Below are 69,810 nucleotides of genomic sequence, written 5' to 3' on the forward strand. Positions count from 1 at the left end.
GGGGGGCAGGGCCTGGGGCAGAACAGGGGTCGAGCACCCCTGGGGAAACCAGAAGGTCGGGGCCTCTGCTACAGAATTAGGTCGGCGCAAGGCAGCTTATGTCCACCTAACCACGGGAGCGTCCACACTTACATTTCACGCCCGCCGACCTAACTTCCCTGCCACCCCAACGTAATGACTCCACCTCCACGAGCGGTGCAGAGTCAAGGTCGTTGTAGTTAGGTAGATGCAGTGACAGGAGAGACACTGTGTTGCTCACATCGACGGTTACCCGCTGTCAGGAGCCATCCCACCATGCCCCACTGTAGCAGATCGATGACTCACTGGCACGGCGCCTCCTGCTGGCCGGTGTCTCTCCCGCTCAGTGTCCCTCCCAGATCCCGGTGCCCCTTACCCTGGGGTTCTGCCCCACGGCAGTCCCCACGCTCTGGGTCTTCCCTCCCAGGGGAACCCCCAACCCTCTAAACCCACCACGCCTCAGTGGCTACTGCCAGTCCTCATCTAGCCCCCGCTCACTGAGGCAGGCTGCAGACTGTCATGGCCACTCATCCCGGGCAAGGGGGTTGGACCAGCTGCCTCTGCCTGTCCCCGGGCTGCCCCTCTGCAGCCCCAGTACCACCTTAGGCCTTTAACTAGGCCTCAGCCTGGGGAGTTGCCAGGCTGGAGCACCCCAGCTCCTCCTCCTGCCCTTCCCCAGCCCAAGGTACCCTGTCTCCCAGGCAGCCAGGTCCTTCCCCCTCCAAGGCTGGAGTGAGACTGACCCAGCTCCTCCCTCAGCCCTTATATCAGGGCCAGCTGTGGCTGCTTCCCCCAATCAGCCGAGCTTTTTCCCCAGGAGCAGGGTAACTGCCCCGCTACACCCACTCTGACAGTGCAGTCGACAGACACGCCCGTAGCAAGGACGCACACAGCCGGCACAAGGAGCGAGGTGGAGACATGCCCCAGCAATGTACTTACTGCAGCGGCTGTTTGCCGACCGAAGTGAGGTTGAGTTTATTTTGTAGTGCAGACGCGGCTGTACATAGCTGAGTTGTAAGTGTAGACCAAGCCTAAGGTTGCAGAGAGCCTGAAACGCTTGCTGTGAGGTGTGAATTGCCCCGTTCATTCCAGTGGGCGCGAACTCAAACACTTGGGATGATCCTGAAGGGCCTCAGAGGGGGCTTCTATAATATACACCCACTTTCGGTTGCTCTGCCAGTGTCAAGGGGCTTTCAAGAGGCTTTAGTGTAACTGCAAATAAAGCTTTTAATGGCCACACTGTGAACTATTTCACTGCTCAACCCATGAAAGAAAGGAGAAAAGGGAACGCATTCTGAAGATCGACACCAGCCAGGCGCACGATGGATAGAACTAGTGTGTGTGTGTGTGAGTGAGAGAGAGAGACTCGGCTGGTGCGTGTAAGATGTGTACATTAAGCTGTTTAAGTTTGTTGATTTTATTGCCTTATTGGGACCATATTGTTTACATCCTTGCCAAGCCAGGTGCCTGAATTACCCTGATGCTCTCAAAGCTAACCTGAAAGCTGTAATGTTGCTATTGGGGTAAACCCAGGACAAACAGCTACAAAAGGGGGGTAGGTTTCAGAGTAACAGCCGTGTTAGTCTGTATTCGCAAAAAGAAAAGGAGTCCTTGTGGCACCTTAGAGACTAACCAATTTATTTGAGCATGAGCTTTCGTGAGCTACAGCTCACTTCATCAGATGCATACCGTGGAAACTGCAGCAGACTTTATATATACACAGAGAATATGAAACAATACCTCCTCCCACCCCACTGTCCTGCTGGTAATAGCTTATCTAAAGTGAGCAACAGGTTAGGCCATTTCCAGCAAAAATCCAGGTTTTCTCACCCTCCACCCCCCCACACAAATTCACTCTCCTGCTGGTGATAGCCCATCCAAAGTGACAACTCTTTACACAATGTGCATGATAATGAAGTTAGGCCATTTCCTGCACAAATCCAGGTTCTCTCACTCCCTCACCCCCCTCCAAAAACCCACCCCCATACACACACAGACTCACTCTCCTGCTGGTAATAGCTCATCCAAACTGACCACTCTCCAAGTTTAAAACCAAGTTAAACCAGAACATCCGGGGGGGGTGGAGAGGGTAGGAAAAAACAAGAGGAAATAGTAATTAGTCCCAGGGGATTAAAAGGCCCCTCCCTATCCACTGAGGAGAGAGAACCAGGGGGCAATAAGGCTCAGCTGGGAAAGGGGTTGCTAGGGAAGCGATTCGGTTCGGCTGACTCCAACTGCTTGGGACCTTTTAAAACCCTCCCCTGGCTGGAAGGAGGGGGAAAGTGAGGGGAGCAGGGAAGGGCTAGTAGGCTGTTTGCCGCAAGACACCAGACCTTCCCAGCAGGGAGGCTGCACTCGCTCCCCAGGAGGGAAGGAAAACAGGCCCAAGGGACTGACTGAGGAGAGGAGTAGCAGGACCCTGTGCCACCTATAAGGATTTGCCTTGCCCCAAACCTGAGCCTCCAAGGCTAAAAAGGACGGAGCCTGCTGAGGCGAGCAAGGTATTTTGCCAGACTGTGCACAGCAAAGTTCTTGTAAGTCTTGCTGGGAATCTCCCCCTGTAATGAGACATTCTCACTTGCCCTTGGCAACTGGCCAATTCACACCAACTCCAGGATGGGGGGAATCAAAGGCTGTATACGCTGTGTGGGTGTATTGTATTGGAGATAGCAATTTCTCGCACTACACTGGCTGTGGGAGGAGGCAGGGGGTCCCAGATGGATCAGGGCTCCTCCATCCGAGGGGACGGGGGTCTCGGGTCTCTGGCCGTGGGAGGGGCGGGGCGGCAAGTAGAAGGGGCGGAGCTGGGGCTAGTCTCTCTGAAGTGGGGGCTCCACCCCCGGCCCATGCAGGGATTGTATGTAATTCCATGGAAGAGGGGAACCACAGTGCCTTTGGGATCTAAGAACATTGGGGTGGAGGATTATTAGGTGAATTCGCTCTGGTTGCACAATCTCCCGAGAGCTCCAGTCCTTCCTGGGAAGGGTTGGGAGGACTTGGCCTATTCCTGGGGTTTCCTTGGGCATGGCAAACGTCTGTAGTGTAGACAAGGCCTAAGATTTTCTGCTCACCACACACTTACTTCCGTGCATGCGATCCAGCACTGACCCATCCACCAGCCCTGAATTAATGCAGTCTTCTGTGAGTGACAAGGTTCGGAAACACAAACGCTCAGTCCCGAAAGATGCCTGTTTAGTGGAGTATAAACCAAGTCTGACGAGGGGAACACACAGGCTAGTGAACAGACACACTGTATTCGCGTCTTGCTAACCTACGGTGAGCAGGCTAAGCAATTACCTTTTAAAGGTATAAACCATCAGCTATCGCCCGGTTTGTAATGCTATTGCTTGAAATGACTGGCTCGGGAAGTGGGGAATGGGAAATGGGGCCTTTTCCCTCTACGAGGCGCCAGCCCCAATCTGGCCCCAGGTGGGGACTGGCTGGCTCAGGGTGCAGAGGGAGGTGTAACACAGACCGAACAGCAAGTGAGGGACTCAGACCCATTTCCTAGCCTGGAAATCTACAGCATTAATAACGATACACATGGTGTTTCTATCAGCAACCGTCATCTCGAGGTCCCCAGGCTAGTCTGGCAGGAGGCTTGGGACAGAGGAGAACAGCACGAGGGTGCAGAAATTTGCACGCCCCTGGCTCTGCCCCCACTGTGCAAAGGCGTCCCTAGCGCTGCGGGGAAAGCAGCAGCAGCTCCCACAGCGACCACACAGGTGGCTCAGCTGCCAGGCCCAGATTTCTCGTCCCGTAACGCTGCCGCTGAGCTGAGATGCCAGGACCTGGGCAGCCCCCCGGGAACGCCCCATCCCAGGCTGCACGGATCCTGCTGCTGAGTGGTGAACAAGGAAGCGGAGCTAAAAGACTGAGAGGAAGAGAGTCATGCCGGTTTTTTTTAGCCCACTAGCCTTGGAGTGAGGAGACGCAGGGTGTGTTTCTGGCCTGCTTGGGGTCTCACTCTGTGCCTCCATTTCCCCTCCCACCTTTTGTCTGTTTCTGAACTCTTAGGGGAAGGAACTGTCTTTGGCTGTGTGTCTGGGCAGTGCCTGGCATGACTGGGCCCAGATCTCGGCTGTCTCTGGCTGTGTGTCTGGCAGCAGTGCCATTTTAGATTGGGCGGGGGCAACTTTAACTTTGATTCGAGGAGCTACTCAGGCACCTGAAAACTCAAGTGTTTTTGGGAGATAACAACTTAGAAATTAGCTGACGGGAGCACTGCACCTAATTCCTATATAAAGAAAGGAAAAAAAATAAATACAAACACCAATTAAAGCCATATTTTAAGTTTATATGTACATTTAGAACAATCCGGAGATAATACAGCAAGATATTCCTAGCCAAGCCTGGAAATATCATAAGAACGGCCATACTGGGTCAGACCAAAGGTCCATCTAGCCCAGTATCCTGTCTTCCCACAGTGGCCAGTGCCAGGTGCCCCAGAGGGAATGAAAAAAACAGTGCTGGCAAACAGAGGCTAGGGACACCATCTCTGTCCATCCTGGCTAATAACTGTAGATGGACCTATCCTCCATGAATGTATCTAGTTCTTTTTTGAACCCTATCATAGTCTTGGCCTTCACAACATCCCCTGGCAAAGAGTTCCATGGGTTGACTGTGGGTTGTGTGAAGAAATACTTCCGTTTGTTTGTTTGTTTGTTCCTCCTGCTGCCTATTAATTTCATTGGGTGACCCCTAGTTCTTGTGTTATGTGAAGGAGTAAATAACACTTCCTTATTTACTTTCTCTACACCCATCAGGACTTTATAGAGCTCTATCATAACCCCCATTGATCGTCTCTTTTCCAAGCTGAAAAGTCCCAGTCCTGTGAATCTCTCCTCATACAGAAGCCGTTCCTTACCCCCAATCATTTTTGTTGCCCTTCTCTGTACATTTTCCAATTCCAATATATCTTTTTTCAGATGGGGCGACCAGACCTGCACATGGTATTCAAGATGTGGGTGTATCATGGATTTCTATAGAGGCATTATGATATTTTCGCTTTTATCTTTCCCTTTCCTAATCATTCCCAACATTCTGTTTGCTTTTTTGACGGCCGCTGCACCTTGAGTGGATGTTTTCAGAGAACTATCCACAATGACTCCAAGATCTTTCTTGCATGGTAACAGCTAATTTAGACCTCATAATTTTGTATGTATAGCTGGGATAATGTTTTCCAATGTGCATTACTTTGCAGTTACTTTCCTTTACCAGTTTTGGAGCCTTAATACAAGAACTAATAACTTTAACCAGCAAATAACATTCATGCAGAATATTTGCTCAATATCATTGTCATTACCACGTCACACCAATCTCCCACAAACACCCGCACACTTGTTTATTTTCATTTATATTACTTTTGCAAAAATTATAAGCAAGCAAATATATGCACTTTTAATTTGTGAATCTCATTTCTTATGAAAAAGTTATGAAGTCTAAAGTAGTTGTGTTTCTCCTCAAACATGCTTCTGAAACATGGAATGACTAACAAATTAAAGAACGAATTAGTTTTGGCACTATCTAAACAAAAAGGATAGTCAAAAAGCTTTTAAAGTGATAATTGGAAAGAAAATATTACAATAGATTGGCCAACATGGGTTTCCCATCAGCTCTGACACATCTGAAGGTGTATTTCCAATATATAAAAATATGACTTTTTCCAGTGGCCATGTGTTTTCTTTTCTTAAGTTATTCAGTAACTAGAAATAAAGTCTTAAACATTGTAATCTATTTCTACAATGCATTTGATATTTCTCCAGCGTAAAGGAAAATGAATTTAAAAATTGAACTTTTAGCCTCTGGAAACTCTTCAGTTCTATTACGTAATATAGGTTTCAGAGTAGCAGCCGTGTTAGTCTGTATTCGCAAAAAGAAAAGGAGTACTTGTGGCACCTTAGAGACTAACCAATTTATTTGAGCATGAGCTTTCGTGAAAAGCTCACGAAAGCTCATGCTCAAATAAATTGGTTAGTCTCTAAGGTGCCACAAGTACTCCTTTTCTTTTTACGTAATATAGGAATCCTAAGTATGTATCTACAGTGATGTTAGAGGGGTTTCCTTTCACCCCCTCCCCTGGTTCTTGTCTCTCATGCAGAAAGCAGAAGACCAGAAGTCCGAAGTGCAGCCAATGCAATGTTTATTGGCATTAGTTCCAAGCAAGCATATCCATAGCTCTACATGCTGGCAGAGTCTGTTTCCCCCTTCCCAGCTCTGACGCTGCAGAGCTGGACCTGTGTCCCTGTTCCCCATTCCCACCATCTCCTTCTTAGCAGGCCCCAATATACCTGCTGTGCTCAACCCTAGTCACACCCCTTACAACTTATGGTCATGTTCCATTTTGGGGTGTCGTGAGTCTGGGGTCTTCGTCCCACCTCTTTTGTATCCCATGGGAGGGGTAAGGAGTGAGGTTGTTTTCTGGCCAAGGCCAGGCTTTTAGTGTTTCTTATGTCTCCCCCATCCCTCTTGCCCCTCCTAACTAATTGCTTGACCTTGGCTTGAGAAAGGAGCCAGGCAGCCTTTCAGTGTATGCGCATATATTACTCTCCCACCATGCCCTGTAACGCTTTAGCTCTATCCCTTATCTCTTCCCGTTATACTACCAAACCCATTTGTCCAGGCAGAAGCAACACACATTGTCTTTGTTCGCACATATTAGTAAGGATATAAAAGTATCAAAAATCAAACCCAAAATTCTCTCTCAGGCTGACAAACCAGCTATATACTAACAATGACCCAACTGGATCATTCTTAACTGTGCCTTAATGAAAATACAATATGACACTAGACCTCTTAAATGTTAAGAAAATTTGCCCTCTAAACAACGTCCTTTCTAGCGCATACTCGCATATTAAGGAAGTTAGGAAATCAACCACTTCTAAGGCTGTAATAACCAGAGAGGATTAAGACCCCTACAGGAACCGTTTAAAAAAAAAAAAAAAAGTCCCAGAGGTCCATAGAAGAATTTCAGAAAGAAACCATTTGTATTTGCTGATGGAGACGCCAAGGTACGGACAATAACGTCCTCTGATTTCCACCAGGAGTGACTGAACGTCTCAGGGCAGCACCGACGGTGACAGTGGAAATAAAACAGCCTGGCTTTGTGGGGGAGACTCGTGGAGATCAGCACGCACCAGGTCCCTTCTCTGGGCCAAGGCTGGCCAGGACTTGCCCTCCCCTGGCTCCCATCCCACCAGCGGGGGAACGAGGAGCTATTTCCCCACAGGAAGGGCTTTGAGTGCCCTCTGGTGCCAGGTTGCTAGCGCTGATGCTGGCTGGGGGGGCTGATGGGCGCCCAGGCTCTCAGCCACCCAGCCGGAGGGGGCATGTGGGGAACTCATTATACCCGCTCTGCTCCGGGTGGGGGCGCACAGAGCCATACGGACAGTTCTCAGCTGCGACGACAAAGCTGGGGAATTTACAGTTCCCACAGCCCGGAGTGGGAGAGGCGGGGTGGGGGTGGGGACAGCCTTGTGCCAGCAGCAACTTCTCAGCCCCCACCCACGGCCTTCGCAGTTCCTCTCCTGTTTGCACGCCATTGTGATACGGACCTGGGGTGGGGGGTGGGCAGGTGCCCGCCCTCTGTAAATAGTGCACTTGCCAAGCGGGCATGTCTATTCTTAACCCTGCAGTGCACATCCAAGTCAATTGACCCGGGCACTAAGAGCTGGTGCCTTGGACCCTTTTTTTTTTTTTTCTTCCTTTGTATTTTCTCCCTTCCCTCTGGACAGGGACGATAAACCTGTTTTGTTTTGTTTTGTTCTCCCGTAGGCTGCAGCTCTTTAGCAGAGCTAGTGCGGACGAAGTGCCATGGCTGAACGTCAAGTGTCTTCCCGGCGTGTTCCGGCTGCGTGCACTGTCGGCAGAGGTGGATCTGGCTTTCTACGACAGGGTGACACAATTTCATGCTCCACCCAGAATTCAGAAGGTCTGTAGACATCTTCCCAGACCATCACACCAACCCTCCAGAGGAGCGGGGAAGGAACTGTGACTCCCTGGCCAGTGGACTCCTAATAAAGCATAGGCACCTGATTTTTCTGGCAGAAGAACACAAAAAAATGGGACATGGGTCAAATTCTCTGATGGCGTAAATTGGAGCTACCTGGGTAGAGTTTGGCCCCATGTCGGCTCCTACAATGTCACTTTTATCTTTTGCAAAATGGGTAAAGAACTCTTTGAGAGAGCCCGCTGCAAAGCACGCGCCCTATGATTGTGGAATTCCTTGGCTAACGTTTGCTGCAGGTGGGGGAAATCAAACTTGTCAGGGTCCCAGCTGGATATAAGGAAAACATCTTTCTCTCCTCCCAGGCGCGATATACAGTCCTCTCTGATCATCTGCAGGGCGCTCGCCTCACAGCCGTTTCTTCTCTGTGCAGACAACACGTCCGAGTCCACTTTGGAACGGACAAAGTAAAACCTCTTGCCCAGCATCTGAATCTCCTCCACAAGTCTGGTGTCGGTATCTGTGAAGCGCTCACAGGAGATGACAATGAGCAAGTCGTACTGTCTGAAGTGACGCTGCTTAAGGAAAGTGTCTGAGGGACAATTCCTTGTCCCGATCCCTGGCAGGTCCCATAGCATTACGTTGGGGTGTTTGGGATGTGAATAAGCCTTGGGCTCCACCATGATTCCTCCTATCACCCCAGTATCAGCAGCACCTGTATCCTGTTCTTTCAAACCCCGGGTGGCATTGACAAAAGATGACTTTCCAGATCCCGTCTCTCCGACTACAGCAACTTCGAGCTTTGCATTCTTGACGGCCTCACTGACCTCTTGCAGCGCGGAAGCCAGCCCTGACGGGTTATTTGTTGCAACAGCAGCTTTCAGTTCTGCAATGTCTCCTTCAGAGAGCATGTCGAAATCTTCCCAAACCACATCTGTAGCAGCTCTTCCCTGTTGTTCATGCTCCTTTGGCTGCCAGTCTTAAGGAAAGGGAATGACACATTTCAGTTATGGATAGATTCGTTTCCACAGGCAGTATACAATCAGAACCAACAGATACACTCAATACGATCTCCAGTCAATAGGCAACAAGATTCTGATGACATTTAAGGAAGGCTGCTTTTGTCACATGCGAAAGCTCCAGCTCATTATGACCTTGATTCAGCAAAGCACTCAAATCTTTACTGAATTCTCTAGAAGCTCTGGATTTGTGGGGCCTGGTTGTTCTTTCACCAGGCCTGGCACATTTGTCCCCCTTCCCACCCCACAAAGAAAAACAATTTTCAAGGGCCCCCAACCCATCATCAGGACAGCCCTTTTATGTACAAAGTTACCCAGTGTTAAGCAGTGGAATTATGGCAGATTGAAGAGGCTTCACCCTTTACATAAATCACAGCAAAATACCAACACTGAGGCCAAATTTTACTTTTTTAAATTCTTAATTTCTAAGATTTCCCAGGGATTGAGTTAGCCTCTGGACTCCTGGAAAGTGGTTTGTTTTTTAAAAATAGCAATATCCCGGGGGGCCCAAATTACTCAATTCTCCCCCTCCCCAATAATTGGATGGTAGAACTAGTCCTGCCTGTCACTTAAATCAGTTCTGCTTTCCCTGAGAATCATGGGGAATTAGGTTCCAAAGTGCCGCAGTCATCCTGCAAAATGGGACTCAAGCGCCTAAGTCACTTTGGCACATTTGAAAATGTTAATCGTGATCTCCTGACTTGCCCTCCCGAGCATACTGAAGTGCCCAGGGTCAGATCCTGAGCTGGTTTAAATCAATGTAGTTCCAGATCTGGCACATTGTCCTCTATCTTCTACCAGCTTGAACAATTCCTCATCCTAATAAACGAGTGGCTTTGTCCCGTCTTAATTCAGCTAACTATCAAGTCCTGCTAGGGCCAGAGGCTGATTTGGGTATAAACCCCCAAAGCATGAAAAACACAGTATTTTACCCAAGGAGCTGGAAGACTGTGTGTCACCATGTTCCATTACTCGAGAGCCTCCAGGGCATCTGGTGGTAACCTCTCCATAGGGCTGTGAGTTCAAGTCTGTTGCCTAGAAAAGATTCACATTTGGGGAGAGGAAAGAAAATCTGTGTTAGGAGCTGTGGATCCCCAGCTGTGCTGTGCATGTCATGTGGCTTGTTTGGAATCATAGCAAGGGGACTTTCTATGAAACTAACACCTTGTTACAGCACCAGACTTCCCTCCTGGCTATCTTTGTGTATTTCTCTCTTCCCCGATGACCTAAATGCATCACATGTGATGCAGCTGCTCTGGGTACGTGGGTGGTCTATCTGTTCTGTGCCAAATAGGGCAACTACATAGCCCTCCTTCTCAGTAGCAGCTGAGCATCTCCCAGTCATTCACGAAATTACCCTTGCAACCTCTTGTGAGACACGGTCCACGTTATTAATGGAGTTGAAGGGCAGGATTTCCAAAAGCATCTTAAGGACTGAGGAACACAATTCCTATTGAAAGGCCCTTTTGAAAAGCCTTTCCAGAGGGGTTTGCTCTATCTGGCAGAACTGGGAACCCCCAATATATGCAAACAGGAAGGAAACAAACATGTCTTGTGCCTCACCTGTAAGGAGTAGCCAGGTGGTGGCAGGAGTGTGTTTGGCTTTTCTGACTCACTGGCTGTCAACAAGTTTGACTCAGGCTGGTCTCTGCCCTCCTGCTGTTTCTGTTGGGGCCAAAACTGAAAAGTCCTTAATTTCCGCAGCAGGGAGGGATGGTGCTTCTTAATAATAATATATGTTATAATTGCTAACGGAGGTAAACACAAGAAGACCCAGTACACAACTGATGATAGCTGGTCACTCACAATGCCTGTAAAAGACAAACAGAAAACAAAATAAAAACTTTTGGATGCTATTGGCATAATCTTAGTATTTTCCTTCCCATCTCTTGTGCAGCCAGCGTCTGGTTCGTTTTTCCCCTGCCACTGCACGTTAAGCAGCAGCTTTAGTTGAGGTATCCGCAAGGCCTCTTGCTTGTGTGGCTATGGCGGGGTTCAGAAGCCAGCAATGCGCATATGGCTCATATTAACCCTATGGGGAAGCAGGGACAGCCTGGACCAGATCTATGGAGCTAGAACCTGACAAGGCTGGGGAAAAGGTTAAGGTTACATCGAGGTAGCTAACCTCATGCACTTTTCTCAAGTGTAGGAAAACCCCTCAGGGCTTGTACTATACACTGTCCCGTACCTTCGACTGTAACTTGCATCCGCACAGAAAACCGTCCCAGTTCCGGCTTGACATGGCAGATGTAGAATCCCTCATCCTGGCTGCGAACTCTCCTTAACGTCAGGGACGCATTTCCCTCAGGGAATCTCTCCGGGTGGAGCTGTGTTCTGTTCCTGTAAGTGACCTCTTGTCTCTGCAACGTGTCCATCCCGTTATAATAGCTGTGAACCAGGAGATCCGGCCCCTCGGCTTCTTCCTTCTTCCAGGTGATGTTCAACAACTGGCGGTTTAATCCAGCTTCAAAGGAGCAGTTCAGGGTGACGTCCTGCCCCAGCTGAGCCACGATAGGGGACTTCATTTCACGTTTCCCTTATGGAGAAACCTGGCTCAGAATTATTTACCCCAGCTCCAGAGGCAATTGTCGGTCGCATTTTCCGTTCTATTTTATAGAAACCAACCAGCCATAGTAACCCATACGAACATGCCACACTCGTACCATGCACACAACACAACAGACACCCCGCACGCCCACTACACACAGTCACACCGCCGTCACAACTCTCCAAGCCCACCACACTTACATGACACACACGCACAATGCTCACACAGCACACGCCGAACAACGCACACAGACCTCCCAGGTTACCAAGAAGACCAACAGGGTTATACACCTTCGCGTTTTCTCTGCAGTAAAACGTCTGCACCCACGTACCATTTCCTTCAAAATCCACACCCACAGAAAGGCCTAGAACATTACCAGTGCTCCTCCTGGGCTGTGAGGGGGATTTGAACCCGTGACCTTTGGAACCAAAAGCATGCACCGCTGTCATATGAACTGAAGGAACAACTCCAACAGTTGATACCGCTAGGAGGCTATTGTCTCTTTAGGTGATAGGGCCGCTGGCGGGGGACAAAGGCAAGCACTGCGCTTGTGTGGGCTAAACCTATGGGGAAGAACACAAGGCTACACAGTGGCTGAAAGTCAAGGCCAAACGCTGCTACCACAGACATGGCCTGTGTCTGCACTGGGGGGTTGTGGGGCGTTAACCAGACCTGGCTCTGCTGGGGATCACATTGTACACAGCGAGTGAGTGGGTCTCAGATGCTCTGACAGGGACACAGGCGGAGGAAACCTACTTAGCACTGCCAGTGAAATCTCCTCGGACCAGGCTCCCAGCTCAGAGGTGATGTAGCAGAAGTAGGAGCCCTCGTCCTGGACGCGCACGGCCCTGAGTCGCAGGGACGCGTTTCCTTTCTGGATTCCCTCCGGGTACAGCTGTGTTCGGCCCCCGTAAGCTTTGTCCTGTCCCTGCCACAGGTTTGTCTGCCCATAGTAGCTGTGAACCAGGAGATCTGCTCCCTCGGCTCTTTGCATCTTCCAGGTGATGTTCAGTCGATGGAGTTTTACCTCCGGTATGTGGTCGAAGGTGCAGTCTAGGGTGACGTCCTCGCCATCCTGAGCTGTGATGGATGGCCGTGCTCCAGCGACTCCTTAAAGGGAAGCAAAGGTAGGTGTGGGAGCCTTTCACCTTGAACCCCCATTTCCAAGCCCTCCCCAAATATCGGCATTGACTAGCTGAAAAGCCTGCCACCATCGGACACGTGCATCCATGGAAGGAGGTTCCCATTCCCAGAGACACATGGCCAGTGCACAGTTACTAGTTGGTAACAAAAAGCATCAGAGCACTGCCAGGTACAATTCCTCTGTTAACCCAGCTGGGCTGGAGGAAGTCCCTTGTGGACACAGCTATCCCAGCCAATCGGGGTATGGATCTGGCTTGTTGCGCTCACAGGGGATGGTTTTACTGCACTATGCTGTGGGCCGGGCCACACGAGGAGTGCTCTGCTGGGATCGTAGCCTGGCCAAGTGCTCCTAGTGCAGACCGAACCTGCGTCTACACTCGCGGGTTGTAGACGTTAACTAGACCCAGTGTAGGGGGTATAAATAAGCTGCAGGGCCGCGGCAGGACAAGTGACGGCAGCAGAGGCCCGGCTTAGCCAGGCTGAGTATGTGCCCACAGGCTGCAGCTCTTGCTGTCTGTATGACTGCACGTACCCTGCTTTCTATACTCGCCCCAGCTGTCACTTAACTGCCGCGAGCTGGGGAATGGGACGCCCAGTTCACAGTGTAGACAGAGCCTGTGCGGGCACAAGTGTGTAGTGTAGACATGGCTGCAGTAGTATAAACGGGTTTCAAACCAGTGTAGCTAGTTCCTGTATATGAAGGGGAATACCCTAGACCAGTGGTTTTAAACCTATTTTTCTGGGGACCCAGCTGAAGAAAATTGTTCATGCCCACGACTCAACGGAGCTGGGCATGAGGGGTTTGGGGTGTTGGAGGGGCTCAGGGGTGGGGCTGGAGATGAGGGGTTTGGGGTGTGAGAGAGGCTCATCCCCAGCAGAGGGTTGGGGTGTGGGGTGAGGGCTGTGGGGTGGGGCCGGGGATGAGGGGTGCAGGAAGGGGATCCAGGTTTTGCGCGGGCTCAGGGCTGGGAATTGGAGCGTGGGGTTCGGGCGTGGGCTTACCTCCGGGGGCTCCTGGTCAGCGGCGCAGCAGGGGGCTAAGGCAGGCTTCCCGCCTGTCCTGGCACCACGGACTGCGCTGCGCCCCGGAAGTGGCCAGCAGCAGGTCCGGCTCCTAGGTGGAGGCACCCAAGAGGCTCCGCACTGTTCTTGCCCGCAGTCACTGCCCCCCCCCCGCAGCTCCCATTGGCCAGTTCCCAGCCAATGGGAGTGCAGAGCCGGTGCTCACGGCAGGGGCAGCGCGTGGAGCCCCGTGGCCCAACTCCCTAGAAGTCGGACCAGCTCCGGGCGCAGCGTGGTGTCAGAACAGGTAGGGACTAGCCTGCCTTAGCCGGGCAGCACCGCCCACGGGACCTTTAACAGCCTGACTGGCAGGGCTGAGCAGAGCCGCGAGGGTCCCTGGGTGCTGGGCAAGGCGACCCAGGGCCTGACATGCTGCGACCCAGTAACGCTGCACGAGGCTGGTATTTGGCAGCTTTACATCGTAGTCGGGGCATGTGCTCTAGGGGCTGTCCCAGTATAACTGTATCAATGGAACAGCACGTACATAACCGACATACAGCGTGGCCCTGGGCGGGGGGAGGTTTGCAGGGGCTATAGCCACCCCAAAATTTGCCTTAGCCCCACCATCGCCACCTCTCCCAGACCTGGGCACCCTGCCAGGAGCTGCCAGCTGCTCTCTGGCCATCCAGACCCCACCGCTGCGGCAGTCTCCCCTTCTTTGGGAAGCAGTTCGGTGGCTCGCCCGACGCCAGAGGTGGCCGTGCCCACGTGGGTCTCCGCTGAGCCGGGGCGGGGGGCAGGGAGCCTGTCTGGGCCGGTGCCCCGGGCTCAGGAGTGGGAGCTGCAGCTGCTGCGGGACTGAAAAGTGTTCAGCTCCTGGGTGCTGGTCTTAAGGAGACTTAAAGCGCGTGGACGCACTCACGCGGGGCACACACCGCCTCCCTCCCACACTCCCCAACGCACAGTGTCACACACACACTTGTGTTGTTGTTGCAGTTACTTCCTGGTACTTCCTGTCGAAATGCGCAAGGCAGATATGTTCTCTGGAATTCTATTCTTCCAAAGTTTAAGGATTACCGTCCTGCGATTTTCGCTGTTTGGCTGCTCTGTGCGGTTCATCATTTTATTTCTCTCTTATGCTTAAATGTAATTCTTTCAGTAGTGAGATCTGAAATGTCTAACCTGTCCTGGCTGGAGCAATTATCATTATTACTTTTATTACCCTATTGTGCTTTGTCATCCATTGTTCAATGGGGTACAATCAAATAATAGTTTCCATGGGAGGCACGTGCATCCCCCCATTCGGGGAGGCTAGCCCCCTTCCCCACCCCTTTCACCCAAGGCCTTGCCCCTTCCGCCCAATGCCCCGCCCCCACTCCGCCCCTTCCACACACACCCCCTCTCACGGAGGAGCCCTGAGCCCAGGCTGCTAGGGGAGCTCTGAGCCCCGCCGCGGCCCGGTCCTGGGGCTATGGCAGTGAGCATTAGTGGGGGTTTGGGGAGGCACCTCCATTACCCACCGCCCATGACAGGACCCTTCTAGAACGTAAATTTAGCTTGTGCTCACCTTTGCCGTGCCAATTTAAAAAAATTAGCTAAACACGTAATTTTAGACACTGTGCAGATTGTACAATTATTTGCAAATTGTATTTTTAATTATATCTGTAAAATAACTTAAAATTCATATGCAAATAAAATCTGTATTATCTCCTGATTGTTCTAAACTTATATATAAACTTCAGATATGGCTTTAGTTGGTGTTGGTATCTATATTTTTCTTTCTTGTAGAAAGACTTAGATACAGGGCTCCTGTCAGCGAATTTCTAACTTATTATCTGCAAAAAAACTAAATTGGTTAGTCTCTAAGGTGCCACAAGTCCTCCTTTTCTTTTTGCAAAAAACCTAGTTTTCAGGTGCCTAAGTAGCCCCTTGAAATCACCGTTAAAGTTGGCCCCCGGGACCCCCCCCATTGGAAACGGCGCCATTGGCACAAACTGGGACCAGCTAAAAAAAAGGGGCGGGGGGCAAACCCAGTAGGGAAATGGACAATTAAAGCGATCCCAGATCCCACGAAAGAGGCAGGAGAGTGAAGCAGGAAGTACCTACCATAGAGAGTCCACAGAGCCTTCAAAAGCAGTGACCAGCCAGGGCTCATTCCCACTCTGCTTCTGACCATTTTGCATCTGCAAGAAAAGGAGATAAAATGCTCTGATGAGCTGCATTCCAGACACCAGCCCCTGGGGACACAGACACAGACACTGCAGCCCTGGGTTCCCATCCTGCTCACCCCAGCCGGGGCGGAGGGTCCCATGCGGCTCCCAGAAGTAGTGGTATGGCCCCCCTCCAGCTCCTATGCGCTCCAATGGCCCTGCTCCAATGGGAGCTGCAGGGCCGCTGCATGCAGACGGGGCAGCATGCAGAGCTGTCTGGCCGCGCCTCTGCCTAGGAGCTGGAGGGGGGACATGCCGCTGCTTCCGGGAGCCGCTTGCAGTAAGCGCCGCTCAGAGCCTGCACCCCTGAGCCTCTCCCCACGTCCCAGCCCCCTGCCCCAGCCCTGATCCCTCTTCCGACCACCAGACCCCGCAATCCCAGCCCAGAGCACCCTCCTGCACACCAACCTCCTCATCCCCAGCCCCACCCCAGAGCCTGCAACCCCCAGCCGCAGCCCTCACCTCCCCCCCGCATCCCACTCCCCAACCCCAGCCCGGAGCCCCTTCCCACACCCTGAACTCCTCATTTCTGGCCCCACCCTGGAGCCCGCACCACCAACCAGAGCCCCCACCCCCACCCCATGCCTCAACTCCAATTTTGTGAGCATTCGTGGCCCGCCATAGAATTTCTCTTCCCAGATATGGCCCTCGGCCCAAAAAGTTTGCTCACCCCGATCTAGAAGCTGTTTTCAGGGAGCCCTTCATAGCAGCCATTTTCAGTCAGTTGTGCCGTCAACTTACAGACACGAAGAAGCTGCTAAAATGACACCAGCAATCAATTTCACCAACCCACCCTGGAGCAAAAAATCTCTTACCTTCCACTCTTCCTTCCACTCCTGGGACCATCACGAAGAAGTTAAAGAAATATGCTAATCCTCTGTGTTTCAGCCATCTCTGTGTGTGTGTGTGTGTCTCTCTCTCTTCCTGTAAATCTGCGATGCAGTAATACGGAAACTGAAAGTACCACGCAATCTATTGAAACAACACACAGCAAGCTCAAGTCTAATTTCTGTGAGCTCCACCCAGCCACTTTTCAATTGATTTTAGGCGTGCCCGATCAGTGTCTGTGAGTCCCGCATCGCCCCTGGGAGCAGAACACGATGGGGCTGCCCCTTCGCCTCCTGCCCCATGCTGCCCTTACCCCCAACCCCCGCCCTCGCACCGCCTCTTCCCTGCAAGACCACACACCCCCCCGCTAGTCCCTGTGAGCCGGCTGGCTGATGCGGGTGTTGATGCGGGTCACGGGTCGGATGCACGTTGTTTCTGGCACCCGCGGATCCATAATTTTGTGTCCATGCAGGGCTCTGAATATACAGATCACCCCGCCTGCTGTGGGTGCCCAGTCAGGCACATGCCCCTCCACGCCTGCTCCCAGGCAGTCCAGAGCAGGGGTGATCCTACCCCCCTTGCCATGGGGACCCTCGCTGGGAAACCGCCCACAGGACACATTTCCACCCCACACCAGCTCTCCCCCCGCAGAGACGAGACTTACAGGGCAGCTGCAGCCTGCTCATCCCCCCCCAGAGGCGACATGTAGCTGTGTCTAGTGAGGGGACATATTCCCCCCCCACCACCATTTCTCCGGACACCTCTTGAAGGGCTAAAATCCATATGCTGTTTATGTTACAACCTGATATATAGACTGTGTCAGCTCTTTTTACAGGCCCAAAATCCAGAGTTTTGTCAAGAAGACAGAGGCCTAGCAAATAGTGAACAATATTAGCTAAGAAGCAGAACAAAGGACAACCTTGCTTTTCGCTAAGATAAGCTTGGTCAGCAAGAAGCCAGGTGGAAATTATAATTGGGGGCTTTATCTCAAAGTTGCGAACAGACCATGGGAATGAAAGGGGCCCTGTTTCTTCTGTAGAAGAGATGCCTTCCTACACACCAGCCTTGAGTTTATGGAAGAGGTTCAGACATATCAGTATGAGATATGATATCCTCCCTCTCACAGACGTGCACCTCTCCTCCAAGCCATTGCCAGTACCTGCCTTAGAAACACAAATGAATAATTAAAAGACAACCTTTATTGCTAGTTACTTTTCATTTGTCCTTTTGCTTTAACTCCTAGGTGTGTACCTGTTGGACAATCAAGGGAGCTACTTCATTATCTATGGATTCCAAATCAGAATTCAACATATATATATTTTCTACTAACACACTTTATATATTGTTTAATGGAAAACACCTGTGTACTAATTAAGTGTCATGTGTTAACCTGAAACCATGGGCGGAGACATTATGTAACCTTTGGACCATTGGCCACTGTGCTTATCTTCTCTTGCTGCTAGACCTACCCAGGGGTTTGGGACTGCCTACCCCGTCATTTCCCTCCGCCCGTGGAAAATCGATGTAATCCATTGTAATCAATTGTTTGGCCGTGTCTCTGAGCCTAATAAGCGAGGTGACTCTCCGTCAGCGCTGTGCGTAATAAACCCACGTGCTTGATTCTATACGGTGTCCATATTTGTTCCTTCACCTCTGGCTCGGACGCACAGAAGCGAGGAGCTAACGCTTCCCCAGCTGTGGCACTCACAGTCATCCCCTTCTCCTCTCCCTGCCCCTCTCCCACTCCTCCATCCCCTCCCGCTTCTCTTCCCCCTGCCCCATCCCACTCCCCCATTCCTTCCTCCTTTCCCTTCCTCCCACCTTATCCCCTTTCCTCTCCACACTGTCACCTGCCCCATTCCCCCATCCCCTTCTCCTCCCCCTGCCCCATCCCACTCCCCCATCTCCTCCCCTTCTCTCCCCCGCCCCTCTCCCACTCCCCCATCCCCTCACCTTCTCTTCCCCCTGCCCCTCTCCCACTCCCCCATTCCTTCCCCCTTTCCCTTCCTCCCACCCTATCCCCTTTCCTCTCCACACTGTCACCTGCCCCATTCCCCCATCCCCTTCTCCTCCCCCTGCCCCATCCCACTCCCCCATCTCCTCCCCTTCTCTCCCCCGCCCCTCTCCCACTCCCCCATCCCCTCACCTTCTCTTCCCCCTGCCCCTCTCCCACTCCCCCATTCCTTCCCCCTTTCCCTTCCTCCCACCTTATCCCCTTTCCTCTCCACACTGTCACCTGCCCCATTCCCCCATCCCCTTCTCCTCCCCCTGCCCCATCCCACTCCCCCATCTCCTCCCCTTCTCTCCCCCGCTCCTCTCCCACTCCTCCATCCCCTCCCCCTTCTCTTCCCCCTGCCCCATCCCACTCCCCCATTCCTTCCCCCTTTCCCTTCCTCCCACCCTATCCCCTTTCCTCTCCACACTGTCACCTGCCCCATTCCCCCATCCCCTTCTCCTCCCCCTGCCCCATCCCACTCCCCCATCTCTTCCCCTTCTCTCCCCCACTCCTCTCCCACTCCTCCATCCCCTCCCCCTTCTCTTCCCCCTGCCCCATCCCACTCCCCCATTCCTTCCCCCTTTCCCTTCCTCCCACCCTATCCCCTTTCCTCTCCACACTGTCACCTGCCCCATTCCCCCATCCCCTTCTCCTCCCCCTGCCCCATCCCACTCCCCCATCTCTTCCCCTTCTCTCCCCCACTCCTCTCCCACTCCTCCATCCCCTCCCCCTTCTCTTCCCCCTGCCCCATCCCACTCCCCCATTCCTTCCTCCTTTCCCTTCCTCCCACCCTATCCCCTTTCCTCTCCACACTGTCACCTGCCCCATTCCCGCATCCCCTTCTCCTCCCCCTGCCCCATCCCACTCCCCCATCTCCTCCCCTTCTCTCCCCCGCCCCTCTCCCACTCCCCCATCCCCTCACCTTCTCTTCCCCCTGCCCCTCTCCCACTCCCCCATTCCTTCCCCCTTTCCCTTCCTCCCACCTTATCCCCTTTCCTCTCCACACTGTCACCTGCCCCATTCCCCCATCCCCTTCTCCTCCCCCTGCCCCATCCCACTCCCCCATCTCCTCCCCTTCTCTCCCCCGCTCCTCTCCCACTCCTCCATCCCCTCCCCCTTCTCTTCCCCCTGCCCCATCCCACTCCCCCATTCCTTCCCCCTTTCCCTTCCTCCCACCCTATCCCCTTTCCTCTCCACACTGTCACCTGCCCCATTCCCCCATCCCCTTCTCCTCCCCCTGCCCCATCCCACTCCCCCATCTCTTCCCCTTCTCTCCCCCACTCCTCTCCCACTCCTCCATCCCCTCCCCCTTCTCTTCCCCCTGCCCCATCCCACTCCCCCATTCCTTCCCCCTTTCCCTTCCTCCCACCCTATCCCCTTTCCTCTCCACACTGTCACCTGCCCCATTCCCCCATCCCCTTCTCCTCCCCCTGCCCCATCCCACTCCCCCATCTCTTCCCCTTCTCTCCCCCACTCCTCTCCCACTCCTCCATCCCCTCCCCCTTCTCTTCCCCCTGCCCCATCCCACTCCCCCATTCCTTCCTCCTTTCCCTTCCTCCCACCCTATCCCCTTTCCTCTCCACACTGTCACCTGCCCCATTCCCGCATCCCCTTCTCCTCCCCCTGCCCCATCCCACTCCCCCATCTCCTCCCCTTCTCTCCCCCGCCCCTCTCCCACTCCCCCATCCCCTCACCTTCTCTTCCCCCTGCCCCTCTCCCACTCCTCCATTCCCTCCCTGCTTCTCCTCCCCCTGCCCCATCCCACTCCCCATCCCCTCCCCATTTCCTCTACACGCTGTCACCTGCCCCACTCCCCCATCCCCTTCTCCTCCCCCTGCCCCATCTCACTCCCCCATTGTTATACCAATAAAATAAAAACCAGCAGGATTTTATTAAAGGGAAAAAGGCAAAATACCACATTTATTGTGAATACAGAAAGAATCCTAGTAAGCAGTTAGTTACAGCTATAACATTCCATTCAGTCTCATATTTATTCACACATTCATTCACACACACACACACACACAGGTTCTGCAAGGTTGTTCTCATAGTTACCAGCCTTAGAGTTGCTCATGCCAAGCCACTGGCCAGGTGGCCTGGACATGAGGACGGAGCAGGGCCTTGTCAGATGCTCATCTGATGCTCCTGGAAGCTGGTTTGCAGAATCAGACCCCAAAGTTCTCACTTTCTAGAGTCCATTTTTATAGGAATTTCTTCCTAGGCCAGTCTATGGAGGTGGCTTCATCATGCTGTTGCTGAATCAGTCAGCAGATGGCACATTCCTGATGGCTCTGTTGCCAGGTGTTATCTTGTTCTTTGGGTCTCCCATCCTTGCGGCTGTTGGGTGGATTCCAGTCTGCCCTCCGGGGGTCATCCGGTTATTTCCACTTGACGCCTTCTTCAGCCGATGGACACTGGATTCTTAGGCTGGCACCTCCCTGATCACTCAGTTGTTATCCACACCAAGCATCTATCCACATACATCCTCTATCTCTATTTTAAACACAATTGTTAACAAAGCGAGATGACTACAACAAAAGGGTGGGGAGTCTCTGGGTGCTGTTTCTGTTGTTACAGAGTGTTGCTTTGAGTCTCTCTCTGTGTGAGTGGTTGTTGTGACAAAGAATTCCTTTGAGAACAGACTCTGTCTTAGAATGTACTAACACAATTAGCAGCTTGCAAGTTTCACAAGAGAGGGAGAAAAACAGTACCAAAACCCAAGAGACCTCTTAATTAGTAATGTTAGGTGAAAAAAATTAAATATAAAGCAGTTATGCCGACAGAACCAAAGTCAAGCCAAGAGAGGCTGCTGGGAAAGTCTCTGAAAGTAGAATAAAGGAATATTTGTTTAAGTTACAAAGAATGTGACCATCGCTTATTAGCACTGTAATGTCCAGGAAGTGGATCTCTTGTGTGGGCTGATCCAGGCTGAGGTTGAGGGTGGGATGGAAATTGTTGAAATTATGGTGGAATTCCTCAAGGGCTTCTTTTCCATGGGTCCAGATGATGAAGATGTCATCAATATAGCGCAAGTAGAGTAGGGGCATTAGGGGACGAGAGCTGAGGAAGCGTTGTTCTAAATCAGCCATAAAAATGTTGGCATACTGTGGGGCCATGCGGGTACCCATAGCAGTGCCGCTGATTTGAAGGTATACATTGTCCCCAAATGTGAAATAGTTATGGGTGAGGACAAAGTCACAAAGTTCAGCCACCAGATTTGCCGTGACATTATCGGGGATACTGTTCCTGATGGCTTGTAGTCCATCTCTGTGTGGAATGTTGGTGTAGAGGGCTTCTACATCCATAGTGGCCAGGATGGTGTTATCAGGAAGATCACCGATGGATTGAAGTTTCCTCAGGAAGTCAGTGGTGTCTCGAAGGTAGCTGGGAGTGCTGATAGCGTAGGGCCTGAGGAGGGAGTCTACATAGCCAGACAATCCTGCTGTCAGGGTGCCAATGCCTGAGATGATGGGGCGCCCAGGATTTCCAGGTTTATGGATCTTAGGTAGTAGATAGAATACCCCAGGTCGGGGTTCCAGGGGTGTGTCTGTGCGGATTTGTTCTTGTGCTTTTTCAGCTAGTTTCTTGAGCGAATGCTGTAGTTGCTTTTGGTAACTCTCAGTGGGATCATAGGGTAATGGCTTGTAGAAAGTGGTGTTGGAGAGCTGCCGAGCAGCCTCTTGTTCATATTCCGACCTATTCATGACGACGACAGCACCTCCTTTGTCAGTCTTTTGGATTATGATGTCCGAGTTGTTTCTGAGGCTGTGGATGGCATTGTGTCCCACACAGCTGAGGTTATGGGGCAAGTAATGCTGCTTTTCCACAATTTCAGCCCGTGCACCTCGGCGGAAGCCCTCTTTGTAGAAGTCCAGTCTGCTGTCTCGACCTTCAGGAGGAGTCCACCCAGAATCCTTCTTTTTGTAATGTTGGTAGGGAGGCCTCTGTGGATTAGTATGTTGTTCAGAGGTGTTTTGGAAATATTCCTTGAGTCGGAGACATCGAAAATAGGATTCTAGGTCACCACAGAACTGTATCCTGTTCGTGGGGGTGGAGGGGCAGAAGGAGAGGCCCCGAAATAGGAGAGATTCTTCTGCTGGGCTAAGAGTCTAGTTGGATAGATTAACAATATTGCTGGGTGGGTTGAGGGAACCACTGTTGTGGCCCCTTGTGGCATGTAGTAGTTTAGAAAGTTTAGTGTCCTTTTTCTTTTGTAGAGAAGCAAAGTGTGTGTTGTAAATGCCTTGTCTAGTTTTAGTAAAGTCCAGCCACGAGGAAGTTTGTGTGGAAGGTTGGTTTTTTATGAGAGTCTCCAGTTTTGAGAGCTCCTTCTTAATCTTTCCCTGTTTGCTGTAGAGGATGTTGATCAGGTGGTTCCGCAGTTTCTTTGAAAGCGTGTGGCACAAGCTGTCAGCACAGTCTGTGTGGTGTGTAGATTGTAATGGATTTTTTACCTTCAGTCCTTTTGGTACGATGTCCATCTGTTTGCATTTGGAAAGGAAGATGATGTCTGTCTGTATCTGTACGAGTTTTTTAATGAAGTTCATAGATTTCCACTCCATACGGCTAAATGCAGTGCCTTGCATAATGACAGGTTTCAGAGGAGCAGCCGTGTTAGTCTGTATTTGCAAAAAGAACAGGAGGACTTGTGGCACCTTAGAGACTAACCAATTTATTTGAGCATAAGCTTTCGTGAGCTACAGCTCACTTCATCGGATGCATCCAGTGGAAAATACAGTGGGGAGATTTATATGCACAACGAACATGAAACAATGGGTGTTACCATACAGACTGTAACGAGAGTGATCAGGTAAGGTGAGCTATTACCAGCAGGAGAGCGGGGGGTGGAGGTGGGGGAGGAACCTTTTGTAGTGATAATCAAGGTGGGCCATTTCCAGCAGTTGAAAAGAATGTGTGAGGAACAGTGTGTGTGTGGGGAATAAACATGGGGAAATAGTTTTACGTTGTGTAATGACCCATCCACTCCCAGTCTTTTTTCAAGCCTAAGTTAATTGTATTCAAAAACAGACTCCAACGAGAGACTGCTTAATTGGAATTAATTTGCAAACTGGATACAATTAACTTAGGCTTGAATAAAGACTGGGAGTGGATGGGTCATTACACCAAGTAAAACTATTTCCCCATGTTTATCCCCCTCCCCCACTGTTCCTCAGACGTTCTTATGACTTAAGTGGGGTTATGTCTGGTTTACTCCAGTAGAAGGGATTGGAAACCCAGGCCCAGTGACTGACTGACTGTCTATCTATCTATCTATCTATCTATCTATCTATCTATCTACCTATCTGTCTATCTACCTATCTATCTATCCCCAAACAGACCCCTCTTTCTCTCCATTACATGCACACCCTACCGTCTATCGTTCTCGCTCTCTCTCTCTCATCCCAGACACACCCATCTGATTCATTGACTCCAATGGAGCTATGGCCCATTTGACCCCAGCTGGGATCTGGCTATATTTTACATACCTGCCCCCTTCTGGGTAATCCCAGAGCAGAGCAAGTGAGTGGAGGACACTAGTCCGGACCCAGCTCTGACGGGAAGCCAGGTCCAGTTCCTCCATGGGATGGTGCATGACTCCTCCTACTGGTCACTGATGGAATAATCTGGGCCATGCAGGTGGGCTCCTTCCTACCTCCTCAATCAGCAATCAGTGGGCTCAGAGAAAGTCAGGCGTGTGACCCTTTTACACCCATCTCTCTAATGAGGCTGTAGATCCTCTCATTTTCTGTCCAAACGGCCAATCATGTCTGAATGCTGGCACTGGCAGTTTCCAATGGCAGGGAGTTCTGCAGGTTAACGCCATCTCAACAGAAAAAAGTTATCATTTCTCTTCTTTAAATCTAAGCTTTTAAAGGGGAAGCCCCACAGGGTTAGGAGGTCGTCCACATGAACCTAGGTGGGTGGGTCTCTGTTGATACGGGAGGGCTCACTCGCTTTCCCCCCACCCTCTCGGTGGGGTGGTTTACTGTAGCACCAATGTAACCCGGATCCATACCAGTGTGTGTCTTTCCCCCCTCTAGTGGCTGGATCCTGGGAAGTGGTTTAGGGAGCTGCTATGCCGCACAGCGAAAGGCGTGTCTCCTTTAATTCCAGGGTTAAATGCAATTACTCCTGCGTTTATTCCCCCCTCGTCCTCCCCCCAAGTCCAAGGTTCAGTCCTGGTGCCCGGTATCTTTCCAACAACTGCTCTGTTCAGAAAGCAGAGCTGCCCTGGCATCCCCAGGCGTAGGGGGAAGGGGAAGCTTCTTTAACCCTTTAGGGTCTGCAGCCCTGGTTGGTGGGTCCTGCCACAAAAAAAAAATTATGATTAAAAAAACCCGGGTTTTTCAGCTGAACATTTTTCAGTTTGATGACAAAAAAACTGGAATATTCTAAGAAATACCCCCCTCTAAACAAACAAACCCCCTTTTCCAAACGACTCTAGGGCCCGTAGGAGGGTGGGTGCGGCTTCTGATAGCCCCACGACCCCTGCTAGAATTAAACACAGGGGAAATCAGCGCAATCATCACAAACACACACACGTAATCCCGGACACACCCCCACACATGCACAGACTCACGATCTCACACACAGACACATGATCCAAGACTCCCAGTTACACACACAATCCAGGACTCAGGACTATACTCACACACACTGCTATAGCAATAAAATAAAAAACCAGCAGGATTTTATTAAAGGGGAAAAGGCAAAATGCCACATTTATTGTGAATACAGAAAGAATCCTAGTAAGCAGTTAGTTACAGCTATAACATTCCATTCAGTCTCATATTTATTCACACATTCATTCATACAAACACACAGACACAGGTTCTGCAAGGTTGTTCTCATAGTTACCAGCCTTAGAGTTGCTCATGCCAAGCCACTGGCCAGGTGGCCTGGACATGAGGACGGAGCAGGGCCTTGTCAGATGCTCATCTGATGCTCCTGGAAGTTGGTTTGCAGAATCAAACCCCAAAGTTCTCACTTTCCAGAGTCCATTTTTATAGGAATTTCTTCCTAGGCCAGTCTATGGAGGTGGCTTCATCATGCTGTTGCTGAATCAATCAGCAGATGGCACATTCCTGACGGCTCCGTGCTGCCAGATGTGATCTTGTTCTTTGGGTCTCCCATCCTTGCGGCTGTTGGGTGGATTCCAGTCTGCCCTCCGGGGGTCCTCTAGTTATTTCTACTTGACGCTTTCTTCAGCCGATGGACACTGGATTCTTAGGCTGGCACCTCCCTGATCACTCAGTTGTTATCCACACCCAGCATCCATCCATATACATCCTCTATCTCTATTTGTTAACACAATTGTTAACAAAGCGAGATGACTACAACAAAAGGGTGGGGAGTCTCTGGGTGCTGTTTCCGTTGTTACAGAGTGTTGCTTTGAGTCTCTCTCTGTGTGAGTAGTTGTTGTTACAAAGAATTGCTTTGAGATCAGAAAGAAAAGGAGGACTTGTGGCACCTTAGAGACTAACAAATCCATTTGAACATAAGCTTTCGTGAACTTTCGTGCATCCGATGAAGTGAGCTGTAGCTTCACGAAAGCTTATGCTCAAATAAATTGGCTAGTCTCTAAGATGCCACAAGTCCTCCTTTTCTTTTTGCGAATACAGACTAACACGGCTGCTACTCTGAAACCTTTGAGAACAGACTCTGTCTTAGAATGTACTAACGCAATTAGCAGCTTTCAAGTTTCACACAGAGAGGGAGAGAAACAGTACCAAAAACCAAAAGACCTCTTAATTAGTAATACCCTGGAATTTAAACTATGGGGAATCAAACTCATTTGTGATTTTAATACAGAACTTCTTTAATATGATCCAACAACACCACACACACACACAGAGTCCAAGACTTACACACACACAGTCCAAGACTCATGATCACACACATACACACACAATATGAGACTCATGCTTGCATACTCCCAGAGTCCAACACTCACAGTTACACACAGAAAGACACACAGTATCTGAGATTCGTGATTACAGACAAACACACACACACGCGACCATTTTCTCCTGTCTGCTTTATTCCGTTAATCCGACGAAAGGGGAAGTGAATCCGAGTGGGACATGGGAGCCTTTGGCAGGGGTGCACCCGCCCGCCACCTGCGGTGTGGTTATCCAGGGCCGCGTGGCACGGGCGTGGGGATCAGGAGAGGACCTTCGCCAGCAGGACGGTAACGAGGGCTGGGAGGACGAGTCTGGCTGGTTCTGGAGCCATGCTGGCCACATGGGAGGCTGGTCTGCATTCGGCCGTGGTGAGATCCATACTGAACCCCCCGAAGGCCCCTTTGAACCGTTGTATATTGGTGCAGGCGGACTCGGTGGCGCAGCCTTTCATGGTGGTGTGTATGGTTGTCCCACCTGTGGGGGACCAAACAGCGGGGTCAGTGTCTAGCGACCTATGACCTCTTACGGCTCTGACCCTATACAAACACCCTCCCTCTCCTCCTCTGCGCCACTCCCTGCTGCCCATCTAGACCTGCCCCCAACAGTCTCCCCCCGCAGCTCTGATCTAGTCTCACTCTGTGGACACCTGGGCAAGTCACGTAGGGCCCTGATCCCTAATGAACTTTGGAGCAGGCCTGTGTTAGTCCCACCATTCACCAGGCAATGGTGTAGCTCACTGATGGTGTCAGCGCTGGGATCCCTAAGAAGCTCTCAGTCAAGGGGTCTGTACAGAACCTGGCATGTCGGGACTCCCAATTTCAGCCGGAGGGTGGGGGGGCATGCAGCACCTTGCACAGCGGGGATCCCCGTCTCAGCCAAGGGGTCTGTGCAACATCCGGATCAAAAAGGTCCCGATCTCAGTTGGGGCATCTATTGTACCATTCCACAACCAGTAAGAAAGAAATCTCTCTGGGACCTCCAGGTCAAACCAGCTGGGGGATTTCTGCAGGAGTCCCAGGGACAGGGTGTTTGTGCCATCACTTTTCCTGTATTATTTTGATTTGTAGAACAGCAGGCTCTGGAGACACCATGGCAGTTTGGGGCCCCATTGTGCAGGGTGCTGTGCATAGGACAGTATCCCGTCTCCGCCAGTGGCCAGCACTAGATTCTGCAGAGAAAGGATCAAAACCACCCAACGTGTGGGATAATCTCCTCCTCCTCTAGGTCTCCTCCCGATTGCTAAGAGCTAGAGCTCCCCTCACGACCTGAAAGAGGAGGGTCACTATCCCCGCCAACATTTTTACGATCATTTATTCTGATCTCTCTGATTAGCCCACAATCCCTTTTCGAATCTTGCTCAACTCTTGACCACAGCAATTTCTTGGCTGGGGAGTTCCACGGACTGACGGTTTATTGACTGGAAAATGTGTTTCCTTTCATCAGAATGAACTTGTCCCTTTTCAATTTCATTGAACATTCACTTACGTCCTGTCCTGTGAGAGCAGGCAGGCAGGAGTCCTCGATCTCCCCGCTCTAGTGGTCAGTGACATTTTTCAGCTGAAACTTTTTTTCAGTGAAAAATGCAAATATGACCACTTGGGAACATTTTGCAAATTCAAAGTCGCCCAATTGTTTCAGTTGGAAGAAACCCCCGTTAAAAAACAAACTCTGGGGGAAAAAATAGAAACTTTTCCCTCTTTTGGTTCAAAACAACTTTTCCATCTGACATTTTTTTTTAAATGAAACAACATTAACAACCCCTCAAAATCATAACCAGATATTTTGTTTGACTTTCTCTGACTTTTCAGTTTGTTGAAAGTGCCAAAAAAAAATGAATTTTCTATTCGACCCGAAACAGCTATTTTCTTCCAATTTTTTGGTGTTGGCATAGAACTAAAGATCAATCTATCTATCTATCTATCTATCTATCTATCTATCTATCTATCTATCTATTTATCTCCTTCATTTGTTCAAATCTCTGCTTCTCTATCACAATCATAATTTCATATGTTCTATCATGTCGCCTCTCTTATTCCCAAGGAAAAATAGCCCCAGTTGGTTCCCCTTCTCTCCGCAGGCTTTTCCAGACCTTCCTTGTCAGCTGTCTCCAAACCCGCATGAATTCTAAAATGAAACCCCAATGGGTGCATAGGGGAAACAGAGGTACAGTGAGGAGAAATCATGGGGACAGTATTCAGGTGTGCTGAGACTCTGCCCAATTCTTCCCCATGGCAGGAGATTGCCCGTGTGTGTGGCTCCCTCCTGGATGGGGAAATCTGAGCGGAGAAACAGTCGATTGGCAATTACCGCTTTTCATGGTACCACTGACATGGATGCAGTGGGTCTGGGCTCCTGGGCAGTCGATGATCTCTTCACTGCAGTGATGGGAAAACACAGCGTAGCAGGCTGGGCAGCGGAGGCCGTTCAGGGTGGTGTTAGCCGGGGATGCTGAGAAGAAGCGGAGCAAAAGCAGTCAGCTCGGGGGACGGGACCCAGGACGGGTCGGGGCTGGGAGAGCAGCTGGGGGCTGCAGGGCTTAGCCCCGGGGCTCCCTGCAGGGGGAGCTGTAGCTCCGGGGAAGCCGGGGGCAGCAGGGGCAGGGGAGGGGTTTGCAGCAGGGAGCTCTGGACCCCGCCCCGGGTGGGGCCAGCTGGGTTGACACCTGGGGGCAGCCTAGAGCCCCGCCCACTAAACTCCACCCAGCCAGGGGCTCAGTGTTAGTCCATGGGGCGCCCCAAAGGGTTCTTTCATAATCCTTTTTCCATCCTCCCACAGAGACCCCTGCAGGGGTCAGGAGGAGGAGAAGGGGACGTGAGGAAGGGGAAGAGCTGGAGGGAGAAGGAGCAGGGAGACGGAGACGGAGCTGGGTACCGGGAAAGGAGGCTGTATTACAGGCCTGCCCCATACAGCAGGCGGTGCTCGTGCTCGTGGATATCCCGTTCCCCAAAGTCATTAAAACAGGATCGAGGCCGCACTGGCTGGAGGACACACAGGTCTTGATAAAGGTCGGACTCTTAATCTTGCCTGCATGGGAGGAAGAGGAGATGAGGCTTCATTCGCTGGTGTTGCTGTCTCCGCCTCCCCATCGCAACTCTTCACGTGTGTGATCATGATCAAGCTAAAGATGGGGAAACTGAGGCATGGCGTACAGAAGGAATGACTCAGCCAAGGTCAGTATAGAACCAGGAGTGCTGATACCCACTGCTCCTTCCACCCCCTCAACCTAACCCTCTCGATCTCTCTCCCCTTCCAGATTTGGAGATAGAACCCAGGAGTCCTGGCTCCCAGCCCCCGCTATTCTGACTCACCAGACCCCAGTCCCTTCCCAAAGCCAGGTATGGAACCCAGAAGTCCAGGCTCCAAGCCCCCTACTCTAACCCACTAGATCATGCCCACCTCCTGGTACTAGGAAGAGAATGAAGGAGTGCTGACTCCGAATGAGACTGTGTTCGGCGCTATTTCAAGGTTTCCTGCACCCACCTACTACGGTTTCTGTTTTAATAATCCCACAGGAATTCGTATCTTCACTGCAGACTTGGACTCTGCCCGTACAGCTGCCACGTGTGCTGACGCAAACCTCGCACGAAACACAGGTCCCTGTGGAAGGAAAGGCAACACGATGCACCTGGGCACAGCCCTCACTCCACTCTCTCCATCCCCATTGACTCCAGTGCAGCTACGGGCCATTGATCCCAGCCGGGATCTGGCCCTGAATTTCTTGGGTTTGTGCCAATGTCGTCCCTCCCTCTATTGCAAAACCGAGTGAGGTAGCTGAGAAAGGGGGAGAAATCTTTCCCTCTCCTCGAGCTCGGTGGGAGCTGGAGGTCCCCATCTCCCCAGAGAAGATCAGTGGGGAGAATTTCCTCCACATGGGACAGGTGGTGAGCAGCCCCCCAGCCCAGGGGCAAGATCTCAGTGCTGGGGCATATTTCACCCCGGGGAGGAGAGCTGCTTCCTTCCAGAGCAGCTATTCCAGGGTGGATCTTTTTCTGTCGGCACCGGGCAGGGCTCCAAGACCCCCGAGACCCCGTTCTCACCTGTCTCCAGCAGTGCCGAGAGGAGGCAGAGGAGGAGAGGTGTCCTCATGGTGCCGGGGATGCAGCCGGACAGTGGTGAGAGCCGGGGGTCTCTGACGCAGCAAAGGCCGGGACTTGGCAGTTATCGACAGAGGCGGGGGCGATGTTGCAATTGGTGTCACCCTGCCCAAAATGGGAAGCGGGGAGGATTTTGGCTGATGGCCTTGGGCTGTCAACACGGAGGCCCCCCAGGAAGGTAAGGGCTGGATGCTGTGTTCGTCACACGCCCGGGGGCTGCTCAGTGCACGGCCCGGGGTTTGACTCAGGCCTGGGGCACTCGCGCCGTGGGCCAGGGTGGCGCCCGGCACCTGGGAGGCGGTGACGGTGGAGTGGGACGAGGGGGACCCTGGCACTGGGGAGAGTGCGGGGGCACGCAGAGCCTAGGGGTGCCAGGTTTGCCCAGGCTGGCCCCTTCTCTGGGGTAGCTGTCCCCGGGAAATCTGCCAGGATGCTCTGTGCACACGCCCACGCGGCTGGTGACACGGGCTGAGGATCATCCCGGGTGTCCTGGGTTTTTGTATCTCAGAGGTGGGAACCCTAGAGCCCCTAGCACTGGGGGGAGGGGGAATGGGAGGGCACAGAGCCCCTAGCATTGGGGGAGGGGAAATGGGGGGCACAGAGCTCCTGGCATGGGGAAGGGGGGATAGGGGGCACAGAGCCCCTGGCATTGGGGGGAGGGGGAGTGGGAGGGCACAGAGCCCCTTGCATGGGGGAAGGGGGACTGGGGACATGACAGATCCCCCGGCATGGGAGGAAAGGGGGCCCTGCTCTATTAATTTAGACAGACTAAGCAGGCTGGAGGGGTTGGCCGATCCCTGTCACTGTCCAGCATTAACCAGTGTGAAGCAGGCTGGGGGTTTGGCACACGAGATCCCCACAGACGGTGAGTGCATGACGCTTAGTCCGGTGGCCGGTCTCTCTCCCCAGGGTCCCTTTGATTTGGGAACCCGAGAGGGAGCGGTGGGGGGAACAGCCTGGCCCGCCCGCTGGTTCGCCCGCCGATTAACCCTCGTTTCCGAGACGCCGGGCGCAGGGCGTTGACTCCCAACACTCCTGCTAATACATCCCAGAATTACGTTCCGTTTTTTTGCAGCAGCGTTACTATTGACTCATATTCAGTTTGTGGTCCACTATGACCCCGAGATCCCTTTCCCCAGTACTCCTTCCTAGGCCGTCATTTCCCATGTTACATGGGTGCAGCTGATTGTTCCCTCATAAGTGGAGGACTTTGCATTTGTCCCTCTTGAATTTCATCCTGTTTACTTCAGACCATCTCTCCAGTTTGTCCAGATCATTTTGAATTTTAATCCTATCCTCCAAAGCACTTGCAACCCCTCCCAGCTTGGTATCATCCACAAACTTTATCAGTGTACTCTCTGTGCCATCATCTAAAAAGTTGATTAAGATTTTGAATAGAAACGTATCCAGAACCGATTCCTGCAGAGCCCCTCTCGTTAGGCCCTTCCAGCATGACTGTGAACCACTGATAACTACTCTCTGGGAGTGGTTTTCCATAAAGTTATGCACCCACCTTATAATAGCTCCATCTAGGTTGTATTTCCCTAGGTTGTTTATGAGAAGGTCATGTGCGACTGTATGAAAAGCCTTACTAAAGTCAAGATAGACCACATCTACCGCTTTCCCCCATTCTCAAGGCTTGTTACCCTGTCAAAGAAAGCTATCAGGTTGGTTTGACACGATATGTTCTTGACAAATCCATGCTGGCTGTTACTTATCACCTTATTTTTTTCTAGATGTTTGCAAACTGATTGCTTAATTATTTGCTCCATTATCTTTCCAGGTGCACACGTTAAGCTGACTGGTCTATAATTCCCCCAGGTTGTCCTAATTTCCCTTTTTATAGATGGGCACTATATTTGCCCTTTTCCAGTCTTCTGGAATCTCTTCCATGACTTTTCAAAGATAATTGCTAAGGGCTCCAATATCTCCTCAGTCAGCTCCCTGAGTATTCTAGGACACATTTCAATAGGACTTGGTGACTTGAACACATCTAATTTGTCTAAGTAATTTTTGACTTGTTCTTTTCCTATTTTTGCCTCTAGTCCTACCTCATTTTCACTGACATTCACTATGTTAGGCGTCCAGTCGCCAACAACCTTCTTGGAGAAAACAGAAAGAAAGATGTCATTAAGCACCTCTTGCCATTTCCACATTTTCTGCCATTGTTTCCCCCCCTCGTAGAGTAATGGGCCTACCCTCTCCTTGGTCTTCGTCTTGCTTCAAATGTATTTGCAGAATGTTTTCTTCTTACCCTTTATGTCTCTAGCTAGTTTGATCTCATTTTGTGACTTGGCGTTTTTAATTTTGTCCCTACATACTTGTGTTATTTGTTCAAATTCATCCTTTGTAATTTGACCTAATTTTGCTTTTTGTAGGACTCTTTTGATTTTTAGATCTCCTGGTTAAGCCAGGGTGGTCTCTGGCCATACTTCGTCTTTGCTATGCAGTGGTCTACTTTGCTCTTGCGCCCTTAATAATGTCTCTTTGAAAAACTGCCAATGGTCTTCAATTGCTTTTCCCCTTAAACTTGCTTCCCCGGGGATCTTACCTTCCAACTCCCAGAGATGGCCAAAGTCGCCTTCTTGAAATCCATTGTCTTTATTTTGCTGTTCTCCTTCCTACCATTCCCTAGACTCATGAACTCTCCCATTTCATGATCACTTTCACCCAAGCTGCCTTCCACTTTCAAATTCTCAACCAGTTCCTCCCTATTTGTCAAAATCAAATCTAGAACAGCCTCTGCTCTAAAAGCTTTCTCCACCTTCTGAAATACAAAATGGTCTCCAATACATTCAAAAAACTTGTTGGATAATCTGTGCCCGGCTGTGTTATTTTCCCAACAGATGTCTGGATAGTTGAAGTCCCTCATCACCACCAAGAACATGAGGTTGTTCTTATTTGCTGACTTCTCCTAATTTGGTAAAAACTGCTCTCTGATGTAGCTAATCCCTACAGAGAGGTTTCACACACCCTTTGGTGTAAGAAACTGCTACGTAGAAGAATTTGCTACCTGTAGCAGGGACGGGTCCTAATTTGCTTAAAAACTGCTCTCTGAGGTAGCTTATTCCTGCAAATAGCAGGTTCTTACACCACAGGGTGTGTGAAACTGCTAACTGTAGGAATGTGCTACCAGGAGCAGCGACAGGTCCTACTTTGCAAGAAACTATCTGATGTAGCTAATCCCCTCGAGGGTGTGTGAAACTGCTCTCTGTAGGAATTTGTTACCTGGAGTAGGAAGAGGTCATGAAGTGTTACCGTTTGCAGTTACGGATACATGTGGTTGTTCTGATGTGCTGACCTGTCCTAATTTGCTAAAACTTGACAGTGATGTGGGATGGAAGCATCAAGTGTTCAGCTTCCAAACGACCCTGCCTGGGTTCGTTGTCATGGGACACAGGACCTGTGGAGGAGAATTTAAAATCTTAATTTCCTTAGGGTTCGCCTTCAAGATCCTTCTATGCTGGTGCTACCTCTGACCATTAGAGTTCATCAACTCGGCAGGCACAGGGAACAATGCACTTGTCCTGTTGCCTTGACTGAGAAAGGTTTCTGATCAAAGGGAGGGTAGATTCCAGCAAGCTCCTGGGGTAATATCTCATTGGAGAGATGGTGTGTGTTTCTCATACCCCATTTTGTGTTTCTTACCATCATGTCATCTTCATTTATTTATTTATTTATGTACTTATCTTGCAAGTCACATAATTCGAGTATAAGCAGTAGTCCTCCATGCTCTCTGAAAAAATCAGTACAATGTTGTCAAATGATGGTTGCATTGTGACCAACACTGTAAATAGAAATCTTGTTTTATTCATTACTGTAAAAAAAAATTAACTTGTTTGCAAATACTTTTCCTTTCCGGCGGGGGGGTGGATTGGATCACAGCTTGCAACTTCTGCCAAAAAACACTCCTCTTCGTCCGTGTGTGTGACTCCACCTTTATCACTTGGGAGACACATCGCCTCCCACTTCTCCTACCTCTTCTGGGGTGACTTTTTTGATAGTGTCATCCACAGCTGTTTCCATTTCCATGTTTTCCTGTAATCTGTTTTCAGCAGTTACTGTTGGAGGCTCTTTAAATAGTTTTCAGTGGGAGATTCTGTACATAGATCCTAAAAGTTTCCCTGAGATGGTTTCTAATTTAACTCTTTTTACCCTCTGCAGTGGTGACTTTGTATGGTCCACAGTAGGTAGGTGGCAGCGGCCCTCCCTTTCTTGTTTTCCTTCTCGCATTCAGTAACATGCCACTGTCCCCAACCTCCAATGTTATTTTCCCATGTTTACGAGTCTTAGTTTTGGCCTACTGTATCTGTTGCTTTTCTTGGGCTTTAGGAATATGAGTAAGAGCCGATTCAATGTCGACAGCATGTCTAGATTTCATATTTATGATGCACTCTTTGTAGGATTGTTCATCGAGTTCCTCAAAATCTGTTGGCTTGGGAAACAAACGGAGAAGGAGTTGTGTGTGTAAAATGGACAATCAGAGAGTAACATATGCACCTGAAAGCCAATGGTTCTTAAAGACTCCTGCCGTGTAATTGTCTGAGACTTGGTCTGGGAATGTTGCTTCAAAGCCATACAGGAGTCGAAAGGGTGACATTTTGGTTGTCGTGTTTGGTTTTGATCGCAAAGAAAATAAAAGGTCACCGAGAAATTCATCCCAATTACTCCCCGTGTCATCAACCAACTTCCGCAATGCTCTGTAACAAATGGTGAGGCATTATTTGTGGGGGGAGGGGAAAGGACTGTCTTTACTGAGAGAAATTGTACGCAATCCAAAAGGCGTAAAGAGGCCATCCTGGTTTATTGCTGTGATTACTTTTTCTTGAAAGAAAAGACAAGTGGACTTGCAATGTACTAAAATTTTGAAGCAGTCTGTAGCTTACGATACACCCACAGGAGAACCCCTCCTTCCACAGAAGCGCGACACGAGTGCGACTGTAACTATTTCAGTTGGTACACTTTCAGTATGCACTGCGGTAGGATTTCAGAAGGAGACAAGCCCAAAGGGTAGGAGGAAATGGTCAGTTTAAGAGTGGACAAAGGTCAATAGCCGGGTCCCCCAGGGATTTGTCCTGTCCTGGGACCAGTGCTGTTCATCTTAGTTATAAAAGATCTGGAAAAGGGAGTGAACAGGGAAGTGGCAAAGTTTGCAGATGATACAAAATTACTCAAGATAGTTAAGGCAAAAGCCGACTGTGAAGAGTTACAAAGGGATCTCACAAAACTAGGTGACTGGCCGAGAAAATGGCAGATGAAATTCAATGTTGATAAATGGAAAGTAATGCACATTGGAAAACATCATCGCAATTACACATCTATAATAATGGGGTCTAAATTGGCTGTTACCACTCAAGAAAGATCTGGGAGTCAGTGTGGAGAGTTCTCTGAAAACACCCTCTCAGTGTGCAGCGGCCGTGAAAAAAACGAACAGAATGTTGGGAACCATTAGGACGGGGATAGATAATAACACAGAAAATATCATATTGCCTCTATACCCACAGCTTTGTCACAACTGGTGTCAGGAGTGGGATTTGGTGTACACAGCGCAGCGGAAGAAGGAGGGTGTTTGAAAAAAAAAAAAAGGGGGGGGGGGAGAGGGTCTATTTTTATTTTTTTTCCACCACAGCGGAGGAGGTAGTGTGCGCACTGGAACAAGCCACGGCTGCCCAGCAGGAGGCTCCCCGGGTCCAGGCACCCGCCCAACAGGAGGCCGTGCGGCTGCAGCAAGCGACTAATCGCCTGCTGATGGACCAGGCTGCTCAAGACCGGGCTATGTTGCGGGAACTGGTAAACCAGGTCAAGGCCCTTACAGAGCTGAACCGCGGCCATGATGGGACGCAGATCATGCGGGCCAGCAATTGGCTGCAGAAAATGACGCGGGAGGATGATGTGGAGGCATACCTCCTGGCCTTTGAGAGGACAGCCCTGCGGGAGGCTTGGCCCCGAGAACGGTGGTCTGTCCTCCTCGCTCCATTCCTGTGTGGGGAGGCCCAGAAGGCCTACTATGATTTGCCTGAAGAGGCTGCGGCAGACTACCCCCAGTTGAAAGCAGAGATCTGGGGTAACGACCGCAGTGCGGGCCCAGCGATATCATGAGTGGAGGTACCAGGAAAACAAAACCCCACGGTCCCAATTATATGTCCTCCTCCATCTCACATGAAAGTGGTTACGAACTGAGTCCTGGAGTCCGGAGGAGATACTAGAGGTTCTGGTCATCGACCGGTACAGGAGAGGACTACCGCCAGACCTTCGCGCCTGGGTAAGCCAGAACGAACCCTCCACCTACGACGAGGTTGTCGCGCTGGTAGACAGGCGAAGGACGGCGAGGGAGCTGACCCGACCAGTTAAGGAAGAAGCACCCCGGGTTACAGTAGCAGCACCAAGCCCTAGAGCTCAGGTGACTGGGCCACCAGGAGAGCCCAGGTGGAAAAAGAGAGGGGCTGAAGGCCACCAGAAGCCACAAAGAGTCGGAGCACTGAAGGGGAAGAGGATCGTGATGTTAGACTGCCCAGACCAAGAGACCGGGGAAGGCCTAGGGCTCCATACAGATGTTACGCCTGCAGGGAGTGGGGACACATAGCTGCACAGTGTCCCAGTGCCGAGGAGCCTATGCAGTGTAACCTGGGGAACTGGGCAGACCCATGCTCCCTAATCCACCTTGTGGGGGTCTCACTAACCCCACAGGTATACACCAGGCCAGTGAAGCTAAAGGGGGTAGAGACCACGGCACTGGTTGATTTGGGGAGTGCTATCACGCTTGTCTCGGGGAAGCTTGTGAAGCGTAGTCAGCTGCTGTGGGCTAAGCGTACGGGGATAACGTGCGTCCATGGGACAGTTGGTTATTACCCCATCCCAGTAAAAATTGAAATTTAGGGGAACACCACTGAGGTAGCAGCAGGGGTAGTCCCTAAACTCCCATACCCGGTGCTCATAGGGAGGGACTTCCTAGGGTTTGGAGACTTACTCCCGGTAGGGGAATTGGAGAAAGGGGGAAGCCCTGAAAGTAGTGAGGCATCCACAGTAGACTGTCAACGCCCAAATATCCCCAGATTTGTTCCCCACTCCCAGTCAGCGTAGAAAGAGGAAAAGGGAAAGAAGGGCAGCTAAGGCCTTGAGAACCCGAATGCTGGCCCAAAGCCAGAGGGTCGCTCTATAGGTAGGCGGACCTGAGCAGTTGAAAAGGAGGCCACCCAGGAGGGAGAAGCACCCGAGTCTGACCCATACCCTAACACCTCTGAACCAGCAGAGGTAACAGAGACTGGCCCCCTAGATCTCGGGCAGATTAACCCCGGGAGAGGAAATTTTGACCAGGGAACAGGCTGAAGACCCAAGATACGACCACGGTATGCATCCGATGAAGTGAGCTGTAGCTCACGAAAGCTCATGCTCAAATAAATTGGTTAGTCTCTAAGGTGCCACAAGTCCTCCTTTTCTTTTCGCATTAGGAAGGAGGTGACCGAAATAGATGCGGTCCCCGTGGAAGGGAAAACCCAGGGACCAGGATCCTGCTTCATAATGAAGAAGAATCTCTTCTACCAGCTTGCACCAGTACAGGGGCAGAAGGTACAGCAGATCCTAGTACCTCAAAAACACCAGAATGCTGGATTAAGTCTGGCCTATAGTCGTCTTTTTGGGGGGCATTTGTGGGTAGAGAAGACCCTGGCACGGGTTCTGCGACGATTCTTCTGGCCCAGAGTTGACCTGGACTGTGGGTTCAGAAAAACGGCCAACCTGACGGCTACCGTGAAGCTCCAAAGCGAGCAAATCCACCAATAAGTACAAGACCCACCAAGGTAGAGAAGGAACTTTGTCACACTATCTATCTATCTATCTATCTATCTATCTATCTATCTATCTATCTATCTATCTATCTATCCCCAAACAGACCCCCTCTATCTCTCCATTACATATACACCTGACCGTCTATTATTCTCTCTCTCTCTCATCCCAGACACACCCATCTGATTCATTGACTCCAATGGAGCTATGGCCCATTGAGCCCAGCTGGGATCTGGCTATATTTTACATACCTGCCCCCTTCTGGGTAATCCCAGAGCAGAGCAAGTGAGTGGAGGACACTAGTCCGGACCCAGCTCTGACGGGAAGCCAGGTCCAGTTCCTCCATGGGATGGTGCATGACTCCTCCTAGAGGTCACTGATGGCATAATCTGGGCCATGCAGGTGGGCTCCTTCCTAGCTCCTCAGTCAGCAATCAGTGGGCTCAGAAAAAGGCAGGCGTGTGACCCTTTTACACCCATCTCTCTAATGAGGCTGTAGATCCTCTCATTTTCTGTCCAAATGGCCAATCATGTCTGAATCCTGACACTGGCGGTTTCCAGTGGCAGGGAGTTCTGCAGGTTAACGCCATCTCAACAGAAAAAAGTTATCATTTCTCTTCTTTAAATCTAAGGTTTTAAAGGGGCAGCACCGCAGGGATAGGGGGTCGTCTACATGATCCTAGGTGGGTGGGTCTCTGTTGATACGGGAGGGCTCACTCGCTTTCCCCCCACCCTCTCGGTGGGGTGGTTTACTGTAGCACCAATGTAACCCGGATCCATACCAGTGTGTGTCTTTCCCCCCTCTAGTGGCTGGATCCTGGGAAGTGGTTTAGGGAGCTGCTATGCCGCACAGCGAAAGGTGTGTCTCCTTTAATTCCAGGGTTAAACACTCCTGCGTTTATTCACCGCTCGTCCTCCCCCCAAGTCCAAGGTTCAGTCCTGGTGCCCGGTATCTTTCTAACAACTGCTCTGTTCAGGAAGCAGAGCTGCCCTGGCATCCCCAGACGTAGGGGGAAGGGGAAGCTTCTTTAACCCTTTAGGGTCTGCAGCCCTGGTTGGTGGGTCCTGCCACAAAAAAAAAATTATGATTAAAAATACCCGGGTTTTTCAGCTGAACATTTTTCAGTTTGATGACAAAAAAACTGGAATATTCTAAGAAATACCCCCCTCCAAACAAACAAACCCCCTTTTCTAAATGACTCTAGGGCCTGTAGGAGGGTGGGTGCGGCTTCTGATAGCCCCACGACCCCTGCTAGAATTAAACACAGGGGAAATCAGCCCGATCATCACAAACACACACAAGTAATCCCGGACACACCCCCACACATGCACAGACTCACGATCTCACACACAGACACATGATCCAAGACTCCCGGTTACACACACAATCCAGGACTCAGGACTATACGCACCCACGCAGAGCCCAACAACATGATTACAGACAAACACACACCCACACACGACCATTTTCTCCTGTCTGGTTTATTCCGTTAATCCCACGAAAGGGGAAGTGAATCCGAGCGGGGCGTGGGAGCCTTTGGCAGGGGGGCACCCGCCCACCCCCTGCGGTGTGTGGATCAGGTGGGGACCTTCGCCAGCAGGACGGTCACGAGGGCTGGCAGAGACGAGTCCGGTTGGTTATGGAGCCACACGGGAGGCTGGTCTGCATTCGGCCGTGGTGAAATTCATACTGAACCCCCTGAAGGGTTTGTACGGTGGCCTATAGGTGCAGGCGGACTCGGTGGCGCAGCCTTTCATGGTGGTGTGTATGGTTGTCCCACCTGTGGGGGACCAAACAGCGGGGTCAGTGTCTAGCGACCTGTGACCTCTTACGGCTCTGACCCTATACAAACACCCTCCCCCTCCTCCTCTGCACCACTCCCTGCTGCCCATCTAGACCTGCCCCCAACAGTCTCCCCCCCCAGCTCTGATCTAGTCTCACTCTGTGGACACCTGGGCAAGTCACGTAGGGCCCTGATCCCTAATGAACTTTGGAGCAGGCCTGTGTTAGTCCCACCATTCACCAGGCAATGGTGTAGCTCACTGATGGTGTCAGCGCTGGGATCCCTAAGAAGCTCTCAGTCAAGGGGTCTGTACAGAACCTGGCATGTCGGGACTCCCAATTTCAGCCGGAGGGTGGGGGGGCATGCAGCACCTTGCACAGCGGGGATCCCCGTCTCAGCCAAGGGGTCTGTGCAACATCCGGATCAAAAAGGTCCCGATCTCAGTTGGGGCATCTATTGTACCATTCCACAACCAGTAAGAAAGAAATCTCTCTGGGACCTCCAGGTCAAACCAGCTGGGGGATTTCTGCAGGAGTCCCAGGGACAGGGTGTTTGTGCCATCACTTTTCCTGTATTATTTTGATTTGTAGAACAGCAGGCTCTGGAGACACCATGGCAGTTTGGGGCCCCATTGTGCAGGGTGCTGTGCATAGGACAGTATCCCGTCTCCGCCAGTGGCCAGCACTAGATTCTGCAGAGAAAGGATCAAAACCACCCAACGTGTGGGATAATCTCCTCCTCCTCTAGGTCTCCTCCCGATTGCTAAGAGCTAGAGCTCCCCTCACGACCTGAAAGAGGAGGGTCACTAGCCCCGCCAACATTTTTACGATCATTTATTCTGATCTCTCTGATTAGCCCACAATCCCTTTTCGAATCTTCTCAACTCTTGACCACAGCAATTTCTTGGCTGGGGAGTTCCACGGACTGACGGTTTATTGACTGGAAAATGTGTTTCCTTTCATCAGAATGAACTTGTCCCTTTTCAATTTCATTGAACATTCGCTTACGTCCTGTCCTGTGAGAGCAGGCAGGCAGGAGTCCTCGATCTCCCCGCTGTAGTGGTCAGTGACATTTTTCAGCTGAAACTTTTTTTCAGTGAAAAATGCAAATATGACCACTTGGGAACATTTTGCAAATTCAAAGTCGCCCAATTGTTTCAGTTGGAAGAAACCCCTGTAAAAACACAAACTCTGGGGGAAAAAATAGAAACTTTTCCCTCTTTTGGTTCAAAACAACTTTTCCTTCCAACATTTAATTTTTTAAAAAATTTTAAACAACATTAACAACCCCTCAAAATCAAAACGAGATGTTTCGTTTGACCCAAAATGAAGCTTTTTCTGACTTTTCAGTTTGTTGAAAGTGCCGCCCAAAAATTAATTTTGATTTGACCCGAAACAACTATTCTCTCCCAATCTTTTGGTGTCGGTCTAGAACTAAATCATCTATCTATCTATCTATCTATCTATCTCCCTTATCACAATTATAATTTCATATGTTCTATCACGTCGCCTCTCTTATTCCCAAGGAAAAATAGCCCCAGTTGGTTCCCCTTCTCTCCGCAGGCTTTTCCAGACCTTCCTTGTCAGCTGTCTCCAAACCCGCATGAATTCTAAAATGAAACCCCAATGGGTGCGTAGGGGAAACAGAGGTACAGTGAGGAGAAATCATGGGGACAGTATCCAGGTGTGCTGAGACTCTGCCCAATTCTTCCCCATGGCAGGAGATTGCCCGTGTGTGTGGCTCCCTCCTGGATGGGGAAATCTGAGCGGAGAAACAGTCGATTGGCAATTACCGCTTTTCATGGTACCGCTGACATGGATGCAGTGGGTCTGGGCTCCTGGGCAGTCGACGATCTCTTCACTGCAGTGATGAGAAAACAAAGAGTAGCAAGCTGGGCAGCGGAGGCCGTTCAGGGTGGTGTTAGCCGGGGATGCTGGGAAGAAGCGGAGCAAACGCAGTCAGCTCGGGGGATGGGACCCAGGACGGGTCGGGGCTGGGAGAGCAGCTGGGGGCTGCACAGCTCAGCCCCGGGGGCCCCCTGCAGGGGGAGCTGTAGCTCCGGGGAAGCCGGGGGCAGCAGGGGCAGGGGAGGGGTTTGCAGCAGGGAGCCCCGGGTGGGGCCAGCTGGGTTGACACCTGGGGGCAGCCTAGAGCCCCGCTCACTAAACTCCACCCAGCCAGGGGCTCAGTGTTAGTCCATGGGGCGCCCCAAAGGATTCTTTCATAATCCTTTTTCCATCCTCCCACAGAGACCCCTGCAGGGGTCAGGAGGAGGAGAAGGGGACGTGAGGAAGGGGAAGAGCTGGAGGGAGAAGGAGCAGGGAGACGGAGACGGAGCTGGGTACCGGGAAAGGAGGCTGTATTACAGGCCTGCCCCATACAGCAGGCGGTGCTCGTGCTCGTGGATATCCCGTTCCCCAAAGTCATTAAAACAGGATCGAGGCCGCACTGGCTGGAGGACACACAGGTCTTCATAAAGGTCAGACTCTTAATCTCGCCTGCATGGGAGAAAGAGGAGATGAGGCTTCATTCCCTGGTGTCGTCTCCGCCTCCCCATCGCAACTCTTCACGTGTGTGATCATGATCAAGCTAAAGATGGGGAAACTGAGGCATGGCGTACAGGAGTCCTGGCTCCCAGCCCCCCCTATTCTTACTCACCAGACCCCAGTCCCTTCCCAGAGCCAGGGATGGAACCCAGGAGTCCTGGCTCCCAGCCCCTGCTATTCTAACTCACCAGGCCCCAGTCCCTTCCCAGAGCCAGGGATGGAACCCAGGAGTCCTGGCTCCCAGCCCCCTACTCTAGCCCACTTGACCATGCCCACTTCCTGGTACTGGGAAGAGAATGAAGGAGTGCTGACTCCGAATGAGACTGTGTTCGGAGCTGGTTCAAGGTCTCCTGCACGCACCTATTCCCCCGACCCCATCACTGTTCCTCAGACATTCTTGTCAACTGCTACAAATGGCCCACCTTGATTATCACTACGAAAGGTTTTCCCCCACCCCCCCACTCTCCTGCTGGTAATAGCTCACCTACCTGATCACTCTCCTTACTGTGTGTATGGTAACACCCATTGTTTCATGGTCTCTATGTATATAAATCTCCCCACCGTATTTTCCACTGAACGCATCTGATGAAGTGAGCTGTAGCTGACGAAAGCTTATGCTCAAATAAATTTGTCAGTCTCTAAGGTGCCACAAGTCCTCCTTTTCTTTTTTGCGAATACAGACTAACACGGCTGCTCCTCTGAAACCCACCTACTACGGTTTCTGTTTTAATAATCCCGCAGGAATTCGTATCTTCACTGCAGACTTGGACACTGCCCGTACAGCTGTGACATGCGCTGATGCAAACCTCGCACGAAACACAGGTCCCTGTGGAAGGAAAGGCAACACGATGCACCTGGGCACAGCCCTCACTCCACTCTCTCCATCCCCATTGACTCCAGTGCAGCTACGGGCCATTGACCCCAGCCGGGATCTGGCCCTGAATTTCTTGGGTTTGTGCCAATGTCGTCTGTCCCTCCATTGCAAAACCGAGTGAGGTAGCTGAGAAAGGGGGAGAAATCTTTCCCTCTCCTCGAGCTCGGTGGGAGCTGGAGGTCCCCATCTCCCCAGAGAAGATCGGTGGGGAGAATTTCCTCCACACGGGACAGGTGGTGAGCAGCCCCCCAGCCCAGGGGCAAGATCTCGGTGCTGGGGCATATTTCACCCCGGGGAGGAGAGCTGCTTCCTTCCAGAGCAGCTATTCCAGGGTGGATCTTTTTCTGTCGGCACCGGGCAGGGCTCCAAGACCCCCGAGACCCCGTTCTCACCTGTCTCCAGCAGTGCCGAGAGGAGGCAGAGGAGGAGAGGTGTCCTCATGGTGCCGGGGATGCAGCCGGACGGTGGTGAGAGCCGGGGGTCTCTGACGCAGCAAAGGCCGGGGCTTGGCAGTTATCGACAGAGGCGGGGGCGATGTTGCAATTGGTGTCACCCCGCCCAAACTGGGAAGCGGGGAGGATTTTGGCTGATGGCCTTGGGCTGTCAACACGGAGGCCCCCCAGGAAGGTAAGGGCTGGATGCTGTGTTCGTCACATGCCCGGGGGCTGCTCAGTGCACGGCCCGGGGTTTGACTCAGGCCTGGGGCACTCGCGCCGTGGGTCAGGGTGGCGCCCGGCACCTGGGAGGCGGTGACGGTGGAGTGGGACGAGGGGGACCCTGGCACTGGGGAGAGTGCGGGGGCACGCAGAGCCTAGGGGTGCCAGGTTTGCCCAGGCTGGCCCCTTCTCTGGGGTAGCTGTCCCCGGGAAATCTGCCAGGATGCTCTGTGCACACGCCCACGCGGCTGGTGACACGGGCTGAGGATCATCCCGGGTGTCCTGGGTTTTTGTATCTCAGAGGTGGGAACCCTAGAGCCCCTAGCACTGGGGGGAGGGGGAATGGGAGGGCACAGAGCCCCTAGCATTGGGGGAGGGGAAATGGGGGGCACAGAGCTCCTGGCATGGGGAAGGGGGGATAGGGGGCACAGAGCCCCTGGCATTGGGGAAGGGGGACTGGGGACATGACAGATCCCCCGGCATGGGAGGAAAGGGGGCCCTGCTCTATTAATTTAGACAGACTAAGCAGGCTGGAGGGGTTGGCCGATCCCTGTCACTGTCCAGCATTAACCAGTGTGAAGCAGGCTGGGGGTTTGGCACACGAGATCCCCACAGACGGTGAGTGCATGACGCTTAGTCCGGTGGCCGGTCTCTCTCCCCAGGGTCCCTTTGATTTGGGAACCCGAGAGGGAGCGGTGGGGGGAACAGCCTGGCCCGCCCGCTGGTTCGCCCGCCGATTAACCCTCGTTTCCGAGACGCCGGGCGCAGGGCGTTGACTCCCAACACTCCTGCTAATACATCCCAGAATTACGTTCCGTTTTTTTGCAGCAGCGTTACTATTGACTCATATTCAGTTTGTGGTCCACTATGACCCCGAGATCCCTTTCCCCAGTACTCCTTCCTAGGCCGTCATTTCCCATGTTACATGGGTGCAGCTGATTGTTCCCTCATAAGTGGAGGACTTTGCATTTGTCCCTCTTGAATTTCATCCTGTTTACTTCAGACCATCTCTCCAGTTTGTCCAGATCATTTTGAATTTTAATCCTATCCTCCAAAGCACTTGCAACCCCTCCCAGCTTGGTATCATCCACAAACTTTATCAGTGTACTCTCTGTGCCATCATCTAAAAAGTTGATTAAGATTTTGAATAGAAACGTATCCAGAACCGATTCCTGCAGAGCCCCTCTCGTTAGGCCCTTCCAGCATGACTGTGAACCACTGATAACTACTCTCTGGGAGTGGTTTTCCATAAAGTTATGCACCCACCTTATAATAGCTCCATCTAGGTTGTATTTCCCTAGGTTGTTTATGAGAAGGTCATGTGCGACTGTATGAAAAGCCTTACTAAAGTCAAGATAGACCACATCTACCGCTTTCCCCCATTCTCAAGGCTTGTTACCCTGTCAAAGAAAGCTATCAGGTTGGTTTGACACGATATGTTCTTGACAAATCCATGCTGGCTGTTACTTATCACCTTATTTTTTTCTAGATGTTTGCAAACTGATTGCTTAATTATTTGCTCCATTATCTTTCCAGGTGCACACGTTAAGCTGACTGGTCTATAATTCCCCCAGGTTGTCCTAATTTCCCTTTTTATAGATGGGCACTATATTTGCCCTTTTCCAGTCTTCTGGAATCTCTTCCATGACTTTTCAAAGATAATTGCTAAGGGCTCCAATATCTCCTCAGTCAGCTCCCTGAGTATTCTAGGACACATTTCAATAGGACTTGGTGACTTGAACACATCTAATTTGTCTAAGTAATTTTTGACTTGTTCTTTTCCTATTTTTGCCTCTAGTCCTACCTCATTTTCACTGACATTCACTATGTTAGGCGTCCAGTCGCCAACAACCTTCTTGGAGAAAACAGAAAGAAAGATGTCATTAAGCACCTCTTGCCATTTCCACATTTTCTGCCATTGTTTCCCCCCCTCGTAGAGTAATGGGCCTACCCTCTCCTTGGTCTTCGTCTTGCTTCAAATGTATTTGCAGAATGTTTTCTTCTTACCCTTTATGTCTCTAGCTAGTTTGATCTCATTTTGTGACTTGGCGTTTTTAATTTTGTCCCTACATACTTGTGTTATTTGTTCAAATTCATCCTTTGTAATTTGACCTAATTTTGCTTTTTGTAGGACTCTTTTGATTTTTAGATCTCCTGGTTAAGCCAGGGTGGTCTCTGGCCATACTTCGTCTTTGCTATGCAGTGGTCTACTTTGCTCTTGCGCCCTTAATAATGTCTCTTTGAAAAACTGCCAATGGTCTTCAATTGCTTTTCCCCTTAAACTTGCTTCCCCGGGGATCTTACCTTCCAACTCCCAGAGATGGCCAAAGTCGCCTTCTTGAAATCCATTGTCTTTATTTTGCTGTTCTCCTTCCTACCATTCCCTAGACTCATGAACTCTCCCATTTCATGATCACTTTCACCCAAGCTGCCTTCCACTTTCAAATTCTCAACCAGTTCCTCCCTATTTGTCAAAATCAAATCTAGAACAGCCTCTGCTCTAAAAGCTTTCTCCACCTTCTGAAATACAAAATGGTCTCCAATACATTCAAAAAACTTGTTGGATAATCTGTGCCCGGCTGTGTTATTTTCCCAACAGATGTCTGGATAGTTGAAGTCCCTCATCACCACCAAGAACATGAGGTTGTTCTTATTTGCTGACTTCTCCTAATTTGGTAAAAACTGCTCTCTGATGTAGCTAATCCCTACAGAGAGGTTTCACACACCCTTTGGTGTAAGAAACTGCTACGTAGAAGAATTTGCTACCTGTAGCAGGGACGGGTCCTAATTTGCTTAAAAACTGCTCTCTGAGGTAGCTTATTCCTGCAAATAGCAGGTTCTTACACCACAGGGTGTGTGAAACTGCTAACTGTAGGAATGTGCTACCAGGAGCAGCGACAGGTCCTACTTTGCAAGAAACTATCTGATGTAGCTAATCCCCTCGAGGGTGTGTGAAACTGCTCTCTGTAGGAATTTGTTACCTGGAGTAGGAAGAGGTCATGAAGTGTTACCGTTTGCAGTTACGGATACATGTGGTTGTTCTGATGTGCTGACCTGTCCTAATTTGCTAAAACTTGACAGTGATGTGGGATGGAAGCATCAAGTGTTCAGCTTCCAAACGACCCTGCCTGGGTTCGTTGTCATGGGACACAGGACCTGTGGAGGAGAATTTAAAATCTTAATTTCCTTAGGGTTCGCCTTCAAGATCCTTCTATGCTGGTGCTACCTCTGACCATTAGAGTTCATCAACTCGGCAGGGACAGGGAACAATGCACTTGTCCTGTTGCCTTGACTGAGAAAGGTTTCTGATCAAAGGGAGGGTAGATTCCAGCAAGCTCCTGGGGTAATATCTCATTGGAGAGATGGTGTGTGTTTCTCATACCCCATTTTGTGTTTCTTACCATCATGTCATCTTCATTTATTTATTTATTTATGTACTTATCTTGCAAGTCACATAATTCGAGTATAAGCAGTAGTCCTCCATGCTCTCTGAAAAAATCAGTACAATGTTGTCAAATGATGGTTGCATTGTGACCAACACTGTAAATAGAAATCTTGTTTTATTCATTACTGTAAAAAAAAATTAACTTGTTTGCAAATACTTTTCCTTTCCGGCGGGGGGGTGGATTGGATCACAGCTTGCAACTTCTGCCAAAAAACACTCCTCTTCGTCCGTGTGTGTGACTCCACCTTTATCACTTGGGAGACACATCGCCTCCCACTTCTCCTACCTCTTCTGGGGTGACTTTTTTGATAGTGTCATCCACAGCTGTTTCCATTTCCATGTTTTCCTGTAATCTGTTTTCAGCAGTTACTGTTGGAGGCTCTTTAAATAGTTTTCAGTGGGAGATTCTGTACATAGATCCTAAAAGTTTCCCTGAGATGGTTTCTAATTTAACTCTTTTTACCCTCTGCAGTGGTGACTTTGTATGGTCCACAGTAGGTAGGTGGCAGCGGCCCTCCCTTTCTTGTTTTCCTTCTCGCATTCAGTAACATGCCACTGTCCCCAACCTCCAATGTTATTTTCCCATGTTTACGAGTCTTAGTTTTGGCCTACTGTATCTGTTGCTTTTCTTGGGCTTTAGGAATATGAGTAAGAGCCGATTCAATGTCGACAGCATGTCTAGATTTCATATTTATGATGCACTCTTTGTAGGATTGTTCATCGAGTTCCTCAAAATCTGTTGGCTTGGGAAACAAACGGAGAAGGAGTTGTGTGTGTAAAATGGACAATCAGAGAGTAACATATGCACCTGAAAGCCAATGGTTCTTAAAGACTCCTGCCGTGTAATTGTCTGAGACTTGGTCTGGGAATGTTGCTTCAAAGCCATACAGGAGTCGAAAGGGTGACATTTTGGTTGTCGTGTTTGGTTTTGATCGCAAAGAAAATAAAAGGTCACCGAGAAATTCATCCCAATTACTCCCCGTGTCATCAACCAACTTCCGCAATGCTCTGTAACAAATGGTGAGGCATTATTTGTGGGGGGAGGGGAAAGGACTGTCTTTACTGAGAGAAATTGTACGCAATCCAAAAGGCGTAAAGAGGCCATCCTGGTTTATTGCTGTGATTACTTTTTCTTGAAAGAAAAGACAAGTGGACTTGCAATGTACTAAAATTTTGAAGCAGTCTGTAGCTTACGATACACCCACAGGAGAACCCCTCCTTCCACAGAAGCGCGACACGAGTGCGACTGTAACTATTTCAGTTGGTACACTTTCAGTATGCACTGCGGTAGGATTTCAGAAGGAGACAAGCCCAAAGGGTAGGAGGAAATGGTCAGTTTAAGAGTGGACAAAGGTCAATAGCCGAGTCCCCCAGGGATTTGTCCTGTCCTGGGACCAGTGCTGTTCATCTTAGTTATAAAAGATCTGGAAAAGGGAGTGAACAGGGAAGTGGCAAAGTTTGCAGATGATACAAAATTACTCAAGATAGTTAAGGCAAAAGCCGACTGTGAAGAGATACATAGGGATCTCACAAAACTAGGTGACTGGCCGAGAAAATGGCAGATGAAATTCAATGTTGATAAATGGAAAGTAATGCACATTGGAAAACATCATCGCAATTACACATCTATAATAATGGGGTCTAAATTGGCTGTTACCACTCAAGAAAGATCTGGGAGTCAGTGTGGAGAGTTCTCTGAAAACACCCACTCAATGTGCAGCGGCCGTGAAAAAAACGAACAGAATGTTGGGAACCATTAGGACGGGGATAGATAATAACACAGAAAATATCATATTGCCTCTATACCCACAGCTTTGTCACAACTGGTGTCAGGAGTGGGATTTGGTGTACACAGCGCAGCGGAAGAAGGAGGGTGTTTGAAAAAAAAAAAAAGGGGGGGGGGAGAGGGTCTATTTTTATTTTTTTTCCACCACAGCGGAGGAGGTAGTGTGCGCACTGGAACAAGCCACGGCTGCCCAGCAGGAGGCTCCCTGGGTCCAGGCACCCGCCCAACAGGAGGCCGTGCGGCTGCAGCAAGCGACTAATCGCCTGCTGATGGACCAGGCTGCTCAAGACCGGGCTATGTTGCGGGAACTGGTAAACCAGGTCAAGGCCCTTACAGAGCTGAACCGCGGCCATGATGGGACGCAGATCATGCGGGCCAGCAGTTGGCTGCAGAAAATGACGCGGGAGGATGATGTGGAGGCATACCTCCTGGCCTTTGAGAGGACAGCCCTGCGGGAGGCTTGGCCCCGAGAACGGTGGTCTGTCCTCCTCGCTCCATTCCTGTGTGGGGAGGCCCAGAAGGCCTACTATGATTTGCCTGAAGAGGCTGCGGCAGACTACCCCCAGTTGAAAGCAGAGATCTGGGGTAACGACCGCAGTGCGGGCCCAGCGATATCATGAGTGGAGGTACCAGGAAAACAAAACCCCACGGTCCCAATTATATGTCCTTCTCCATCTCACATGAAAGTGGTTACGAACTGAGTCCTGGAGTCCGGAGGAGATACTAGAGGTTCTGGTCATCGACCGGTACAGGAGAGGACTACCGCCAGACCTTCGCGCCTGGGTAAGCCAGAACGAACCCTCCACCTACGACGAGGTTGTCGCGCTGGTAGACAGGCGAAGGACGGCGAGGGAGCTGACCCGACCAGTTAAGGAAGAAGCACCCCGGGTTACAGTAGCAGCACCAAGCCCTAGAGCTCAGGTGACTGGGCCACCAGGAGAGCCCAGGTGGAAAAAGAGAGGGGCTGAAGGCCACCAGAAGCCACAAAGAGTCGGAGCACTGAAGGGGAAGAGGATCGTGATGTTAGACTGCCCAGACCAAGAGACCGGGGAAGGCCTAGGGCTCCATACAGATGTTACGCCTGCAGGGAGTGGGGACACATAGCTGCACAGTGTCCCAGTGCCGAGGAGCCTATGCAGTGTAACCTGGGGAACTGGGCAGACCCATGCTCCCTAATCCACCTTGTGGGGGTCTCACTAACCCCACAGGTATACACCAGGCCAGTGAAGCTAAAGGGGGTAGAGACCACGGCACTGGTTGATTTGGGGAGTGCTATCACGCTTGTCTCGGGGAAGCTTGTGAAGCGTAGTCAGCTGCTGTGGGCTAAGCGTACGGGGATAACGTGCGTCCATGGGACAGTTGGTTATTACCCCATCCCAGTAAAAATTGAAATTTAGGGGAACACCACTGAGGTAGCAGCAGGGGTAGTCCCTAAACTCCCATACCCGGTGCTCATAGGGAGGGACTTCCTAGGGTTTGGAGACTTACTCCCGGTAGGGGAATTGGAGAAAGGGGGAAGCCCTGAAAGTAGTGAGGCATCCACAGTAGACTGTCAACGCCCAAATATCCCCAGATTTGTTCCCCACTCCCAGTCAGCGTAGAAAGAGGAAAAGGGATAGAAGGGCAGCTAAGGCCTTGAGAACCCGAATGCTGGCCCAAAGCCAGAGGGTCGCTCTATAGGTAGGCGGACCTGAGCAGTTGAAAAGGAGGCCACCCAGGAGGGAGAAGCACCCGAGTCTGACCCATACCCTAACACCTCTGAACCAGCAGAGGTAACAGAGACTGGCCCCCTAGATCTCGGGCAGATTAACCCCGGGAGAGGAAATTTTGACCAGGGAACAGGCTGAAGACCCAAGATACGACCACGGTATGCATCCGATGAAGTGAGCTGTAGCTCACGAAAGCTCATGCTCAAATAAATTGGTTAGTCTCTAAGGTGCCACAAGTCCTCCTTTTCTTTTCGCATTAGGAAGGAGGTGACCGAAATAGATGCGGTCCCCGTGGAAGGGAAAACCCAGGGACCAGGACCCTGCTTCATAATGAAGAAGAATCTCTTCTACCAGCTTGCACCAGTACAGGGGCAGAAGGTACAGCAGATCCTAGTACCTCAAAAACACCAGAATGCTGGATTAAGTCTGGCCTATAGTCGTCTTTTTGGGGGGCATTTGTGGGTAGAGAAGACCCTGGCATGGGTTCTGCGACGATTCTTCTGGCCCAGAGTTGACCTGGACTGTGGGTTCAGAAAAACGGCCAACCTGACGGCTACCGTGAAGCTCCAAGGCGAGCAAATCCACCAATAAGTACAAGACCCACCAAGGTAGAGAAGGAACTTTGTCACACTATCTATCTATCTATCTATCTATCTATCTATCTATCTATCTATCTATCTATCTATCCCCAAACAGACCCCCTCTATCTCTCCATTACATATACACCTGACCGTCTATTATTCTCTCTCTCTCTCATCCCAGACACACCCATCTGATTCATTGACTCCAATGGAGCTATGGCCCATTGAGCCCAGCTGGGATCTGGCTATATTTTACATACCTGCCCCCTTCTGGGTAATCCCAGAGCAGAGCAAGTGAGTGGAGGACACTAGTCCGGACCCAGCTCTGACGGGAAGCCAGGTCCAGTTCCTCCATGGGATGGTGCATGACTCCTCCTAGAGGTCACTGATGGCATAATCTGGGCCATGCAGGTGGGCTCCTTCCTAGCTCCTCAGTCAGCAATCAGTGGGCTCAGAAAAAGGCAGGCGTGTGACCCTTTTACACCCATCTCTCTAATGAGGCTGTAGATCCTCTCATTTTCTGTCCAAATGGCCAATCATGTCTGAATCCTGACACTGGCGGTTTCCAGTGGCAGGGAGTTCTGCAGGTTAACGCCATCTCAACAGAAAAAAGTTATCATTTCTCTTCTTTAAATCTAAGGTTTTAAAGGGGCAGCACCGCAGGGATAGGGGGTCGTCTACATGATCCTAGGTGGGTGGGTCTCTGTTGATACGGGAGGGCTCACTCGCTTTCCCCCCACCCTCTCGGTGGGGTGGTTTACTGTAGCACCAATGTAACCCGGATCCATACCAGTGTGTGTCTTTCCCCCCTCTAGTGGCTGGATCCTGGGAAGTGGTTTAGGGAGCTGCTATGCCGCACAGCGAAAGGTGTGTCTCCTTTAATTCCAGGGTTAAACACTCCTGCGTTTATTCACCGCTCGTCCTCCCCCCAAGTCCAAGGTTCAGTCCTGGTGCCCGGTATCTTTCTAACAACTGCTCTGTTCAGGAAGCAGAGCTGCCCTGGCATCCCCAGACGTAGGGGGAAGGGGAAGCTTCTTTAACCCTTTAGGGTCTGCAGCCCTGGTTGGTGGGTCCTGCCACAAAAAAAAAATTATGATTAAAAATACCCGGGTTTTTCAGCTGAACATTTTTCAGTTTGATGACAAAAAAACTGGAATATTCTAAGAAATACCCCCCTCCAAACAAACAAACCCCCTTTTCTAAATGACTCTAGGGCCTGTAGGAGGGTGGGTGCGGCTTCTGATAGCCCCACGACCCCTGCTAGAATTAAACACAGGGGAAATCAGCCCGATCATCACAAACACACACAAGTAATCCCGGACACACCCCCACACATGCACAGACTCACGATCTCACACACAGACACATGATCCAAGACTCCCGGTTACACACACAATCCAGGACTCAGGACTATACGCACCCACGCAGAGCCCAACAACATGATTACAGACAAACACACACCCACACACGACCATTTTCTCCTGTCTGGTTTATTCCGTTAATCCCACGAAAGGGGAAGTGAATCCGAGCGGGGCGTGGGAGCCTTTGGCAGGGGGGCACCCGCCCACCCCCTGCGGTGTGTGGATCAGGTGGGGACCTTCGCCAGCAGGACGGTCACGAGGGCTGGCAGAGACGAGTCCGGTTGGTTATGGAGCCACACGGGAGGCTGGTCTGCATTCGGCCGTGGTGAAATTCATACTGAACCCCCTGAAGGGTTTGTACGGTGGCCTATAGGTGCAGGCGGACTCGGTGGCGCAGCCTTTCATGGTGGTGTGTATGGTTGTCCCACCTGTGGGGGACCAAACAGCGGGGTCAGTGTCTAGCGACCTGTGACCTCTTACGGCTCTGACCCTATACAAACACCCTCCCCCTCCTCCTCTGCACCACTCCCTGCTGCCCATCTAGACCTGCCCCCAACAGTCTCCCCCCCCAGCTCTGATCTAGTCTCACTCTGTGGACACCTGGGCAAGTCACGTAGGGCCCTGATCCCTAATGAACTTTGGAGCAGGCCTGTGTTAGTCCCACCATTCACCAGGCAATGGTGTAGCTCACTGATGGTGTCAGCGCTGGGATCCCTAAGAAGCTCTCAGTCAAGGGGTCTGTACAGAACCTGGCATGTCGGGACTCCCAATTTCAGCCGGAGGGTGGGGGGGCATGCAGCACCTTGCACAGCGGGGATCCCCGTCTCAGCCAAGGGGTCTGTGCAACATCCGGATCAAAAAGGTCCCGATCTCAGTTGGGGCATCTATTGTACCATTCCACAACCAGTAAGAAAGAAATCTCTCTGGGACCTCCAGGTCAAACCAGCTGGGGGATTTCTGCAGGAGTCCCAGGGACAGGGTGTTTGTGCCATCACTTTTCCTGTATTATTTTGATTTGTAGAACAGCAGGCTCTGGAGACACCATGGCAGTTTGGGGCCCCATTGTGCAGGGTGCTGTGCATAGGACAGTATCCCGTCTCCGCCAGTGGCCAGCACTAGATTCTGCAGAGAAAGGATCAAAACCACCCAACGTGTGGGATAATCTCCTCCTCCTCTAGGTCTCCTCCCGATTGCTAAGAGCTAGAGCTCCCCTCACGACCTGAAAGAGGAGGGTCACTAGCCCCGCCAACATTTTTACGATCATTTATTCTGATCTCTCTGATTAGCCCACAATCCCTTTTCGAATCTTCTCAACTCTTGACCACAGCAATTTCTTGGCTGGGGAGTTCCACGGACTGACGGTTTATTGACTGGAAAATGTGTTTCCTTTCATCAGAATGAACTTGTCCCTTTTCAATTTCATTGAACATTCGCTTACGTCCTGTCCTGTGAGAGCAGGCAGGCAGGAGTCCTCGATCTCCCCGCTGTAGTGGTCAGTGACATTTTTCAGCTGAAACTTTTTTTCAGTGAAAAATGCAAATATGACCACTTGGGAACATTTTGCAAATTCAAAGTCGCCCAATTGTTTCAGTTGGAAGAAACCCCTGTAAAAACACAAACTCTGGGGGAAAAAATAGAAACTTTTCCCTCTTTTGGTTCAAAACAACTTTTCCTTCCAACATTTAATTTTTTAAAAAATTTTAAACAACATTAACAACCCCTCAAAATCAAAACGAGATGTTTCGTTTGACCCAAAATGAAGCTTTTTCTGACTTTTCAGTTTGTTGAAAGTGCCGCCCAAAAATTAATTTTGATTTGACCCGAAACAACTATTCTCTCCCAATCTTTTGGTGTCGGTCTAGAACTAAATCATCTATCTATCTATCTATCTATCTCCCTTATCACAATTATAATTTCATATGTTCTATCACGTCGCCTCTCTTATTCCCAAGGAAAAATAGCCCCAGTTGGTTCCCCTTCTCTCCGCAGGCTTTTCCAGACCTTCCTTGTCAGCTGTCTCCAAACCCGCATGAATTCTAAAATGAAACCCCAATGGGTGCGTAGGGGAAACAGAGGTACAGTGAGGAGAAATCATGGGGACAGTATCCAGGTGTGCTGAGACTCTGCCCAATTCTTCCCCATGGCAGGAGATTGCCCGTGTGTGTGGCTCCCTCCTGGATGGGGAAATCTGAGCGGAGAAACAGTCGATTGGCAATTACCGCTTTTCATGGTACCGCTGACATGGATGCAGTGGGTCTGGGCTCCTGGGCAGTCGACGATCTCTTCACTGCAGTGATGAGAAAACAAAGAGTAGCAAGCTGGGCAGCGGAGGCCGTTCAGGGTGGTGTTAGCCGGGGATGCTGGGAAGAAGCGGAGCAAACGCAGTCAGCTCGGGGGATGGGACCCAGGACGGGTCGGGGCCGGGAGAGCAGCTGGGGGCTGCACAGCTCAGCCCCGGGGGCCCCCTGCAGGGGGAGCTGTAGCTCCGGGGAAGCCGGGGGCAGCAGGGGCAGGGGAGGGGTTTGCAGCAGGGAGCCCCGGGTGGGGCCAGCTGGGTTGACACCTGGGGGCAGCCTAGAGCCCCGCCCACTAAACTCCACCCAGCCAGGGGCTCAGTGTTAGTCCATGGGGCGCCCCAAAGGGTTCTTTCATAATCCTTTTTCCATCCTCCCACAGAGACCCCTGCAGGGGTCAGGAGGAGGAGAAGGGGACGTGAGGAAGGGGAAGAGCTGGAGGGAGAAGGAGCAGGGAGACGGAGACGGAGCTGGGTACCGGGAAAGGAGGCTGTATTACAGGCCTGCCCCATACAGCAGGCGGTGCTCGTGCTCGTGGATATCCCGTTCCCCAAAGTCATTAAAACAGGATCGAGGCCGCACTGGCTGGAGGACACACAGGTCTTCATAAAGGTCAGACTCTTAATCTCGCCTGCATGGGAGAAAGAGGAGATGAGGCTTCATTCCCTGGTGTCGTCTCCGCCTCCCCATCGCAACTCTTCACGTGTGTGATCATGATCAAGCTAAAGATGGGGAAACTGAGGCATGGCGTACAGGAGTCCTGGCTCCCAGCCCCCCCTATTCTTACTCACCAGACCCCAGTCCCTTCCCAGAGCCAGGGATGGAACCCAGGAGTCCTGGCTCCCAGCCCCTGCTATTCTAACTCACCAGGCCCCAGTCCCTTCCCAGAGCCAGGGATGGAACCCAGGAGTCCTGGCTCCCAGCCCCCTACTCTAGCCCACTTGACCATGCCCCCTTCCTGGTACTGGGAAGAGAATGAAGGAGTGCTGACTCCGAATGAGACTGTGTTCGGAGCTGGTTCAAGGTCTCCTGCACGCACCTATTCCCCCGACCCCATCACTGTTCCTCAGACATTCTTGTCAACTGCTACAAATGGCCCACCTTGATTATCACTACGAAAGGTTTTCCCCCACCCCCCCACTCTCCTGCTGGTAATAGCTCACCTACCTGATCACTCTCCTTACTGTGTGTATGGTAACACCCATTGTTTCATGGTCTCTATGTATATAAATCTCCCCACCGTATTTTCCACTGAACGCATCTGATGAAGTGAGCTGTAGCTGACGAAAGCTTATGCTCAAATAAATTTGTCAGTCTCTAAGGTGCCACAAGTCCTCCTTTTCTTTTTTGCGAATACAGACTAACACGGCTGCTCCTCTGAAACCCACCTACTACGGTTTCTGTTTTAATAATCCCGCAGGAATTCGTATCTTCACTGCAGACTTGGACACTGCCCGTACAGCTGTGACATGCGCTGATGCAAACCTCGCACGAAACACAGGTCCCTGTGGAAGGAAAGGCAACACGATGCACCTGGGCACAGCCCTCACTCCACTCTCTCCATCCCCATTGACTCCAGTGCAGCTACGGGCCATTGACCCCAGCCGGGATCTGGCCCTGAATTTCTTGGGTTTGTGCCAATGTCGTCTGTCCCTCCATTGCAAAACCGAGTGAGGTAGCTGAGAAAGGGGGAGAAATCTTTCCCTCTCCTCGAGCTCGGTGGGAGCTGGAGGTCCCCATCTCCCCAGAGAAGATCGGTGGGGAGAATTTCCTCCACACGGGACAGGTGGTGAGCAGCCCCCCAGCCCAGGGGCAAGATCTCGGTGCTGGGGCATATTTCACCCCGGGGAGGAGAGCTGCTTCCTTCCAGAGCAGCTATTCCAGGGTGGATCTTTTTCTGTCGGCACCGGGCAGGGCTCCAAGACCCCCGAGACCCCGTTCTCACCTGTCTCCAGCAGTGCCGAGAGGAGGCAGAGGAGGAGAGGTGTCCTCATGGTGCCGGGGATGCAGCCGGACGGTGGTGAGAGCCGGGGGTCTCTGACGCAGCAAAGGCCAGGGCTTGGCAGTTATCGACAGAGGCGGGGGCGATGTTGCAATTGGTGTCACCCCGCCCAAAATGGGAAGCGGGGAGGATTTTGGCTGATGGCCTTGGGCTATCAACACGGAGGCCCCCCAGGAAGGTAAGGGCTGGATGCTGTGTTCGTCACATGCCCGGGGGCTGCTCAGTGCACGGCCCGGGGTTTGACTCAGGCCTGGGGCACTCGCGCCGTGGGTCAGGGTGGCGCCCGGCACCTGGGAGGCGGTGACGGTGGAGTGGGACGAGGGGGACCCTGGCACTGGGGAGAGTGCGGGGGCACGCAGAGCCTAGGGGTGCCAGGTTTGCCCAGGCTGGCCCCTTCTCTGGGGTAGCTGTCCCCGGGAAATCTGCCAGGATGCTCTGTGCACACGCCCACGCGGCTGGTGACACGGGCTGAGGATCATCCCGGGTGTCCTGGGTTTTTGTATCTCAGAGGTGGGAACCCTAGAGCCCCTAGCACTGGGGGGAGGGGGTATGGGAGGGCACAGAGCCCCTGGCACTGGGGGGAGGGGAAATGGGGGGCACAGAGCCCCTGGCATTGGGGGGAGAGGAATGGGAGGGCACACAGCCCCTGGCATGGGGGGAGGGGGGATGGGAGGGCACAGAGCCCCTGGCATTGGGGGAGGGGAAACGGGGGGGGGCACAGAGCCCCTCGCACTGGGGGGAGGGGGGATGGGAGGGCACAGAGTCCTTGACATTGGGGGGAGGGGAATGGGAGGGCACAGAGCCCTTGGCTTTGGGGGGAGGGGAAATGGGGGGCACAGAGCCCCTGGCATTGGGGGGAGGGGAATGGGAGGGCACTCATCCCCTGGCATGGGGGGAGGGGGGATGGGAGGGCACACAGCCCCTGGCATTTGGGAGAGGAGGAATGGGGGGGGCAGAGAGCCCCTGGCATTGGGGGAAGGGGAGATGCGGGGGGCACAGAGCCCCTGGCATGGGGGAAGGGGGGCTGGGGGCATGACAGATCCCCCGGCATGGGAGGAAAGGGGGCCCTGCTCTATTGGCCTCACCCTGTCACTGTCCAGCATTAACCAGTGTGAAGCAGGGTGGGGGTTTGGCACACGAGATCCCCGCAGACGGTCAGGCCGTGACGCTTAGTCCGGTGGCCGGTCTCTCTTCCCAGGGTCCCTTCGGTTCAGGACCCCGAGAGGGAGCGGTGGGCGGAACAGCCTGGCCCCCGGCTGGTTCGCCCGCCGATTAACCCTCGTGTCCGAGACGCCGGGTGCAGGGCGTTGACTCACGGGCTGATGCTGGGCACAGTTCCCGGGCGCCATCTTCACGCCGCCCTTGAGATGCATCAGGGGGCCATTTTCTTTGGGTTCGTTCGTCTCCCCCTCCCCGTTCAGCCCTTGTCCCTCCATGTCGGCTGTTGTAGGGGGGCGGGACAGTCGCGAACTCGCGCTCGGTGTTTACGGCTCAGCTCGCCCCAAAGGTCAGTGTGTAGGGCTGGTTTTCAGCTCCGCACACAGACCCCTGGCTTCGGGGGGTGCCAGGGTGTCCTTGAAACGTTGGTGGCTGGGGGATGGCAGGGTTGCCAACCCTCCCGGTTTGGCTGGGAGTCTCCCGGAATAGGGCTCGACCTCCCAGAGGCTCCGGCAACCAATCCGGGAGATTTTTGGCCACTAACAGTCTGGCAGCGCAGTGGGGCTAAGGCAGGCTCCCGGGTGCAGGCCACAGGGGGGCGCTGGCCCCTCGAGGGGCTGGTTCCTGTGGATGGGTTTAGGGAGCCGCTATCCCCCCACCACTGGGCCCTGCCCCTTTGGCACCAGCCCTAGGCGTGCTGTGTCCGTCTCTGGACAGGACAGGGGTCAGTCCCAGGCGCTGGTGGCGTCATTCCCAGAGCTGCCCTCGGTCACCGACCCACAGGGCAAACAGCCCTTGGGGGAGCGGGACCCATGTTAACCCTTCGGGGGCTCTCGCCCTGTCCTGCGGCTGCTCTGCACCAGGAGACAGTGAGGAGACCTGTAGGCTCCGACGCCGAGGGAAATCAAGGCAGGACTGCAGCGGGTTCATTGGCAGCAGGTTCGAGTCCAGAGCTGGGGCACACAGCGGGAGCTGGGACACAGACAGGGGCCCGGCAAACTGGATTTTCATTATTTTGATTGTTTCGACGGATCATATCAATGTTTATATTTCAGCATGTTTCCCTATTTTTAGCAACTGAAATTTCTGCAGTTGTGCAAAATTACGGGTGTGGAGCAGTTTTTCATTTGAATCTCCACCGTTGTGCAAAAGTATTGTTTTAAGCATTCTTTTTTCAATTTTTATCCATTTAAATTCCCAGTTGTGCAAACGTATGGGATTTTTAGGCATTGATTCCATTAAAATCTCCACAGCTGTGTAAAATTATGGGGTTTAAGCATTTTCTTTTTAAATTTTTGTCCACGTTCATGCTTGTGGGAAATGATAGGGTGTTTTAAGCATTTTTGGTTTCAATTTTTAATCCATTTAAATTTCCACAGCTGCGGGGAAACCAGGGGTGGTGTCCAACAATGAATATTTAATGACAGCAGACCCTGAGATTCGGAAAGTTAGAGATTTATTAGGCCCTTTAATTGTCGACGTCACGTGTCAAAACATCCAACTCTCTCAAGCAGCATGTCCCTTACTCTACTGAGCTGTAAATGTCTGTCATCATCGATGGAAATATTTTTCCCCTGGGGGAGGGGCATGCATGTGTGTGCGGTGAAATCGACATTTACCGATACAAATCAAACCCTCCCAAACCAACATAGATCACGCTGGTGATCTCTAGTGCCTTCTAGTGGCTCTATCATATAACAGGTGTGGAAGAACAGTTCTTAAAGCTGACGTTTTAGCTGGAATTGTTGCCATGTGCGTGATTATTCAGCCTGAGATCATAGGTTCAAGTCCCCCATACTGCTGCACCCCCGGAGAAGGTCAAATACCGGAGAGGGAGAGGAATTATTTAAGCTCAGTACCAATGTGGACACAAGAACAAATGGATATAAACTGGTCATTGGGAAGTGTAGTCTTGAAATTAGGCGAAGGTTTCTAACCATCAGAGGAGTGAAGTTTTGGAATAGCCTTCCAAGGGAAGCAGTGGCGAAAAAGACCTATCTGGCTTTAAGATTAAACTCAATAAGTTTATGGAGGAGATGGTATGATGGGATAATATGATTTTGGCAATTAATTGATCTTTAAATATTCATGGTAAATAGGCCCAATGGCCTGTGATGAGATGTTAGATGGGGTGGGATCTGAGTTATTACAGAGAATTCTTTCCTGGGTATCTGGCTGGTGAATCTTGCCCAAATGCTCAGGGTTCAGCTGATCACCATATTTGGGGTCGGGAAGGAATTTTTTTCCAGGGCAGATTGGAAGAGGCCCTGGAAGTTTTTCGCCTTCCTCTTTAGCGTGGGGCACGGGTCACGTGCTGGAGGATTTTCTGCTCCTTGAAGTCTTTAAACCATAGATTCATAGATTCATAGATATTTAGGTCAGAAGGGACCATTATGATCATCCAGTCTGACCTCCTGCACAACGCAGGCCACAGAATTTCACCCACCACTCCTACAAAAAAAAACCCTCACACCTAAATCTGTGCTATTGAAGTCCTCAAATCATAGTTTAAAGACTTCAAGGAGCAGAGAATCCTCCAGCACGTGACCCGTGCCCCATGCTACAGAGGAAGGCGAAAAACCTCCAGGGCCTCTTCCAATCTGCCCTGGAGGAAAATTCCTTCCCGACCCCAAATATGGCGATCAGCTAAACCCTGAGCATATTGGCAAGATTCATCAGCCAGATACTACAGAAAATTCTTTCCTGGGTAACTCGGATCTCACCCCCCATCTAATAGCCCATCACAGGCCATTGGGCCTATTTACCATGAATATTTAATTACCAAAACCATGTTATCCCATCATACCATCTCCTCCATAAACTTATCGAGTTTAATCTTAAAGCCAGATAGATCTTTTGCCCCCACTGCTTCCCTTGGAAGGCTATTCCAAAACTTCACTCTTCTGATGGTTAAAAACCTTCATCTAATTTCTAGTCTAAATTTCCTAGTGGCCAATTTATATCCATTTGTTCTTGTGTCCACATTGGTACTGAGCTTAAATAATTCCTCTCCCTCTCCGGTACTTATCCCTCTGATATATTTATAGAGAGCAATCATATCTCCCCTCAACCTTCTTTTAGTTAGGCTAAACAAGCCAAGCTCCCTGAGTCTCCTTTCATAAGACAAGTTTTCCATTCTTCGGATCATCCTAGTAGCCCTTCTCTGTACCTGTTCCAGTTTGAATTCATCCTTCTTAAACATGGGAGACCAGAACTGCACACAGTATTCCAGGTGAGGTCTCACCAGTGCCTTGTATAACGGTACTAAAACCTCCTTATCCCTACTGGAAATACCTCTCCTGATGCATCCCAAGACCGCATTAGCTTTGTTCACGGCCATATCACATTGGCGGCTCATAGGCATCCTATGATCAACCAATACTCCAAGGTCCTTTTCCTCCTCCGTTACTTCTAATTGATGCGTCCCTAGCTGATAACTAAAATTCTTGTTATTAATCCCTAAATGCATGACCTTACACTTCTCACTATGAAATTTCATCCTATTACTATTACTCCAGTTTACAAGGTCATCCAGATCCTCCTGTAGGGTATCCCTGTCCTTCTCTAAATTGGCAATACCTCCCAGCTTTGTATCATCCGCAAACTTTATTAGCACACTCCCACTTTTTGTACCGAGGTCAGTAATAAAAAGATTAAATAAGATTGGTCCCAAAACCGATCCTTGAGGAACTCCACTGGTAATCTCCCTGCAGCCTGACAGTTCACCTTTCAGTAGGACCCGTTGTAGTCTCCCCTTTAACCAATTCCTTATCCACCTTTCAATTTTCCTATTGATCCCCATCTTATCCAATTTAACTAATAATTCCCCATGTGGCACGGTATCAAATGCCTTACTAAAATCTAGGTAAATTAGATCCACTGCGTTTCCTTTGTCTAAAAAATCTGTTACTTTCTCAAAGAAGGAGATCAGGTTGGTTTGGCACGATCTAGCTTTTGTAAAACCATGTTGTATTTTGTCCCATTTACCATTGACTTCAATGTCCTTGATTACCTTCTCCTTCAAAATTTTTTCCAAGACCTTGCATACTACAGATGTCAAACTAATAGGCCTATAATTACCCGGATCACTTTTTTTCCCTTTCTTAAAAATAGGAACTATGTTAGCAATTCTCCAATCATACGGTACAAACCCTGAGTTTACAGATTCATTAAAAATTCTTGCTAATGGGCTTGCAATTTCTTGTGCCAATTCCTTTAATATTCTTGGATGAAGATTATCTGGGCCCCCCGATTTAGTCCCATTAAACTGTTTGAGTTTCGCTTCCACCTCAAATATGGTAATGTCTACCTCCATATCCTCATTCCCATTTGTCATGCTACCATTATCCCTAAGATCCTCTTTAGTCTTATTAAAGACTGAGGCAAAGTCCATGATTTGAGGACTTCAGTAGCTCAGACATAGGTGAGAGGTTTATCGCAGGAGTGGGTGGGTGAGATTCTGTGGCCTGCATTGTGCAGGAGGTCAGACTAGATGATCATAATGGTCCCTTCTGACCTTAATATCTATGAATCTATGTAAAGAGATGGCCCAGTATTTTGATAAAACACCTACCGCTCAACCTCTGCCACAAGGGAGCATTGAAATGAAAGGGTTAAAAATCCATTGCTGATGTAATAATCTGGTATATGGATTTGTGTACAGGCCCAAAGTCCAGAGTTTGGTCAAGAGGTCAGAGGCCTAGCAGTAGCTAAGAGAAAGCAAAATAACCAAAGATAACCTTGCTTTTGCTAAGATATGCCTGGTCAGCAAAACGCCAGATGTTGGGGGCAATACTTGTGTCTTATTCAAAGTTGCAAATAGAACAAAGAAGCCCTGTTTCTGTTTTGTAGGGAGATGTTCTTCCCACCCATCCAACCTTGAGTTTATGAAAGGTTCAAGCATGTCAGTATAAGGTACGGCCTCCTCCCACCTCCCTTTCCCAGGGACCAATGCCTGCCTTAAGACACAAATAAGCAACTTGAAAGACAATATTTATTGCCATATATTTTCACTGTTTCTTTGCTTTTACCCCTAGATATGTATCTGTTGGACAATCAAAGGAGCTACTTCCTTCCTATGGACCCCAAATCAGAATTCAACATATATTTTATACTAATACATTTATTAAAGTACTAATTAAATGCTAAATGTTAATTTGTCAACTTGAGACCGTGGGCGGAGACATTATGTAATCTTTTGACCATTGGCTACTGTGCTTATCTTCTCTTGCTGCTAGACCTGCCCAGGGGTTTGGGACTGCCTACCCCGTCATTTCCCTCCGCCCATGGAAAATCCATATAATCCATTGTAATCAGTTGTTTGGCGGTGTCTCTGAGCCTAATAAGCACGGTGAGACTCGGCCAGCGCTGTGTGTAATAAACCCACATGCTTGATTCTACACGGTGTTCATATTTTGTTCCTTCATAAAGTAATACAGCAATAAGAACTAGCTGTATTGTATTATTTGATCTCGTGAGTTAAGTAATAAACTGAGCCCCAGCCCACGTAACTGCCATTCCTGCCTCTGGCACTGGCCTGCTGGCTGACCTTGGATGAGTTGCATCACTGTTCTGTGCCTCAGTTTCCCCATCTATAAAATGGTGATACGATACTTCTTTCCCTTTCTCAAGTGCTTCGGGATCTACCCATGAAGACTGTGACACAAGAGCTTGGTGTCAGCACCATTTAGCCTGGCAGACAAGGTTCAAAATTGGTAAATGTTTTTTTGTGAAATAGTCATGCAAGTCTCAAGAAGGGACACACTTTTTGGTTTCTTTGACATTTTGCATAAGTGCTTTGATTTGAAAAATTGGGGTAAAAAAGTGTGGGGTTAAAATTTTTTTTTTCTTGTCTCCCCTCCCCCCCCCCCAGTTTGTGGCTAAAGAATGGGGAGGGGGAGGGGACAGAAATGGAGGAGTGGGACATCATTTTTTCATAGAATCATAGACTTTAAGGTCAGAAGGGACCATTATGATCACCTAGTCCGACCTCCTGCACAACGCAGGCCACAGAATCTCACCCACCCACTCCTGGAACAAACCCCTAACCTGTGTCTGAGCTATTGAAGTCCTCAAATCGTGGTTTAAAGACTTCAAGGTGCAGAGAATCCTCCAGCAAGTGACCCATGCCCCATGCTACAGAGGAAGGCGAAAACCCCCCAGAGCCTCTTCCAATCTTCCCTGGAGAAAAATTCCTTCCCAACCCCAAATATGGCCATCAGCTGAAGCCTGAGCATGTTAATGGGTTGAAATGTTCAGAGTTGAGGGAAATAATGGGAGATCAGACAATTGTTTCATGACAATAGACGCTGAGATTTAAAAAGTTAAAACAGTCATAACTGTTCAAACAGAAATTGGCAACATCACATGTCAAAATACACAAAGCAAATAGCCTTAAATCACGAACTTGTACCTGTTTGTTCTATTTGTTCACTGGTCCATTTATAAAAAATCTAATTTAAAAATCTAAACCAAGCAGCAGGTTTGTACTCCACGTACCTTTACATTTTGATTATGCCCAGTGGAAATATTATTTGTCGGTTTATGTGTGTACACTGCAATAGATTTTTATCAACACTTACAGACACAAATCAAATCCTTTCAAGCCTAATTTTAATTAATAATTGGCAAGCCGGCTAGGAGACTATTAGCCAGTATTAGACACACCAGCTGGAACTGAGTAGTGACCTGGTCCTTTGGATTTTGGATGATAATCTCTGGGAAGAAATCTCCAGGCATTGAAATAAGGAAAGATAAACCTACAAATAACAGATGCTCAACTACATTTCAGCCGACCATGTATGGACAATTAAGAATGCAATCAACTATAAACACAGGTCTAACTGTTCTTTAAATGTATTTTATGAAGCACAATGAGGTTATGCATAGAACTGTGGTTTTAAATTGCTTGCATTGGAATGTGGATGAACTGAGTTATTGTGGAAAAGGAAATGTGTCATGGTTTTATGCTTCTTCATTAATTAATATTGTAGCATCTTATCAGGAACCGGCACAAACCTCAATTTAAGGGCAAGAGATTATTCCACAGTCTGGTTCCTCTGTGCTATGTGACTCCAAATTTCATGTGGAGTTATTGGTTTCATTTCAGGACGATGTGGATCTTGGATGTCCATTTGGGACAGGGCTGATGTGGAAAATATCAAAAGGCACATTGACTATTTCGAACACTGATGGCCTTGAGGCGCTGGCTATTGAGGACGATGATGGTGTATAATAAGCATGACATTGCTAAGCCGTTTAAGCAAACCCAGGTAAAAAATAACAAATTAATTATAATAAATAAGGTGAAGTCAAAGATAAATTGTGTCATTAGAGAAATTATTTGAGGTGCTTATGGAAGTTATTTGCTAATGACCATAACCAGCCCATCAGGGGATAACGAAAAAGGAAACTTGTCTGATCTTATTAAAGATGAGCAATTAGCCAAGCGGTCTTGTTCAGTGTATAGCAGAGACTATTGTGAATGGGCAATGCATTAAATCATACAAACAAAGTCCATTGAGCCCAATTCCTCATTGGGGTCAATGGCACCACTAGCTCATGCTAGTCAAGACAACCGTGCTCAATCCGGGTTCCGTGTATGTGTCTTTACCAATATGGGATCCTGACACTACAAATATGGGATAAGTCAATTACTGTCCATTCAGTAGGATACCCGGAAGATGGCATCTACAAGGACCTATCTCAAATACCGGTGAGTAGAGAGGACCTCGTAGAAGAACTGGGTGGAGAAAACAGCCTTGCTTTGAGTGCTCAACTAATTCAGTTCAAACAGAGTGGCAGGATAAACAAACACAGGGCTGCCATGGGGGCCCCTGATTTCAAAAGGGCAAACTGAAGGGAATTAGTTCGGGACGTGGACTGGCCCGAAGAACTCGAGGATCTGAATGTAGGTGAGGCTGGGAATGACTTTAAGTCAAAGTTGCAGAAGCTCTCGGAAGCCTGGGATGCAGGCGAACAATGTAGGGCCCAGATATGCCACCAATACGTGTTGGTCTTTCAGCCACGCAAACATGGAGGGCACCACGTGTGGCTTCTTCTATCACTGTGGGGGGGGCAGCAAGACGTGTCAGCACATGGTTTTTGACATCGCAACTCCAGTGGGTGGCCATGACGGCCAGGACGAGTACAATGAGACAGAGGAGCCAGCTGGTCCTTATGCCGGCCTTAAGAAGCTTAAAAAGTGGTGAGGCCTAGTAGTGAGGGTGACCTATAGTACGGAGGGGCAGTCCTGTTAACCAATATATGCTGGCTAGTGCAGATACAGCTGCAGCGATAGATAGACAGATAGAGATCTCTTGTTAATAATGTGTGCTTTACGCACTATATCTATAGATACAGATTAGCATGCATCATGCACAAATAGCATTAAGCACAAACATTACAGCAGTTGCGTAACCTAAACTGGCCTCCACTTTCCTGTGACCCTGCTCACCTGCGCGAAGGATCCCACGGCTCCGTGCGTTAGCTGAAGTTCGCTTTGGCTGAAGGAGACAGGAGAGCTGCCAGGATTAGGGCGGAGGAGTATTGTATCATAGCAGCAGGTCGGGAGCTATTCTCACAGGCCTACACCGGAGTGGCCCATAGGAAGCGGGCAAGACACCGATTGTTCTACCCTTGTGCAGACCTAGGGGGCTCAGCTGCAATGCAGGTGAGTGGAACGCAGAGGTCAGGGGGACCCCGTGGTACCAGGGAAAAAAGGGGGAAAGCGAAGGGTTAACTCTGCGTTTGACGGGTGCACACCGTACTTTGTACCTGTAAACAGGACGAGTATAAATAGATTGTTACAGGGGTGGAACCCTGGAAATCCCCCTTTTTTATAAGGTAAATGTAACAATGTGATGGGATCGTATTGAACATTTCTCCTGTTTCCTTATGGGCTTAGCGCAATAAAGCTAACCGCCATTGGTTATGTGCTCTCTGGGCTACATTTCATAGCGACCCAAGGGGTGGTCACGTCACTGACTATCAACAGTACTGGTAGCAGTCTGTGATAGCCCATAATCTGACATTTGGGGATAAAAAACTTGCTTGTACTGTCACGGCTCCAAATTTCTGCTCTTCCTCGTGTGTCACGCGGTGGCTATTCCTGGCTACTAACGCCTCTTCCCGTTTAAGGAGTGATCCTTTTACCTGCATTCATTGTGCATTGCCACTTACGGAGTTTGCTTAAACAGTATAAGTCTCGGGCAAATGCTCTTACCTCTGCGTCACAGATCACTTTGGTAAAATAATATTGAATGGTTGTTAAATATTTAATCATAATCACAGCACCAAGCAGGGTCCTGTTCGCTAATCCATATACATCAGACATACGCGTACCATGTTAATAGTCTGTTATACCCAGCACGAGAGCAGTTATGTTAATGGAATTATAATATTTCTTTCCACAGTGCTGTTCACTGGGGTGTTCCACAACACCTCAGACCGGGACAACTCCGCATTCGGCATAAGTGGGTCAGGAAAGAGTCAAAGCAAGAGACATTTGTCTGATGTCCCAGAACAGCCAACTTTACGTGCAACTGGCTTAAAATGCAGTGTCCATAACGGAGATAAGGAAAGGATCTTAGGAGGCAAATCTGTGCTTTTAGCTAGAAACCCTGCTACCCATAGAAGTGCTTTTTGGGGGTGTATTTTTGAACCACCCGTTCTGTGTAAGGTGAATGGAAAACACTGGGAGAAACAAGCATCCCAGAAAGATCAGTCTGGTATAAACTCTTTCCTTTCTGTATTGGTCTATTTTGTCTTCAACAATAAAATTGGCTGAATTTGGTTACTGGGTCAAGGGAACATTTTTCATAACAAACCAGCCATGTAGTCACTGCACTGGATTTTCCCTTCTGAATGGGAGTTTGTTTGACTCACACCCGATCAAGGGAAAGAGTTGGAAAGGTCATTTGGGATGAATGCTGGTGGCTTTCCACCACCTACAGAGGAAAGGACCAAACCACCTTCTCTTCACTGTCTAGATGGTGAGGTAAAGTATCATTATTTTTTATAGTGCTGTATTAATTTGATTAATAATCTTTGATTAAATAATTGCATTGGAGCCTGGTAGGTGACAATCTCGAATCGTTATGAAATTCAAGCAGGCAACAAATTGCAGACCTCAACGTGATTGTGAATAACGGTCATCTGGGCTAAGGACGTATGTTTTCCAACAGGGACTAGGGACAGTCTAAAAATGTTTTATTCTACTGTTATAAAGCCTGAGTGAAGAGCTCACTGCCGTGTTTGTCCGGTGCATTGGGGTGGGGTGAGGAAGAATACAAAAAACATAAGAAAAAAAGTTGGCCGGCAATGGGAAAACGCTAAAGAACTGTATAATAAACAGTATTATTGATGAAGGGGCTGCTCTGTCTGCATGAAGAGCGATGAATAAAGCAGCCCTTGGAAATCTGTTTGTCAATGGGTTAAAAAACAGAGGGGAAAAGATAAAGCGCACACAACAAATCAGGAGCCTCTTTCATTTGCGCAGATGGCAAAATGTAACAGTAACTTTCTTCTGGCTCTCGGCGTACAGCACAACGTGAGAACAAAGATACAAAGGCAAACTGCCAAAACCAGGCTCTTGCTGGCCGGCAGGAAATCACAGGAAATCATGCAACAGCCAGAGGGGGATTAAAGGAGCAAAATAGAGAATTAAAGCAACAAAGAGAGGGGGTGAGTAAATGAAATACCTCCTTGTCTTGTCAGGCACAGGAGTAGGAGAATTTCATGCACAGAGCTGTCGGCAAGCTAAAGAGAAGGGACAGGTCAGATTGTTCAGAACAGTCTCCAATCCCATTTCCCCCACCTCTGATGGTTTTTTCTCTCTCTTAAACTTATTTGTAGCTATGGTGGGTTTATGCCGCTGCTCCCTCTCTGCTCCCCTTGCTGGCTTTTCTCCTTCTGTGGGTTTTGGAAATTCCCAAATACCTGCCTTCTAAACTTCTTTAATGGGTACCCACTTGGTCTTACCTATTCCTACTGTCTTACATGGTTTCTCTCAACTTAAAGCAACCTGACAGTGTTTTTGTGTAAGGAGGGGGGAGAGTTCAGGTTCTTTCCTCCGTGGCATGTTACTGTCTACAGAACTGTGACTGGTTTATTTTGTTATTTCAAAT

The 69,810-nt window shown here is 50.3% G+C and overlaps 4 protein-coding genes across 4 annotated transcripts; all 4 read right to left on the reverse strand.

Annotated features, from left to right (window-relative positions):
• Nucleotides 1-6,002: 6,002 nt before the first annotated feature.
• LOC144280010 (uncharacterized) lies at nucleotides 6,003-16,926 on the reverse strand. The gene is made up of 7 exons (XM_077841701.1): nucleotides 16,701-16,926; nucleotides 15,782-15,858; nucleotides 12,287-12,640; nucleotides 11,171-11,518; nucleotides 10,546-10,793; nucleotides 9,915-10,017; nucleotides 6,003-8,942 (listed from the first exon to the last, which is right to left on the reverse strand). Exons 2-7 carry the CDS (start codon nucleotides 15,849-15,851, stop codon nucleotides 8,152-8,154), a joined length of 1,914 nt encoding a protein of 637 aa, XP_077697827.1. The 5' UTR covers nucleotides 15,852-15,858; nucleotides 16,701-16,926; the 3' UTR covers nucleotides 6,003-8,151.
• A 9,946-nt stretch (nucleotides 16,927-26,872) lies between these two features.
• LOC144279414 (phospholipase A2 inhibitor gamma subunit B-like) lies at nucleotides 26,873-30,699 on the reverse strand. The gene is made up of 5 exons (XM_077840909.1): nucleotides 30,651-30,699; nucleotides 30,094-30,210; nucleotides 29,485-29,637; nucleotides 28,921-29,061; nucleotides 26,873-27,087 (listed from the first exon to the last, which is right to left on the reverse strand). Exons 1-5 carry the CDS (start codon nucleotides 30,697-30,699, stop codon nucleotides 26,873-26,875), a joined length of 675 nt encoding a protein of 224 aa, XP_077697035.1.
• Nucleotides 30,700-40,126: 9,427 nt separating this feature from the next.
• On the reverse strand, nucleotides 40,127-44,133 carry LOC144279410 (phospholipase A2 inhibitor and Ly6/PLAUR domain-containing protein-like). The gene is made up of 5 exons (XM_077840904.1): nucleotides 44,085-44,133; nucleotides 43,528-43,644; nucleotides 42,618-42,770; nucleotides 42,065-42,205; nucleotides 40,127-40,269 (listed from the first exon to the last, which is right to left on the reverse strand). Exons 1-5 carry the CDS (start codon nucleotides 44,131-44,133, stop codon nucleotides 40,127-40,129), a joined length of 603 nt encoding a protein of 200 aa, XP_077697030.1.
• A 9,382-nt stretch (nucleotides 44,134-53,515) lies between these two features.
• Nucleotides 53,516-57,518, reverse strand: LOC144279409 (phospholipase A2 inhibitor and Ly6/PLAUR domain-containing protein-like). Its single transcript, XM_077840903.1, has 5 exons — nucleotides 57,470-57,518; nucleotides 56,913-57,029; nucleotides 56,003-56,155; nucleotides 55,450-55,590; nucleotides 53,516-53,658 (listed from the first exon to the last, which is right to left on the reverse strand). Exons 1-5 carry the CDS (start codon nucleotides 57,516-57,518, stop codon nucleotides 53,516-53,518), a joined length of 603 nt encoding a protein of 200 aa, XP_077697029.1.
• Nucleotides 57,519-69,810: the final 12,292 nt, after the last annotated feature.

The sequence above is a fragment of the Eretmochelys imbricata genome, chromosome 24 (genome assembly GCF_965152235.1).
Source record: "Eretmochelys imbricata isolate rEreImb1 chromosome 24, rEreImb1.hap1, whole genome shotgun sequence".
NCBI classification, from domain to species: Eukaryota; Metazoa; Chordata; order Testudines; family Cheloniidae; genus Eretmochelys; species Eretmochelys imbricata.

Coding starts and splice junctions, on each gene's coding strand:
- LOC144279414 (XM_077840909.1), bottom strand. CDS start 30,699: ATGAGGACACCTCTCCTCCTCTGCCTCCTCTCGGCACTGCTGGAGACA. Junction 30,211..30,650: donor CTCGGCACTGCTGGAGACAG/GTGAGAACGGGG, acceptor TTCCTTCCACAG/GGACCTGTGTTTCGTGCGAG. Junction 27,088..28,920: donor CAGTGGTACCATGAAAAGCG/GTAATTGCCAAT, acceptor GGTCCCCCACAG/GTGGGACAACCATACACACC.
- LOC144279410 (XM_077840904.1), bottom strand. CDS start 44,133: ATGAGGACACCTCTCCTCCTCTGCCTCCTCTCGGCACTGCTGGAGACA. Junction 42,206..42,617: donor TAATACAGCCTCCTTTCCCG/GTACCCAGCTCC, acceptor GCTTCTTCCCAG/CATCCCCGGCTAACACCACC. Junction 40,270..42,064: donor CAGCGGTACCATGAAAAGCG/GTAATTGCCAAT, acceptor GGTCCCCCACAG/GTGGGACAACCATACACACC.
- LOC144279409 (XM_077840903.1), bottom strand. CDS start 57,518: ATGAGGACACCTCTCCTCCTCTGCCTCCTCTCGGCACTGCTGGAGACA. Junction 57,030..57,469: donor CTCGGCACTGCTGGAGACAG/GTGAGAACGGGG, acceptor TTCCTTCCACAG/GGACCTGTGTTTCGTGCGAG. Junction 55,591..56,002: donor TAATACAGCCTCCTTTCCCG/GTACCCAGCTCC, acceptor GCTTCTTCCCAG/CATCCCCGGCTAACACCACC.
- LOC144280010 (XM_077841701.1), bottom strand. CDS start 15,851: ATGGTCAGAAGCAGAGTGGGAATGAGCCCTGGCTGGTCACTGCTTTTG. Junction 12,641..15,781: donor GGCTCTGTGGACTCTCTATG/GTAGGTACTTCC, acceptor CTTCCCTTTAAG/GAGTCGCTGGAGCACGGCCA. Junction 10,018..10,545: donor CACCTGGCTACTCCTTACAG/GTGAGGCACAAG, acceptor AATCTTTTCTAG/GCAACAGACTTGAACTCACA.